The sequence below is a fragment of the Populus trichocarpa genome, chromosome 1 (assembly GCF_000002775.5).
Source record: "Populus trichocarpa isolate Nisqually-1 chromosome 1, P.trichocarpa_v4.1, whole genome shotgun sequence".
NCBI classification, from domain to species: Eukaryota; Viridiplantae; Streptophyta; class Magnoliopsida; order Malpighiales; family Salicaceae; genus Populus; species Populus trichocarpa.
In genome coordinates, this window is record NC_037285.2 from 47,749,294 (window position 1) to 47,821,382 (window position 72,089).

The 72,089-nt window shown below is 34.6% G+C and overlaps 3 protein-coding genes and 1 long non-coding RNA gene across 4 annotated transcripts; all 4 read right to left on the reverse strand.

Moving 5' to 3' along the window:
- Window positions 1-4,672: 4,672 nt before the first annotated feature.
- LOC7490715 (protein DMR6-LIKE OXYGENASE 1) lies at window positions 4,673-7,508 on the reverse strand. Its single transcript, XM_024582772.2, has 4 exons — window positions 7,112-7,508; window positions 6,191-6,438; window positions 5,774-6,095; window positions 4,673-5,068 (listed from the first exon to the last, which is right to left on the reverse strand). Exons 1-4 carry the CDS (start codon window positions 7,343-7,345, stop codon window positions 4,817-4,819), a joined length of 1,056 nt encoding a protein of 351 aa, XP_024438540.2. The 5' UTR covers window positions 7,346-7,508; the 3' UTR covers window positions 4,673-4,816.
- Window positions 7,509-26,374: 18,866 nt separating this feature from the next.
- Window positions 26,375-27,958, reverse strand: LOC7490716 (protein DMR6-LIKE OXYGENASE 1). Its single transcript, XM_024603614.2, has 4 exons — window positions 27,700-27,958; window positions 27,239-27,486; window positions 26,805-27,126; window positions 26,375-26,657 (listed from the first exon to the last, which is right to left on the reverse strand). The coding sequence occupies exons 1-4, from the start codon at window positions 27,919-27,921 to the stop codon at window positions 26,397-26,399; spliced, it is 1,053 nt and encodes a 350-aa protein (XP_024459382.2). The 5' UTR covers window positions 27,922-27,958; the 3' UTR covers window positions 26,375-26,396.
- Window positions 27,959-45,857: 17,899 nt separating this feature from the next.
- On the reverse strand, window positions 45,858-47,272 carry LOC127904724 (uncharacterized). Its single transcript, XR_008058120.1, has 2 exons — window positions 46,602-47,272; window positions 45,858-46,022 (listed from the first exon to the last, which is right to left on the reverse strand). It is a non-coding gene; the product is annotated as an uncharacterized LOC127904724 (long non-coding RNA).
- A 679-nt stretch (window positions 47,273-47,951) lies between these two features.
- On the reverse strand, window positions 47,952-52,789 carry LOC112323332 (protein DMR6-LIKE OXYGENASE 1). The gene is made up of 4 exons (XM_024580997.2): window positions 52,411-52,789; window positions 52,052-52,299; window positions 48,453-48,774; window positions 47,952-48,339 (listed from the first exon to the last, which is right to left on the reverse strand). The coding sequence occupies exons 1-4, from the start codon at window positions 52,624-52,626 to the stop codon at window positions 48,085-48,087; spliced, it is 1,041 nt and encodes a 346-aa protein (XP_024436765.1). The 5' UTR covers window positions 52,627-52,789; the 3' UTR covers window positions 47,952-48,084.
- Window positions 52,790-72,089: the final 19,300 nt, after the last annotated feature.

The window sequence follows — 72,089 nt, forward strand, 5'->3', positions numbered from 1 at the left end:
ATCAAATTTAATTTCTTCTAATTAAAGCCTAAATTGACTTAAAAATAAATTTTCATTGCAATCAAAACCTTCATAAACTCAATTAATCTTTCAACAAAATCTAATTGATTCCTTTTATATATATATATATATATATATGATTTTGGACTTTTCTTCCTTAAATTGATTTTTCTTTGTCAATAGAGCCTTCATCAGTCAAAAATATATTGTCAGATTTTAATATTTGTATTTATGAACTTCCTCAACCAATCTTTGACTATTTTCTGGGCACCCCTGTGTATTCTTCTAACTACTATATATTTTTTGGTTTTCTTCCAACAATGTTTTTGATATATTTTTTTGTGTGAGAGCCTAAAAATGGGTAACAACACAAAAATCTCATGCTCTTTCATAGTCTTGTGGGGTAGTATATTGATAGTCGAACCATCATCCACCAAGATACGATTCACCATTTTTTCATCGACATGTCCTTTAATAAAAAGAGGTCAATTATAAAGTTTTGATCCAAGCAACAAGTCTATATTTGTAAAGGATATCTCTATGGTGCATACACCGTGAGACAAGTTTGAAGAGTCATCATAATTTTTCTTCATGACAGGTTCAGTAGGAGTTTTCTCTTCATCAACATGATAATAAATAATAAATATATTTCATCCTTCTCATCTCTCTTGGCATGTACTCATTCAATGTAACGAACTTTCTTAAGCTTTGAGCTGGAAAAACCTCATTTCTAACTGGTATGGGCTTTCATCAAATCTTTCGGTGTATCAGCTTATCAATTAGCTTCCTCACTATTGAGATTCTCATTATAGTTTGCTTTATCATCTACTTGCGCTTCTTCCTTCCTCTTCTACGGGTGACTAAAATCCATCATTCACCATCATAATTTTCAGATGAATTAGGCTTCAAGTTACCAACTTGAGGGGCAAAGGTTATATATAAAGTTTGATTTGATGATACAATAAAGCTCAATGGCAAAATGACGCCAAGTTCTATAGGTTCAAAGGAGCCGAAACTTAATGTAGGGAGCGATTGGTGTGGGCTAAATTGACCATGGTTGTGATATTAGAGGCTGATATTTCATGTTAAAAAATGATGTCAACTGAATAAGATTTGCCTCAAGCAGATCATCTAGCATCGATTTCCCTCGACCTTTAGAGTACTCTTTCCAAATCTATGACCTTCAAGCTTATTTCTCTTAGACTTTTGCATAGTTAATAATGAACTTTTAGCTATCGTAATGTTAAATTCCATGTCGTGTGCTCAAGTAGGAAATTCTTCAAAAGACTTTGGTTTGATGCCTTGTAAAATATAGTGTAGTACTAATCGAAGGCATTACCTTTTAAGGAATGAACAAATTGTTTTACCATGGTTATGAAACTCATGTTCCAATTGCTTCCAAATATTGATCAAACCAGACTCCAAATCACTGTACTAGTCGAAGGCATTACCTTTTAAGAAATGAATAAACTGTTTTACCACGAGATCACTTTCTTGATGTGATGATATGAGAGGTAGAGATGTCCCTAGTGGAGTTGCTAAAAATTTATAGACATAATTTTAAGCACCTGAAATTATTAAATATATGACTAGGTATAATCTCTATCTATAGTATTCTTTCAAAAGAATAAGACAATCCTCTGATTCTTCTCTTGGATTTGATATATGATGAGTTGATTTATTTATGAAATCAAGTCAAGATTTGTATTTTATAAGAACTCAGATTTAGATGTGTATTACAAAGCGAGATTCAGTGATATGATGCTTTGAAGGGTATCTTTGATTTGTCTTCAAAATGGTGTTGAAGAACTCTTATGAGGCGTTTAAGCTTGATCCAACAGAGTTTTGTTCTTTGTAGACTTCAAGCGTAGATGAAGAAGGCTTGAGAACTTTAGAGAGAGCTTTCTTGCTTGAAGAGCCTGTTTTGAAAGCTTTCTTCTAGGTTGAACTCCTTTATTTATAGAGGTTTGTAGGGGCTCTCAGGTCCTTTTCCAATGTTACATGACATGATTTTATTAGTGTATCTTTGTTGATAGGATCTTGCATTTATGACAAGAAATCTTGAATATCTCTTCCCAAGTGTCAACCTTTCATTAGCTAAAAAATATATGAAGGCTCATTTATTTTTCATGTCATTTACTTTATTTTATTTTAATTTTATTCTTTTATATGAAAATAAAATAACAAATGACACATGGTGGAATTTGATTTGTAGAAATTTTGTTTCTACAGTCTCATTGTCCCAGCCACAACAGAAGTTTCAGCAGATTGTTCCCCAGCAACATTAGTGATTGTCTCTCCTTTTTCCTTTCAAGGCAGTATGAGTCTTTTTGTTCTGTTTTAAATGCAATGGCATAATGTTGTTGTATGATAAGACTCTAGGGCATGTTTTAAAATTAAAAAAAAATGAGATGCTAGTTGATGTTCAAAAAATTATTAATTTTTATTTCCCCACATTCTTTTACCCTTTCGTATTTAATATATGAAATTGTGAACTACATGCAAGATGTTTTTTCAATATAAATAAATCGGTATTTTTTTCAAAAAAAAAAACAACAAAAATCTTCCTTTTAAAAATACAATTTTATTTTAAATTGCATATGACTAAGTCTCTCAAAAATAAAATAAAATAAAAATAATATCTTGCTTAAAGAAAATAAAATACATGGTGTTTTAATATTTTCATACAAAAACTTAAAAAATATATATTTGCATGCATTTTGGATTTAATAATCAGTTTACTGAATTCATGAGAATTTGACCAATATTTCAATAATCTCTAAAATTTTAATTCATGAGAATTAATGATAAATATTCTGGTATAAATGTTGGACATACAAGTAGGTTGATATTTAAATATCAAGATTTGACTAGAAAATTCTCAAAATTATTTTGAATATTCACAAATTTTAATTAAAAATATTTCTCGCCACAACACACGAGTTGTGGAAAACCCTTTTATCTTTTAAGATAATTAAATATATCAGGCATCTCCATGGATCCTTTGCATTAAAAATATTAATATCTTTCCTAGCAATAATGAGTCCTCTAGTCTTGGAATCTTCAATAAAACTAATATATCTAAGTTTTGCAACAAACTTAAACCAAATAATTAGATAATGACTCTTTCTACACCGACACCACACGTAGACGTACCACAAAACGGTAGGGATCAAGAATTGATAATTATCTGAGTCTCAACAGAGTAGGGATCTCAGAAGAGCCAATAGAGGGGATACGAGATGCATCTAACCCTGATAGCAACTACCAGGCGACAACAAAACGGTAGTGACCACTCCAGATGAAGGAAAGAAAGCAAACCACAGAAATCTTGATTTTAGTGAAAGTAGTCTGAAAATGGATAAATAATTTACAATACTTTCTTCAAAGAACTGAAAAGGGCTCGACAGAAAAATCGTTTTGATCCAATCCAGGGTCAAATAAAGACAACAAATGGGCTATCGAGGCAGTCACCACTATGGGGGAAACGAGCCTTTCATAGCAGTCATCACTATCTCTTTCATATGCTCCATGGACTCAGCAAAAAATGGAGTGTTGGTCAGAGCAAGCCACCCCAATCTAGTGTCAGACAAAATTCAGAGAAGATCATCACCTGAAACCAGAGCTAAAAACTCCTTATTTCATTTCATTCCCGCTCTTCATCACCTGAATTTTTTTTAGTGGTTTTTATTTAAAAATATATTAAAATAAAGTATATTAAAATTATCAAAAATATATTTAAAAGAATATTATTTTGATTTTTTTTTCAATACCAAATATACTTTTAAAATACACTAAAACACAATTTAAAAAAAAAATCATTAAATCTCTATTTAAAAATAAGGGTAGCATGAAGAATTAAATACATGATTATTACTTTTCAATTTATTGTTTTTAAATTAATGGTTAACAGAATCATTTTTTATGGCATGATGACCGGTCACCTCGAACCTGTTTTAAGGGGGGTGTTCAGCTCTGGTTGAACTAAAATTTTGAAAAAAATTTACATTTTTTATATTTTAAATTAATTTTTTGAAAAATATCCTTCTTAAACACCCCTAATTTATAATGAGCTCACCAAATTGTCGTGGAGATAGCAATATATATATATAGTGTTCCGTACTGGTCCATTATTTTATTTTTGATAAAACTATTCAAGCATTAATAATTAATTCCTCCTTCCAAAATGTAAAGAAATATCGTTTTTCAACTAAATATAGAAAAACTATATATTAAAAATATCATGTCTCCGCTCTTTATTTTCATTAATTACAAAGCTCTCTCAGGGTAGCGGGGATTTTTTTCTTTTTTGTTTTTTCAATATGTATATTTCTATCACAAGATTTTGTGGGCATTAATTGTTAGAGAATAATATAAATCATATCTTAGGACCTCACCTAACAGCTTAAGCTATTGAGTTGAGATGATTCTTTGACATGGTATCAGAGTCTTGATGACCAAGCGGTTACGAGTTTGAATCTCACTATCCCCATTTATTTGATAAAAATTAAGCACAAGGTAAAGTGAACCTGTGCAAGTTTCAGCTTAAGCTTTTAGATTGAGATAGTTCTTTAAAATTAATACATGAATTTGCCTCCAATGATAAATATTTATGGATCTGCTTTGTATGTATAAACAGTAGATAAGGAAAAAAGGCACTATATACGCAATATACCAAAAAACAAAACGTAATATAAGTTGCTATATATAAAATTTATTGAATGTCATAATATAGATAAACAGCTGGGAATTCTTATCTAGTAACACTGCTATATATCTCGAGCTTCCCAGCAGCAGGACTAAAGGAAAATGGTTACTAATCACTTTCTGCCTTGAACAAGTCCAAACGCTTAGCAGTTGAGCATTTTACTCGCCACATGGATTCATGGAATTCTTTGTACGTAAAATCGTTATATATTGCTGGATGATCATCGTCTATCAACTTCTTAGCTGGTCCTATCTCCGCATCATCTGATGGATAGCAATAACTGGCAATGGATACACGCTCTTTCTCACAATTCACTATAGCTTGATGAAGCAAACTCTTGTATCGACAATTGCTAAGTGCCTGATACCAAAAAAAAAAAAAAAAAAAAAAAATAATAATCATAATTAGTCATTTTTTTAACAAATCTACCTTTAATTATATAAGTGGTGAAACCAATTATTTCCATCTTGTATTTTTGTCAATTCATTAACAAAGTTCCTCTATTTCTACCAAAAAAAAATATATAAATAAATAAATTTCCTCTATTATCACGTCAATCAAGGAATCTTAACTTCAGTCAATGAATCTAATTAAATAATATATTAGTCAATAAAGAGAGTTAGGATAGTAGATGTGAGTGGTGATCTTAAAGGGCATAAAAGAAAAGTTGATAGTAATAACTCAAAGTAGTAAAAGAAATTAATCAATTGATATTGGGATAAATTTTCAATTTTGACAAACTGTACTCAATTCATTGAAATGAAACATACAGTAACTTGTTCAATCGAAATCGATAATAAAGGAGTTCTTTTGATGAGAATATAGTATACAAATAATGATTTTAGCCATTATATTGCATACATATTAATCATGCATGCTATAAAACAAAATTCTAAATCCCTTTTATGCTAGTTTACGTAAAAAACTTAATGCTAATGTTTTCTTTGATGCATATTTTTCTAAATTAGCATAAGAAACAAACTATTTATATCCATATTCAGAAATTTATAAAAATTTTATTTTGAATCACTTTAATTAGCATGTGTAGATCAATATGTTAATCACCTGCAACATATCTCCAACATGGACAACGACGGCATTAGGAATAGGATTAACATCAATCCACTTATCATCGTTAATAACCTGAAGTCCAGGCACATCATCTTGCATCAGAATAGTGATTAAAGTTGGGTCAGTATGAGTCCTGACTCCGTAAGTGACATCTAGTTCTGACTCCTGACAAGCTGGATAGAAATTGATGGATACATAATGTCCTTTCAATATTTTGCCTATATAATCTCTTTTCAGGCCTAAGCTCTCTGATATGGCCTCAAGTATTGCTACCTCCACCTTTCTAACACTTGCACAATATTCACCAACCTTTTCCCTGTCAAAATTGTTTAAATATACCGTGAAATACGCGAATAAAATAATTAAAGTGAAAAGGTCTGGATAATTATATTAATGTGAAAATTTATTTGCCTGAAAGCAGGAGGAGTCGAGGGCCACTGGTTCTTGAAATCTTCGACGGGGTGACAGTGAAATTTCAAAGATTGTCTTGAAACAAAGATATTCCGGGTCTTATCTTGAAAACCTGTAACCAGCCTGATGATACTGTTAGGGTCAGATGAGCGAAATTTCAGTCTTTCTTCTTCTGGCAAGTGGAAGAAATCTCTTGCCGTGTCTAGCATGTTGTTGATCTTCATTTCTGGAATTCCATGGTTCTTGACCTGATCATGGTGTAGCATTTAATGTTAGAATTATAACATTCCAGCATATCATATGCACCATCTGAATTATAATATATCGAATTACAACAAAAGGAGATTTTAACTGCACGAAGAATATATTATGAATTGTGAGGAGTGGCAAACAAGATAATCAAAGTCAAAGGCGGGGCTTATGTTATTATTATCGCTGGTTGTCTGCAGCTTGTTTTCTGCTGTCCTTATTTGGTCGACACCTATTGGCTATTGCTGGTTGCCATCCTCTTATTGAAGGCTAGCTAGGTGTATTTCCTTGAAGCTAGTAGTAGTAGTAGTATATCTTTTTTTCTTTCTTATGGAAGGCTAGCTAGATGGTAGTTGTTGTCTGCAGCTTGTTTTTTTTCTGTCCTTGTATTATTTAACACCTATTGCCGGTTGCCATCTTTTTTTGCTTTCTTGTGGAAGGTTAGCTAGGTGTGATGGTATCTTTTTTGCTTTCTTGTGGAAGGCTAGCTAGTAGTAGTTGATTTCCTGTGTAAGGTTAGCTAGGTGTGGTGGTATCTTTTTTGCTTTCTAGCTAGTAGTGGTGGTAATCTTATCATCCATTAAACTAATTTTAACAGAAAAAAAGGAGTTAATTTAAGAATAAACACTTCGAAAGTTATGAAGAATGTATGCAATTATATAATTTTTGTACCGCAAAAAAGCCGTTTTTCTCGCATGCATGGCCAATCTGTTTGACGAACTCAGAGCGCTGAGGACCGAGAAGACCTTCCATGTCGATGATAGGGGTAGAGCCATCAACTGATGTATCAACACCAGAGAGAGTTGGAACCTCTGAAACGGGATCAGTGTAGGTGAAGGGACCATTTTTGGGCTCTGATAATGAACGGTGATGGGCATCAACTTGTTGCAGCATAGTGGGAGACATGATTGAAATTCAAATGCACTTGACTTCAATCTACAGAAGCTTGTGGATTTGATGATCTGAGTATGTTGGTTTGCTGTTCTATAATTCCCTATTTATAGGAGGAAACTACACAGGAGTATCAAGCATCATGGTATTGGTCTTGCACCAAAGGAAACTACATAGGAGTATCAAGCATCATGACAATATTGGTCTCGCACCAAACACTTTATCTCTCTATGTTTTTTTATTCTCCTAGTCAAGAGATGAATAAGTCTTGCACAAAAAGCACGGAAACTAATATAGTTTTTTGCTTTTTAAAATATTTTTGTTTAAAAAAATATAAAATTATTTTTTTATATATTTTTACTTATGCTAGCATGATTATATTTTACTACATAGATATTTGTAATTCGTCAAGAAAGGGTAAAAAGAAAAAAAAACAGCGACTAACTTTAATACATTTGGCCATCTACTTTTGTGTCGGAGATAAAGTTGGGTTTGATAATAAATAATAAAAGAATAAAAATTTACTAAGAATTATTCCATCTTAATAATGACAATCAGACGTTTAATTATAGGTGAACATCATTAATTATCTGGCTAAAAATTAAGTTGTTGTGATGCAAAAAATAAAGGAGCTTTCTCTTATAATGTTCCAATTATTAATTACTTGATTCAAAGAAAATAAGAATTGAACTTTAGCTTAGTAATTACTTTGATTTCTCTCTTTTTAACATCAATTTTTTTTTAAAAAAAACTTTGGTATTCATAAAATGTAAAGAGCTCGATACCACCATACCATAAGCTTATTAATGCCTTTTATATAGTTCAAACTCTTTGTTTATGATTTTCATTTTTTTTTCAAATCCAACTTAACAAAGTTTATTTAAAAAAGCTTTAGTTGAAACAAGGTTTATGATTAATTTAGGAGGCCTGCGTAACGAAGTAATCATCTCTTATATTTATATAAGTAGGGCAGAATACAATAGTTACTATGCAACGCACTGCGCAGTATAACTCTATACAAGGAAAATATAATCTTTCCTAAACTACAACACATTCCATAATACACCCCCTCAAGCTGAAGGTGAGTTGTCCATTTGAAGCTTGGACCGTAAATAGGCAAATGTAGTGTGAGGGAGCGGCTTAGTAAGAACATCAGCGAATTGGTCTTTGGAGGGTATGGAGCGAATATGTATCTTCTTTTTTAGCAACTCTATTACGAACAAAGTGATAATCAACCTCAACATGTTTGATACGTGCATAAAACACTGGATTAGCAGACAAATAAGTAGCACCCAAATTGTCGCACCAAATGGTGCTAACAGAACTGAGAGAGAAGCATAAATCTGAAAGCATATAACAGAGCCAAAAAAACCTCAGTAATACCATCAGCTAAGGCCTTAGATTCTACTTTAGTAGAGGAGTGAGCAACAGTGCGTTGCTTACCAGATTTCTACGATGTAGCCATCAGTAGATTTTCGATCATCAATACTCCCTGCCCAGTCAGCATCAATAAAACCATGCAGTGATAAAGAGGAGCCTCGATTAAGGTGAAGGCCAAAAGAGGACGTACCTTTCAAGTACCGTAAAATATGTTTGACAGTAGCCCAATGGCTCTCAGTATGCATAAACTGATAGACTTTGTTGATAGCATAACAGATGTCTGGTCTAGTAAATATGAGATACTGAAAAACACCTACAATTTGCCGATAACGAGTGGGATCTAAGTATAAACCACTAGGCTATAAACCGACCTTTGAAACAAAAGTTGGTGTATCAACATGCTTGCAGGATGACATACTAGCCCGACTAAGAATATCAAGAGCATATTTGTGATGACTAAGCATGATCCCCATGTTGGTGGGAGTGACCTCAATTCCCAAAAAATAATGAGCATGACCTAGATCTTGGAGTTTAAATTCTGAATTCAACAAACTAATAAGGCGGCGAAGTAGAGTATAATTATTACCAATGAACAGAATGTCATCTATATAGACAAGAAGATAGCAGATATCATGATTCATAGTTAGAATAAATAAAGAGATATCAACCTTAAAAGCGCGAAAGACAATCGATAGAAGAAAGTCACTCAGTCGTGTGTAGCTTGTTTTAAACCATAATGTACCAAGCCCGTGGAGCTTGTTTTAAACCATAAAGGGACTTGTGAAGGCGACAAACATGAGTGGGCATAGCAGGGTCAACAAAACTCGTAGGCTCTTGCATATAAACAACCTCTTGAAAGGAACCATTGAGGAAGACATTATGTACATCAAACTGATGAATCTGCCAATGGTTAGATATAGTAATGGCAAGGACGAGCCAAACAGTAGTCGATTTAACAACAGGACTGAAGGTTTCAGATTTATCAATACCTTCTTATTGAGTGAATCTGCGTGCAACCAAGGGCGTCTTATAACTATCAATAACACTATCGGCCCGACACTTGATTTTGTAAACCCAACAACAACCAACAATATTCATGGAAGGTTCAAACGGAACCAAGGACCAAGTGTTATTATCATGTAAGGCTGTGATTTTAGATATCATAGCAGACTACCAACACAAAAACTGGTTAGCATCTTTCAAATTTAAAGGTTTGTGATCAGAGGAACATGTTACCTATAAGTGTGGTAGCAGCGAAGAAACAGAGCTTGGGTTGGCAGACCTGTGCTGTTGGGGATGCAACACCATATGGTGTTGACGAGAAACCACTGGCGCAACAGACCTGACTGGTGTGGGCTGCTGTGGGAGGGGGTAGCTGGAGAGATCAACACACATATCTAAAACTGGTGGAGACAAAGCAGGACACTATGAGGAAGATGAGGGCCTAGACAATGAGCCAGATTGCTCAATAGAGGGCGGAGCAGAAGGCTCAACAAACCTAGTGGTTGTGCTGTCTGGAGCTACAAAACCTGAACCTGCAAAATGATTAAATAAACATAACGACAACTAATGGTAAAAGGACCTGTTTAGACAAGGATGATGGTGTTTTAGTTGATGGAAAGTGTGTTAAGGTAGAAAGATAGGAGGGAGAGGCTGATTATGGGTTAGAGTCAGGGATGACAGAAACATATACAGTTTCAAGAAAGGAAAAAGACTGTTCATGAAAATGGATATGACTAGAGATGTAGACACGATCAAAAGACAAGTCGAGACAACGATAGCCTATATAACATGAGCTATGCTCTAGAAATGCACATGGAGTATAATGAAAATCTTACTTATGAATATTATATGGACGAAGAAAAGAAAATCATAGACATCTAAAAGTGCACAAGAAACTATAATCAGGTGTTTGATGAAATAGACATTCAAACAGAGATTTGTTTCGTAAGACCGATGTCGGCATATGATTAATAAGATAAATTGAGGTTTCAAACACATAATTCTAGAATTTTAGAGGTGCTTTATAGTGCACAAGTAATGTAAGACCAGTTTCAATGATATGGTGGTGATGACGCTCAACAGTACCATTCTGTTCATGCGTGTTTGGACATATTATGCAATGATGAATACCAACAATTTTGAAGAAGGAATTTAATTTACGATATTCACCACCCCAGTCAGTTTTGAACTGATTTTATTTTGCAAGAGAATTGTCATTCCACCAAGACTTGAAATTGGTGAAACACATTATACACATCAGATTTTGCACCAAAAGGATAAAACCAAATAAATTTTGTGTGCGCATCCACAAAGATCACAAAATATCAGAAACCATTAGAAGATAAAATAAGGGTAGAGCCTCAAACATCATTAAAAATTAGTTCAAATGGAGTAGATGTTTTGTGACCCGTAGATCCTAATGACAGACACGATGATTTTCCTAACAGACATGCTGGACACTGAAAATTTAAAGGACGGAGGGTACAGGTGACCTTTTTATTTGACGCTACGAGACTTAGAACCCGGGAGCTAGGGTGACCAAGTCGACGATGCCAAAACATCAGCATAAGTGGAGAAGCTAGCACAAAAAAAAAGCTTGAGGCAGAAACATGGCAAAAGACTCTGAAAAGACATAGAGGCCATCTTTACCCTGACCGAAAAGCAAAACTGCCTTGGTTATAAGATCCTTAACATAGAAAATAGAAGAATGAAATTTAAAAAAGATACAATTTTCACGACAGAATTGTTGAACAGATAAGAGTTGTTTTTTAATTTACGGCACATGCAATATATTAGACAAAGTAAAGACTCATTTAGGGTACGTAAGATATTATAGGTTGTATTAGATATGACAAGTCCCTTACCATCACTAACATGTAATTTATCATTACTAAAATAGGGTTTTGCATGTGTCATACCGGAAATATCTGGAGTAACATGCTGATTTGCGCCGATGTCAGGAAACCAAGTGACATAATTTACTGTTATGGAAGAATCACTAAAAGAGAGATTAGCCAATGCTTGATTCCCATGGTGCACAAGCTGTGAGCACTACTGTGCAGAATGCACAAACATGTTGCAGAGCTGACATTTTAGCTGGCACCCCCACTGACTAGTGTTGGATCTGTTTTGCTACCAATCTAGACGGTGTTGCTGTTAGTTTCCACGATGCTGCTGCCAATTATACCCGTTGTTTCCTCATTTGAAACTATTGCCACTATACTGGGCAGAGGAGGGGCACATGTTATGCAAGCCATTATGTCTTCCTCTACCCCGCTGGGAGGAAGAACTAGTGCCATTAAACCCTGAAAATGCTCGTTGGGTAGTAAAGGCAGAAGGGGGTTGTGTAGGCGTTGGCAGCAGCGGTGCAGTCGTGAGAATGAATTGAAGAGAGCTCCGATGTAAAAATTCATGAGTGGATAGGTGGCTATGGAGTTCAGAATACGGTAGAGGGTCAGCTTTTGTTGAAAAACTTGTAACAAGATCACGAAAGTCACTGCGGAGACCCCGAAAAACATATAAATTGAAGTCCATGAGAGAGATGGGGCGACCTGCGGCAGAGAGTTCATTAAAGAGCCCTTTAACTTTATGAAAATAGGTGGTGACAGAATCATCACCTTGGAGAAGATCCTAAAGACAATCATGTAATTGCATGATTCGAGAATTTGATGGAGATGTAAGAACATGTTTTAGCGTGCTCCATACACTTGCAGATGTTGGGCAATCTATCACAAGATGGAGCATGTCTATGAACAGAGAGGAGATGAGGGCGCTGAGAATGAGTTAATCTTGTTGTTTCCATGCCAAAAAGGATCGGGAAAAACCAGAACCGTTGGCTGTTTTAGTGGCAGAAACATCACTGTGTGGAGAAGGACACACCGTCGAGCCATCGAAAAAGGAGAAGACACCTTGACCAATTAGATATGGCTTCATTTGCATGTGCCAAAACAGATAATTGGTGTTGGTAAGCTTAAGGTTGATTACTTGCTGTGTGTTAGAAAGTGGGATGATGACTGATTTTGCGGTAGAAACTGTTGCAACAATCATGGCTGCATTGTTTACAGAGACAAATGTATTCTAGGAAAAAGTAGGAGAGGAAGAGTTGTCATTATTCATGGTTGTGACAACAGCAGAAGCATCTATAAAGGGAGGCTAGATAAATCAAAAAATTATTGCTGGAGAAATAAACGGCAGTAGAGCCTACTGAGTGTAGAGGCTGGAATACTGTAGCGAGAGATGGCTTTACCAATTGAAGATGTTACCTGAGGAAGAGAATATCATGAGGAAGAAGAGACTGATGAGGACACAACAATGCAGTAGCAAAGGTCGCTCAAGAGAGAAAAGACAGGGAAGAATTTGTTCTGCATGGGAGGCAGCCTTGAATATGTTCTCCAGAGAAGAAGGAAGCCTTGAATCTGCTCTAGATGTTTCAAGCTCTGATACCAAGTTGAAACAAAGTTTATGATTAATTTAGGAGGCTTACGTAATGCAATAGTCATCTCTTATATTTATATGAGTAGGGCAGAATACAATAGTTACTGTGTAGCGCACTGTGTAATATAACTTTATACAAGGAAAATACAATCTTTCCTAAACTACAACACATTCCATAATAGCTTTTGGATTGAGATTTTTTTTAATATAATATTGAAGTTTTAATTTACCAAGGAATAAGTTAAAATCTTATCATTCTTATTTTATCTAATTAAATTAATAAAATTAAATATAAAATAATAGTGTGTTAGAAGGTTTTTTTATATATAATTTAATTCAAATTTTATCCATAAAAAAGAGACCTTAAAGTTTTAGTATCATTTTGAAAAAGCATGCTAATGAATCTTGTCGCTTGAAAATGCATTAAATAATATTTTTTTATTTTAAAAAAATTATTTTTAACATTAACATTTAAAAATATAAAAAATTTAATTTAAAAAAAAATCATAAAACACGAATTACTCCAAAACCTCAAACAGCATGTAAATGCTCTAGTGTGCTTCTAGAACGACATGTAAGCGTTAACAGGATCATCCATGATCTCAATTAATTGCTTTTGTGAGCTTTTCTAGAACGACACGTAAGCCTTAACAGGATCATCCATGATCTCAGTTACCTGCTTTAGTGTGCTTTTCTAGAACGACATGCTACCAGGATCATCCCTGATCGCAAGATTTGACCATCTGCTATTACAATATTAAATAGGAATTTACTCAGCGGATTCATCCAGCAATCAATTAATACAGAAAATCAACATTAACGATTAAGAAACAGTTTATTCCGTAATTATGTTCTATATTTCAATGCTGATGAAACGATATAGTTTTATCTGAACCTAAGCCCAGATTGATGGATTCTTGATTTCTTGGTCAATTCTTGGTACGTGCAGGCAGTCTAGGCTCTTATTGCTCTCTTCTTGTTCGTCTTTCATTGGCTAAACAAACCACACAACGGATTATTTGTGTCAAGATTTTGTAAATGTTTTCTTCGTTAGCGAATTAAAAAGAAATTGTGATGTAACATATTAATGAATAGAGAAATATGGTGGCGGGTAAATGAAACCAAGGAAGTAGGGTCAAAGGGTCAAAAGTAGCCATATTTCTAGAATAGTTTACTAATAAATTCATACAGGACCAAATGCGAATTTCCAAGTTGATGAAAGCAAAAAACGTGGCATGTAATTTCAAGCCAAATAAGTATTAAATTCCATCATAATTGAAAACCCAACTCCAAATGTGACTAAATACAAATTTTATGTTCCTCCACTTCAATGTTGGCATTCTTCTTCAAACGATTGAATTGTTTAATATAATTTTTTTTTCAAAATTAAATGAGGTGTTTCTAATTGGTTTTCTCATCTAGGAAAGTCTATGTAAATAAAATCATAGTAACTAGTTGAAGGAAGAGGAGTAGCGGTGTTTATGGGTAGTGTGTGTAAAGGTGAATTCAAAAAAATATGTCAGGGAAGGTAGTGAAAGCATAGGCAATAATTTTGTCTATTCAAAATTGTTAAATGGAAAAACATATTCATCAAACTAAACATAAGGAGAAATATAAATTTATTTGGATGAGATATCAAAATATCTATAACTTAAACGAGAAGAAGTATAGCCTAGAAACACTCATGAAATGAATTAGAAATCTAACTTATAAAATTGAAAATGTCTCGTTTAAATCCTAAATAGTATACAAGTAATCTAGTAGCTCAAATAATAATAGTAAATAAACTAAAAAGAGACAACATTTTTTCTTGTTTGCAATTGCTAAAGACTTCAAATTGATAGGTTTCCTCTTATAGTTTGTTCTTCAAAGTGGCCACTTATATGTGGATCACATCTAGAAGCAGGGGCGGAACCAAAAAATCAAATTAAAAGGGGCTAAAATGTTAATTGTTTTATTATTTAAGTTAAAAATATAAATATTGTTAAGGGAGGGGTTGGAAAAAAATTTTCGCCCCTGTCTCCGCCCTTGTCCAGAAGTGTATACACAGTATAAAAAAAATCTCAAAAAAGTATATCATTCATATTGATTTATACTATATCCTAACAAATGATGTGGGTTTCTTATGGAGTGAACCACGTCCATGCAAAGAGAAAATAGGGAGGGTTACAGCAGAAAAATATTTGAAAAGAAAAACGTTACCACAAAGCTTGTGTTTTGGAAAAACTGTGCTGTACAGAAACGTAACAATACCTTATGCTCTAACAATTAATACTTCAATTATGAACAGATTGAATAAACTGCTTGACTAAATCAACTTTACTAGACTTAACTGCAATATCAATTTCTAAAAAGATAAAGCTTTCCATCAATTTTCCGCAAAGCACTCAGATAAGGAACATAAAATTCTACAGCATATTATGCATCTAGAACTAGAAGACATTTATGCATTTAATTAATTATATGCTATAATTGTTTTATTATTATAGACTGACATGCCTTTCAAGAGTCAAGCCTGCCCTCATAATTTGACCATCTGCCACGGAATTACCAGGGAAGATGCTCAGCGGAGTCATCAAGCCATTAAGCATTTTATGTGATGCCTCCGGTAAAAACGATCGAATTTTGAAAAAATAAAATATTAAGGTCATGATACGTTTATTTTATTAACCAGATGTCAGATTTCATCACTACATAGAGTCATTGTTTATTCGATTGATTATTTATAAAATTCAGTGATAATACAAATCCATTTTTGCATGAATTATAAGATTAACAGTCGCATTAAATCAAATCAATAATTTATTTAGGGATTAATTACCCATGCATTTTGATTTTTGATCATGAACTTTATAACGGTTTTACATTTTTTTTTGTTGTAAAATTTAACAGAAAAATAAAATGGAAAACCATATCATTCACGACGGATTGTATTTCTAACTATATTGTTGGCACAACAAATATATAAACTATTAAAGAATAATATAAATTATATCTTGGTACCTTACCTAACAGCTTTAACTATTAGATTGAGATGATTATTTGACATGGTATCAGAGCCTTGATGACCAAGCGGTCACGAGTTCGAATCTCACCATCCTCATTTATTTGATAAAAATTAAGTACAAGGTAATGTTGACATGTGCAAGTTTCAAGTCAAAAAGCTTTCACTTAAGAGGATATGTTAAAGAATAATATAAATTATATCTTGAAATCTTACCTAACAGTTTAAACTATTAGATTGAGATAGTTTTTTTTTCATAAAAATACCAATGTGGTCTATAATTGTGCTTTTAATGACGATGTGTACTTAATTTTGCATATTGTTGGACTCTTTGGTCTATTTATGACTTCATCTGCGCCGTCTATATAAGCTCATGTTGTTTTCTTCGTGTTTGCCTTTGATAGTATATATTATCTAGTAGGTTTTTTGTTTTTAATATTTTTGTTTGGCTTTGTTCATCAATTTTAATTATTAAACAGAAGAAATACAATGGCGGATATGAAAAACCATTGGGAAGCAAATGATATGGATTATAATTTCAAGTATCAAACGCCATCAAAGTAAGAACTTTTCCTCCAAATTTTAATTTTTTAAAAAGTTATCTAATAAACATGTTACATCCATTCTCGTGTTCACATTCTTCTAATGATTTAATTCTATAAGTTATTGTTCAAAATTAAATAAGGTGTTCTTCGTTGTGTTTTTTTTAATTTATTGAGAAGGGTTTAATATAAGTTTAATTGTTTAAATAAGGTGTTTTTTAAGTCTTGTGAAAGCTAACTCCGTAGAAGGCACGTTGCGCAAAGCAAGCAGCCAATTTGGCATGTGAGCTAAGACCACCAGATTTTCAGTTCTAGAATGGGGATAATTTTCAAAGTGAGTCTTGCATCAAATTATACTTATTTTTTAGTGTCAAATTCCATAACTAGTCTTTTAATATCGTTCCATATTGACTCGCACTTCGACTTCAACGCCAAATTCCTTCTCTTTTATTCAATGGTTTGACAAAACTTCCTGCACCGAAATCAAATCTCACTGCATTCAGGTTTTTAATTATGAACATATTCATAAAATACTACTTTTTTTTTAATCTTTTATAAAATTTAAATGCAGAATAATGATATGATAAACAAACATTAGGGAAGCTTCGGATCGATTACATCAACAAACATTAGCTGCTTTTATATAAAGGATGGTGTGATAAATCAAAATGCTATGATTAGTGCAATTTTTGTTTATTCAGTGAGAAGCTTAACAATAAAAAATCCAAGTCAAAAGTCTAATGGTGATTTTAAGTTGAGAATAATAGGAGGCTTAACCAATTATTTAATTAACTTTTTATTTTTATATATGTAAGGCAGTGTACAATAGTTAATGTAGAGATTGCAGCACAAAATTAGCTTGTACGCATGGTAAGTAGAATTGCTATAATGTATATCCTATAAATTAACACTTCTTATAATAGGCTCACTCAAGCTGAGGGTGGAGATTCAACTCGAAGCTTGAACCGAAAATAAATAGAAGAAGCAATGGGAAGTGGCATGGTAAGAACATCTACAAGTTGATCCTTGTAAGAAATAAAGCGAATATAAATGTGTTTCTTGACAATCTTATCGTGTACAAAATGATAATCAACCTCCACATGTTTAGTAAGAGTATGGAAAATAGGATTTGTGGCACTCAAATTATCACACCAAATCATAGACATTGAAGTGAGATTAATCTACAGATCCATCAATAAATATTAAAGCCATATGACTTCAAAAGTCTTGTTAATCTAAGCCCTATACTCAGCCTCAATAGAAGATCGAGCAAATGTGGGTTGTTTGCCTGATTTTCAAGAAATCAGTATACCATCAATAGACAAGATAGCCACCTATAGACTTATAATCGTCAACACTACCAGCCTAATCAACATATGTAAAACTATATAGATAAAAAGGAAGAACTACAAGTGATATATAAACTAAAAGAAATTATACCCTTCAGATAACGCAAAATGCATTTAACGGTAGCCCAATATGTAAGAGCATCTATAAACTAACATACCTTGTTCACAACAAAACAAATATCTAGTCTTGTAAATGTAAAATATTGAAGATCATAAATAATTTAATGAAATCGTGTATGATCAGACAACATGTCATCAAACAACATAACAACCTTTGAGGCAAAAATAAGAGTACATACTGGTTTGTACGTAGGAAGACATACTTGCTATGTGGAGTATGTCAAGAATATACATATCTTGTCATAGCATGATACCCAATATTAGAAGGGTGAACCTCAATCCCTAAAAAATAATAGGCAGCTCCTAAATCCTGAAGCTTGAATTATGAGCTTAGCAACTATATCAATCGATGAAGAAAGATTGAATTGCTTCTAGTAAGCAAAATATCATCGACATGAACAAGAGAATAAAATATATCAGTATCCACATATAAGATGAATAAAGAGGTATCAACCTTTGAAGCATAAAATCCAATAGATAGAAGATGATCACTCAGGTGAGTGTACCATGCTCGAGGAACTTATTTTAAACCATACAAAGATTTATGTGGTCGACACATATGGGAGGAAATAGTAGGATAAACAAAACATAGAGGTTGATGCATGTACACTTCTTCGTGAAGTGTCCCATTGAGGAAGACATTATGTATATCAAGTTCATTAATCTTCAAACTACATGAAATCGCAATGGTGAGATCTAACCGAACAATAGCTTGCATAACCACAAGACTAAAAGTTTTAAAATAGTCAGTACCTTATAGCTGAGTAAAATCTCTAGTTCGTGAGTCTTACAATGCTTAATGTTTTCATCTGCACAACGCTTGATTTTATATACTCAACGACTACCAATGACATTCATTGAAGGATGAAAGGGAACTAAAGACCAAGTGTTGATGGAACGTAATGCCTAAATTTCAGCATACATAATAATGTGTCATGCCTCATACTTGTTAGCATCAAAAAATGCAAGAGGTTCATGTTCAAGAGGAGACGTTTTCAGAGAAGGATGGCTAATAAAAGAATCCAAAGATGCTAGATTTGTTGTCTTTAGCTGCCTGGTATGAAAGACCATATGATGTTAATGAACACTAAACGAGACACAAGTATAAATCTGAAGGCTATTACAGAGGATAAAAAGAGAGGTCAACAACCAAGTTTAACCTAGCTAAAGATGCAAACTTGGCAGTAGTAAAAATAGTGGAACCAGCAGCAGAATCAGGGGAACTAATAGTAACAGACCTGAAAAATTATGTCTATAAATGAAGAGAACCTTTACTTGGAGAATGATAACTAGATAAAGATGCATGAGATAATATAAGCTGGCATGATTCAGCAGGAAAGGAATGTAGTATGGGTTGTGGAGAAACTTTAAATGTAGATGAGTTAAAAATCAGAGAATGAAGCAAAATGGGCAAGTGGGTAGTAACATTATAAGGCATAGAGGGTGGGTTCAACGATGCCAATCATTCAGATGTATCAAAATTAAACACATGTTCATGAAAACAGATATGACAAGAGATATAAATAGGTTGAGAGGACATGTATAGATAATGATAAGCAAGGTGAAAAGAGTTATAGCCTAAAAACACAAATGGAGATGAAGCAAAAGCTAACTTATAAGCATTATATGAATGAAGAAATGGAAAGCAAAGACACCTAAATGTATATAAAAAGTATAATCAAAAGTATGATGAATTAAACAATGATTCATTTTGTAAGACAAAAGTAGGAATATGATTGATAAGATACACCAAGGTTTCAAACCCATAATTCCAAAACCATAATGGTGCCTTACATTTACCTAGAAGAGTAAAACCAGTTTTGACAATATGTCAATGATGATGTTCAACAATTCTATTTTGTTGATTAGTATATGGACATATTAAATGGTGATAAATATCGATAATATGAAAAAAGGTATTTAATTAGTGGTATTCGCCACCTCAATCAGTCTGAATAGATCTTTGTGTGTTTGGTGGTAGCTTTTGTGGTTGTGGTTTGAAAAAAATTATTTTACAAAAGGTACTTTTAGTTGAGGTTGGTTTAGTATTTATATATATTTGGTTAAAACTGTGGTATTATAGATTGGTTTGGTATTTATATATTAATATTGATAGTTTTTAATTTAAATATTATAGATTTAACTACTGTTATTACATCATGAAATAAATAATACTTATATCAAATATTTTTTATTGTTCCATTAAACTATCTACAATTTTATCACGTACGAAATCCATCTAGACTACAGTTTTTTTGGTTTCTTAAGCGCGCAACAACATCAGGTAAAATATCATCAGGAACAAAATTGGGATTGAGATCAAATTCTGTAAATGCTATGTCATCAAGCGATCTCCTTCTAATTTTTTGAATTAAACACAATTAAAAATAAAATTAAAATTGAATTGATCCAGGGGCCAAATTAAAAAAAAAAGAATTTTCCATGAATAAGGTTCTGATTGCAAGATATTATAATTCCAGTGGCCAAATTGAAGAATGACCGCCTCAGCTCAAAACAACACCGTTTCAAAGCAAACTGTTCATCTCTTTCATCCTGATTCAGCGGAAACGACAGCAGATCATGGTAACATCCTTCTCACCCCCCCGATGCATGCCATTATCGAGGCACGAACGAAAAACAAAAACAAAAGGAAAGAAAACAGAAAGGACCCTAGGGATAAACAGAGGACGAACAAAAACAAGAATAGGGGACACACAAAGTGGACACATAGAATACAAGGAGTGAACGATACACACAGAAAGTGAAAGGGAGGATGAGCAAACACAGGAGAACAAAGGGACAGAAAAAAAAAAAGACCAGTGAAGGAAGATCGAAGAGTAAGCGAAGGAAAAATAGAAACAGAGAGAGGAAAGCACTGGCCAGCCAACACACGAGCACCTACTTTGCCTCCAAGTATACCAGCCCCCTCGACTCTCCCCCTTTGAACAACAGATCAGAAAAGAAACACAAGCGAACAAACACAGATGAAGAAGAAGAAAAAACAGAGGACCGAAACCAGTAGAGAGAGAGAGAGAGAGGACAAACCAGAACAAAAAAAGAAAGCAACAGAATAGAAAGAATAAGAGAAAAAGAAAACTAAAAGAAGAACAAGAGGCATTGTCCAGAGTGCACCATATTCATTTGCTTCATCTCCAGCACGGGTAAACTTCTTCTCTTTCCCAATCATAACAATTGACACTGTACACATAAATGAACAATCTTCTAACAAAAGCGAACAACTTACTGTGTATGGTGGCAAAGAGAAGCAGCATGAAACTACTATTTGCTGACCTGCGTTCAAAACACAAAACATGGTGGGTCCCTCATGAAATAAATAATGTTTCTTCAGTTACCAAACATTTGTTTTCTGTGGTTTTTTTCAAAAGCAAAAGTAACCACAGAAACAAACATCCACTTAATTGTTTAGGAAAATTGACACTCAACAAAGGCTTGAAGACGATGAAAGATAGAAAAGACATCACATTTCACAATAAGAGAATAATATCATATACATTTTGTATGATTATACATAAAAATAATAAAATAAAATAAATTATCAGAGGAAAAATTAGGAGTTGGCCCCAAACATTATTAAAAATCAAATCAAATGGAGTAGAAGTTTTATGACCCGTAGATCCCAATGACAGACGCGATGACTTTCCTAGCGGACATGCTTGACATTGAAAATTAAAACTTTTAGAGTTACAAGTCATTTTATTATTAGACACTAAAAAATTAAAAACACGGGAAGAAGGATGACTCAATCAACTATGATAATTATCAGTATAGGCAGATACGCAAGGAGACCAATAAACATGAGGAATTGACATGGTAAAAGACTGGGACTGAACATAGAGACCATTCATACTCCAAACAGAAAGGAGCATTGCCTTGGTGATGAAACAAACAAAGCCTTTGCTTTCTGTAAATATATGATGACCGAATCATCACCCTGAAAAAGATTTTGAAAGGAGCCATGAAGTTACGTATTACAAGAATTGGACGGAGAAAAAAAAGCTTGCTCAAGAGTAAACCAAACACAGTGCGAAGTTTGACAATCGACAACAAGATGCACCACATCCATTGAAATAAAAGAAAGGAACGTAGCTAGAATAAATTGATTCTATTTTTTCCAAGAAAGAAAAAAAGGATTAACCTAAAGAAAGGAGCCATCAATAATAGCCATGTAAGAAGAGGGATATGACAATGATCCATCAATAAATTGAAAAACATCTTGTCTAGAAAGATATAATTGCCAATAAATATAATTGGTGTTTGGTGGCTTTAATGAGATAACTTGTTGAGTTTTAGAGAAAAGGACAATCACTGTAATGAAAGAATATGTGGCGGTAATAGTAACGACAATAACAGAGGAATAAGAGTCACCAATCAAAGCAAAGGAGGAGAGTGACATATGCATCAATGGTTAAGAAGAAAACAACATCGAGTTTGCAGGAGCAACAATAGCGTGAATGGAGTGCATTGGAGATAAAGAAGAAACAATTTTAATGTGTTTAGAGCTCTGATACCAAGTTGAGAATAATAGAAAGTTTAACCAATTAGATGCTAAACTTTCCTATTTATATATGTATGACAGTATACAATAGTTAATATAGATACTACAACACAAGATTAGCCTATACATATAGTAAGTAGAATTACTATTGACACAATTAAATGATCGATGTCTTCTCCCAAATGCAGGAGTGTCAAAGTAATAAATAACCCCACAAGATTGAAGTCGATCCATAGAAAGGTTAACTATATAAATCACAAATAATATATATAATAAAACAAAACGTTAAAGAGAACTTTGAGATGTGATATTAATGTGAGGATTAAACAAAAATAAAACAATTGCCAAGGTTAGAGGATCCACTAATGGTATTTCAAATAAATATAGTATACACTCTTTTTATTACTCAACTAAAATCCACACACAAAGGAGGTTCCAATCGAATGATTTATCACGAATGACTCATTATAAATTATTAACATGATCATATTAATTATCTTATTTAAATAACACCAATGCTTGTAAATATTGTCAGGTATTCATGATGCTATCTTATATCAACAACAAATCAAGTTTCTTTCATAGCATAGGGGTCAGTTATCTATACAGTAGGCTATGAAAGGATCAAGTATTTATTGTACTAAGGGTTGTACAACACTAATCTAGATTAACCATTTAACAAGCGATGTATTAAGAATGAGTAAGATAACAATTATAAAACATGTTAATAGCAAACTTTCTTGAATATAAACATTAAAGTCCATGTTGAGTTTATACTATACTTATTCTAACTCCATTAGTTAAACATTTTCACCTTGTCAAAATAAACTTAACTAAACATAATGAAGAAGAAAAACATAAATAAACAAGATAAGAACATAGTTATGATATAAATTAACTAAGTATAGTAAAGGAAAAGAAAAGCATAAACAAGAGATTAATGAAAATAAAATATGAAATAAAACTTGAACATTACAAAAAATACAAAGAAAAAAAAGCAAAAGAAAGATCTTGATCTGAAAACCACGATGCCTAAATGCATGGCAAATGCCTCCCTTTATAGGCTAAAATTTGGAACTAATGATTTGATGACTAACTATTGAGTTGGTGGTCAACCATTGACTTGGTGGCTAGTTATTAACTTGTTAGCTGGACAAAACGTCATTGTTGACATCATAATTTGAATATATAGTCTTCATTAAAGTTGTGAGAATTTGTCTCAGCTTTCTAAAAAAAACGAATGGGCTTATTTGGACTTCTAAAACTCGAGATATGGGCTAACCATCGAACAATGTCTGGGCTGCAGGACAAATTCAAACTTCTTTTTTGTTGCTAAGATTTGAAGTTGAAAACGGTAGCTTTGAATCTTGGACTCCCATGAATGTTTTAGACTTATGTCTCAGCTTTCCATCAAGATAAACCAGATCTAAATCCAAGATCTACAACTCTAGTTATGACCCGATAACCAAATGGTGTTCCATTTTGAATTGAACCATCATCTCTTCTCTAAGCTTAGTCCTCTCTTTGTCTTCTCAATTTTAATAGTTAAACACAACAATCAATCATTTGAATTGTGAGATATGCCTGCATTTAAAATGAGTGTTTACCATAAATTAAAGATACCTAATATTATTAGACTTATTATTATAAAACATGTTTAAGTTAGAGAGTTTAATGATACTTTAAATGCAATATGATAATATAAAACCTTAATAAAAATACACTTTTAAATCCATATCAACTATAATATATACCCTGTAAATTAACACATCCTATAATACTTTAACTCATCTTTAACCGTGAGATCTATAAGTTCCAGCAAAAACAATTCAAGTTTGAAAAACCAGTTTTTATTATTAATTTCATCAAGACCTTTTGTAACAACAAAATTCAATTTCCTCGGTTATTATTTTTTTCTATAATTACAGTGTGTAAATAGTGATATTTTTTTGTATTAAATAAAGTATTTTTCCTTCTTAAAAAAAGACACAAAAAAAGGTAGGGCAGCCTTATTAGTATTAAAGAGAAAAAAAAAAAAAAACTATAAAATATACAACTACTAGATTATATATATTTATGTCATAGTATCATACATCAATATGAAGCCAATATATGACAACTACCACTCAGGAATAACAACCACTCTAACTTCTAAGAAAAGTTGGCAATATATTAGTATTAGAATTGAAGACACCCTCATTTTCAAATATATTAATTACCGTTTAAAGAGAAGGTAGGGCTGCATTCACAACTTCTGAGATGACAACTCCTAAGAGTACATTTTTTTTTTTAATGTGATGTATTTTAGAGAGGAAATGATTTGATCATGGCTTTAATTTCCTTCTAAAGAAGCCTTCGAAAACCTGGATTGTGATCTATAATTTTGATGAACATATCCGTTATATTCTTTTTTAGGTTATTGAAAGGTCCAATGAGCCTTGACTCTATAATGGGATAGCCTTCTTCAAGCATATTAGTATGGTTGAGGAACTGCAATTATGGAAATTTGAATACTGGTAGAAGTTTTTTCTTAACTATTAGACCTTGCAAGGAGACATAATTTAGGTTAGCCCGGCCCATAGAAGAATAGCGAGCAGGAGCACTATATGTTAATTTATGAGTTAATTCTCAAGGAAAGAAAAGTAATGGGCTGAGTTCTCGGGCTTCTTATGGGATTTATAACTTGTTTCAGTTGTTTGAATCTGAGTTTAATCTTTCGGTCAAAAAAGTTGGCAAGTAGGGCCTAAGAACCAGCCCTTTCAATTACGTCAAGCATAACAGCTACTGCTTTGCCCTTCAGAACCATAATTATCAGATTATATTGGGATAGATTGATGAGTAAATTTGGATTTATTTAAAAATGATATTACTTCAAGTTTTTTTTTTAATGAAATGACATATTTAAAAAAAATGAAATAATATTATTTTAAATAAAAATAAAAATAAAATTTTAAAATTAATTAAATTAGGTCTTTCAGATCTTGTTCAAGTTTAATAAGATCAATCAAGTTATAGATTAACTTATCAGATTATTATCATATGTATCTACATCAACTCTTATTCTGAAATTTTATTTAGGCTAGACTATAAATTAATTAATTCAAAATTATATATGTTAGGTTTAATAATTATATTCAAACCCAAATCATATTACCACAACTCAACATACCGCAATTGGAAATGAAATTAAGCAAAGAAAAGAATTATGAAAAAATTGATAATATATTTATACTATAGCTCAATTGGTTATAATGAGATCATAGGTTTGATGACAATAGGAAAGAGTTATACGCGAATTAAATATTTTTTTTTAGTTTAAAACAATTTTAGCCAAGTGGGAAATAACCTAGTGTTATTCTAATTAAGTACGAATTTTTTGACTTTCATTCAACTCCAAAATATGAATCAAATTATAGAGAGATGAACAGATCTGCACCATAAAACAAATTCTTCCAGCACAAAAAAATTGACATGATATGACTCAACTTTTTTTTAAAAAAAATAGCAACATTGATCTTTATTAAGAGCAAACAAATTAAATTAATTATTGAACTTATTTGAAATAGCATGACATGAAATTTTTTCAACAGTAGCACTTGCAAACAATACTGAAAACACTCTTAATAGACACTTACAATTTTTAGTTTTTATTAAGACAACGAGCTAATTAATATTTTATTCAAAATATGTGGCATATCCCATGCATTTTTCGAACACATTAAGCAGCAGGACTGGACACATCTGGTTGGGATTTCGCTGCTTTAGCTGCTGCAAGCCCTCCATTCCACATTCTCTCATTGAATGCTCTACATGCAGACTTTCTATAGATGGCTGGATGGTCATTGTCGATCAAGTCTTTTGCTGGCCCTATTACTGTATCTGGTGATGAATAGTAAAACGAAGGAATAGATATTCTCTCTTTATCGCAGTTCACAACAACACGATGAAGCACACTTTTGTATCGATCATTGCTAAGTACCTAAATCATTATAAAATATCAGTTCTAATGACATATTCTTTAATGTCTTCAACTATTGCATATTCAACATTATCAATATTTTTTTAATCCTTTTATTATGGCATAGGTAATAATTCAAATGGCATGTTAAGAAAAAAAAGAGTTCACCTGAATTTGATCACCAACATTGACGACGAAAGTGTTGGGAATAGGACGAATATTAACCCACTTGCCATTTTTGAGGACTTGGAGTCCAGGAACATCATCAATCAAAAGAATAGTGATTATGCTAGGGTCAGTATGGCCAGGCAATCCGAAAGTAAGCTCTGGCTGTGGACAAGGTGGATAGTAGTTCAAGGCTATCCCTTGGCCATGCATGCCCAATGTCTTGTCTATATAATCTCTTTCCAGGCCTAGGCTCTCCGATATGGCTTCAAGCAATGCGAATTCTAGCCCTCTAACACTTGTGCCATAATTAGCCACATCCTCCCTGCCAATAATAACTTGTTAAATAACAAAATAACTACAATATGGTCTAAAAGTAAAAGTAATGCAAATGTGTGTGTGTGTGTGAATATGTATGTCCCATGATATAAATTTACTTGAATGATGGAGGATTTGAAGGCCATTCATGCTCATAATCTTCGATAGGATAACTATGAAATTTCAAGGATTCTCTCCAGACAAAGACTTTCTGATTCTTGTTGTTAAAACCAGTAGTCAGTCTGATGGTCTTGGTAGGGTCAATTGATTGAAATTTCAACCTTTCCTCATTTGGCAGCTTGAAGAATTTCATTGCTGTACTTTGTATGTTGTTAATCGTTGCCTCTGGAATTCCATGATTCTTCACCTGGCAATATGAAAAAAATACTTTTAGAACATATATATATAAGAGAGAGAGAGAGAGAGAGAGAGAGAGAGAGAGAAATCGTCAAATCCGAGACTCGTCATTTACAGCCAAGAAATCCAATGATAACATTTATTTTACTAATAATTAATTAATTAAAACAATGAAATATATATATATATATATATATATATATAAAAGATTACTATATACTACCATGAAGAAACCATATTCTTCGCATGCTTGGCCAATCTGATTGATAATGAGAGACCGGTTTGGACCGTTGAGGCCATCAAGATCAATGAGAGGAATGGAGTCATCTGATGCATCAAGCTCTGAGAGTTTTGGTAGATCAAAGATAGGATTAATGTTGTTGGATGGAACATCTTTCACGTCAGAGATTAAAAGGGATGATAGCACCTCATTAGAGTACATCATTGTTGAAGCTAAATAATTTGTAGGGATGTTTTTATTCTATGACTGTGGGTTTGATGAACGAACTATGTGCTATTATTTTGTTCTTTGACCCTATTTATAGCTAGAAACTAATACAAGAAATGATAAAAGATTGGAATCTTTTAAGAATTTGGGAAGTGTAATCCAATGTTTCGGTCCAACTGCAATGAGCACAGAAAATGGAATTAATTGTATGCATAGCATAGTGGGATCTTGACCATACTAGTGGTAATGTTGTTGATTAGCTAATTGTCTTTTTATTGTAATTAGGTGCTGCCTCGGAGGATTCTCGGTGCCGAATAAGCTCAAGGAATACTTAATTTGAAGAAATATTATTTAATAATCATTGCAGAAATAACATTGTGCAAGTCATTAATTTTTTTTATAGAAGAATATAAACATCGAATAAATTCGAATGCAGATTTGACGAAACTTATAGATTTAAGAAAATTTAATGCCACTTTCATCTTTTTAAATTTGAATATTTTTTATAAAAAAATAATAGTTTTTATTCTATATCGATCTAATATGCTCATAATAGGGTTTGAATATTTAAAAAATAAATAATTAAAAATTCACGTCAGTATTTCATTTCTAGAAACAAGAAAAGCATAGGATTGATTATAGAAATCTTGATTCCTACAAAAACAACTTTTTTTATGAGATTTAAAGACTTTCTAAAGATTAAGTCAATGGATTGTAATAAATAAGGAGAAGAGCATTAAACATTAAGAACAAGAATGCTTGCTCTTAGCTTTTGTGTAATAAATTATTTGAAAATGTATAATAAAAAAGTAAAGATCATGAATCATTTATCTGGACAATTGAGAGGGTATTTATAACCTATATACTTTGAACCTTGTTTTTGCTCAAGAGGTTAAAAGTCTTTTCCTCTTGAATATTTTAATAAAAAAAAAGTCTTTTATATCAACATTAATGCTAATAGAAATATCTTCTTAGTGCTGATAGACAAATAATAGAGATATAAAAGATTTTTATACCTTATTTTGTAAACAACATTTAATATTGATGGGAATAACCCTATCATAAAATTAATTTCGATTGAAATATAATTGGCTCTTAGAAGACTTTTATACACTCAGGGGTGTAGGAAAATGATTAACCTAGCATCTTGTTAGACCTACGTGCACTTGAGCTTAGTGTGCAGTCAAGCCCGAGAGAATTGGGTCTGGCATCTTGTAAGACCCACATTTGCTTGGGGGGTTTGACACCATGTCAAACTTATAAGCATTTGGGCTCAGCATATATCTAAACCCAATGGATTGGGCTTGGCATTTTGCCAAACCCACAGGTACTTGGGCTTGACGTGTAGTGGAGCTCAAAGGGATTGGATTTGGTATCTTGCTAAACTCACAGGTGCTTGATATTTTATCAAGTTTATACATATTAGGTCATCACCTTACCTTTGACCCTTCTATTCATAGGCCTTTTAAGCTAATGAGATGTGTAAAAAATATATCAATCCATCAATTATTTATTGATTTGAATATGAGATATTTTCTAATCATCTTATATTAAGTGACGCTAAGTTTTTTCTTTAAATAATTTTAAAAATACCCTTTTTACCTAATGTTGTGTATTTGATAGAATAAATTTTATTTGGTGCTAATTTTAAGATTCAAATTATAAAAATAACAAATAAATAAACTTTGTTTGATCATTTGATGAGATTCTCTAGTTAAGGTCTAGAGAATCAAAGAAGTTATGAAAAATTTACTCCTTCAGTTTTGAACTATATTTTCCTTCGTTCGACTCAAAATTTTCATGGGCTATTGTCTTCTTTTTCTATCACAATAGATCCATTACTATTTGGAAGCGGGCTTAAAGCCCAAGACAGGAAAAATCATACAATGGACATGGAACTATCCATAAATCTCTGTTTACATGTGTTAAAAACACTTTTCTGACACGACGCGAAATATACAATATAAACTTGGATCGTAAACTCTAATCGTAAAATCATAAAATCGCAAATAAAATATTTTAATTAATTATATATTGACAATTTCATTCAAGTAGTAAATAATAATATAACACAATTAAAATAAAAGTGAAATAAACAATACAAATATCCAAACATCTTAAAATACATAATTCAAATAAAAAATCATACATGGTTTAAATAACTTAAAAATACAATATAATACAATTATGTCTATAGAATTTTATTAACTAAAAATTAACAAACTTAAAACAAACAATCTGTTGGTGTGTCATGTAACTAAACACAGCCTCGTTGCCTTTATCTTCCTCGTTATTCCAAAAACATTCATCAAAATCATTATCATCTAAAAGATTATTACTGCCACTACTAGTACTAACATCCTTTCGAGTGCAAGCCAAATGATGCTTGAAACAATAAATGTCTCCACTAAAAATTTTCTGAGAATACTTGCACTGAACTCTTCTTGAATTCTTATCAACATCTATACCATATTGTCATCCCACATCAAGTCTATTGTCACTGATAGTTTTTTTAGATGTCATGTATCATGTAGTTCAAGAATCAATATATGCATCAATAAGAATATGTGATGTAGAGTGTAGAGTGTAGAGAGTTTGACAAAATATCATAGTTCATAGTTAGAACTGCAATTTAGGAAGAAGAAGAAGTCGTTCATGGCACAACTTTAATCTTAACATGGTATTGGTGATATTTGTGAAATGTGTTTTATAATCTTCTTTTTTTTCATTCTTAGAACACAGTTTTTTAGTGATAGTGTTTCTATTGATGACTAATAAGGTTATATGCTTTTCTTTTTCTTATTTTAGGTGGGTATTAAATTCTATGCTTTCCTGTTTTTTGCCGTTGATCCATATTCACTTCTAGTCTAGGAAAAAACTCATTTTTGTTTGTTTGTGTCTTAGAACCAAACCAGAGCATTTCTCATCAGTAAGTTTATATCTCTTTCTTTTATTTTTCTTTTTTGTTTTGTGGCCATGACCAGGAATCTAGAAAAGTGATTGGGTGCTGTAATGGATCGTCATCAAGAAATAGTGGTGGTAATGATAAGGTTGTTTCTAGATCTATCGTAGAAAAAAGATCTCCAACAACACCAGAAAATATTAATAGAAAGATATTTAGCTCTAGCTCAGTAGCAAAAGATGAGAAACCAAATGGATCCTCATGGCCCGCCGTCCATTTCCAATTACCAAGCACATGCATTTCTCAAGCCAACTTATGAGCACTGCTAGGTGTTACGAATATGGCATGAAAGTTGAGAACTGTTGAAATGATTTTCTTGTTATATTCGAGACAAGACAAGGAATTCGTAATATGAAGCATTTACCATTTATTATCATGAATAAATAGGAGAATTAAATGAGATTTTCTCAATTAACAATCATTGTGTCACGATCCGAATCCCGGATCCATGACCGGCACATAGGCAAGATTCCCCTCCAAGGTTCCATACCTATGCGAACCTAAACTTACACACAAACTTAATCTTTAAATAAGTCAATCAGAGTTCAACGCAGCAGTAACAACAAAATTAACTTCATAATATAATTGAATTGTCTTAATACAAGAGTTTATATAAGTTCAGAGTTTTGGAGCACTAACTAGACATAAAGGAAAGGTACAAAGTACAACAAAAAAGCAGGTTCTAAAGGTCCAACAAAATGACCTGCTATCAAGCTATAAGCCTGAAAAGGATAAATAATGAGATGGTGAGTTCAACAACTCAGTGAGTAGATAACGTTCAATACACACACACGAGGTAATACAACAATGAGAAATATATATACAATTGGCTTTAGGTTCTTATGGAAGTGTTCTCAAATTGGCCATAACAAGAATGTCATATGGTAAAACTCGTCAGAAAATCAAAATGCAATGAGCATGAGGCTCCGTACTGTGGGATGATCAGTCCACACATGTTGGTGACTCCCCCGACCAACTAGGGTTCAGATACGATGTGCACAAAGACTAACACTACCCTGTTAGCATGGGTATTCTGACTGACATACCATAGGTTCATAATCATAATCAAACAGATATATTCATATCTCAAGGCTCATCTCATGACATCAATCAAATGAGGAGCTATCAATTCAGAATATATATACTGGTTCATATCAATAATTCGGATTCAACAATTGATCATGCTTATCATAACAAGGATAATAATCAACATATATATTATCAAGAAGCATGATCCAATTCATATTAACAAATCAAGTATTTATAATATTTCTCATGCATATGGAAAATTATCCACTCACCTGACTCAAAAGCAAACAGAAGCCAAAAGCATACACCGAAGAAAATCCTACTGACGTCCCGCCGGTAGAATATCAGGATTATCTGAATATAAAGGAGACATATTTAAGAACGACTCGAAAGAACATTTAACCTATTTAATAAACTTAACTAATGATGTATTCCGTAACCCTATATGTTTTTGAACTAACTAGTCAATTTTCTCAAAAACCCAAAATTTAACGGTTTTTCCGAAATCTAATCCATAATAAAACAACTAATAAAATTGGCAATAATTCACTAAATAAACCTTAATTATTCATCAAACTAATCTGCAAAAGCTAATATTACAGCTAGGGAATAATCTGTAATTTATCCTATTTTTAAGGGTCAAATTGCAACTTTTGTCTAATTGAAGGACCAAACTGAAATTTATCATAAATCCATGAATATACTGAAATTCTGACCATAATTAGTCCTCATTTCTGTCCAGATCATCTCATTATACTCCAAGGACCATTCTGGAATTTTACCAAATTTTTAGTGTCAAATTGTAATTTTGTCAAATTGGAGGACTAAATTGAAAGTGTTAAATTCTCTTATCTATACAGGAATTCTGTCCATAATTCATATGTTATTCTGTTCAGAATCTCGGAATATGCTCCAGGGACCAATTTGTAATTTTCCAAAATTGAGGGACCAAACCGAAATTTTGTCATCTTCAACCTCCAACCCAGAATTCTCACAGATTACCTACTGTTCTTGCCAAATTTATAACTCAACATTCACCATTTACACAATTCATAACTCAAAATCATCACAATCTTCCATAATCAACTCATTAATCAATTACTCATAACAATCAACCTTATAACATTCAATTTAATTCATCAATTAAACCCAAAACACAAATTTTCAAAACCCTAACATTTATCAAAACCAAAATTAAAAGCTCAATAATACAAATTTATACATTTAACAACCTAAATCTTACCTTTTTACTTATTTCCTCCAACTCCTTTCTATTTCCTTTCTAATTTCCCTCTTTTCTCTTCTTCTTCTTCTTTCTCCCTTCTCCCTTCTCTCTCACGGTTTTTCACTCAAAATATTCAGATCTCTTTTTTTTTTTTTCCTTCTATTTATATATATCATCTCTTATACAATTACTACAATACCCCTCATTTTATTTATTCCTACATCTAAGCATTCAAGGACTTTATTGTATTTTCCTACTCATTTATTCAAAACATCACAATCTCCCCACCTTATAAAAGTTTCGTCCTCGAAACTTAAGAGAAAAGATTGAATACTTACCGAGATTATCGAAAAGATGAGGATACTCCTCACGCATCTTATCCTCGAGCTCCCATGTCGCTTCCTCACGTGAATGACCTTTCCATTTCACTTTTACTGAAGCTATATCCTTTGACCTAAGCTTCCTCACTTGTCGGTCGACTATAGCTTCTGGTTGCACCTCATAAACCATATCATCCCTCAATTCAATGGGATAAACCTCTAATACATGCGATGGATCTGACATATACTTCCTTAGCATGGAAACATGAAATACCGGATGAATAGCGGACAAGTTTGGTGGTAATGCTAACCTATAAGCAACTGCCCCAACTCTTTCCAGAATCTCATACGGTCCAATGAATCGAGGACTCAACTTGCCTTTCTTCCTAAACCTGAATACTCCTTTTGTCGGTGATACTTTTAAGAACACACAATCACCCACTGAAAACTCTAAGTCACGCCTTTTTTTATCTGCGTAACTCTTTTGTCTACTCTGAGTTGTTTGAAGCTTCTGTCTAATTACCTCTATCTTCTCTGAGGTAATCTGAATAAACTCCGGTCCCATTAGCCTCTTCTCACCAACCTCAAACCAACAAACCGGTGATCTACACTTCCGACCATACAAAGCCTCATAAGGTGCCATCTCTATGCTAGCCTGATAACTGTTGTTGTAAGCAAATTCCACTAATGGTAGGAACTTACTCCAACCAACTCCAAAATCCATGACACAAGCCCTCAACATATCCTCCAAGATCTGAATAGTCCTCTCAGACTGACCATCTGTCTGAGGGTGAAAAGCTGTACTCAACTGCACTTTAGTACCCATAGCTTCTTGGAATTTCACCCAAAACCGCAATGTAAACTGTGGACCTCTATCAGACACTATCGAGATTGGCACTCTATGCAACCGTACAATCTCACTAATAAATAATTCCGCCAACTTTGCATATCCATAAGTAATCTTAACTGGCAGAAAATGGGCTGATTTTGTCAACCTGTCAACAATCACCCATATTGAATCATAACCCTCCTGACTCCTAGGCAATCCTGTCACAAAGTCCATTGTGATCCTTTCCCACTTCCATTCTGGAATCAACAATGGTTGCAACAATCCAGGAGGTTTCTGGTGTTCACCCTTTACCCTCTGACAGGTCAAACACCTAGAAACAAAGTCTGCTACATCAGCCTTCATCCTATTCCACCAATAACACACCTTAAGGTCTTTATACATCTTGGTGGATCCTGGATGCATTGTGTAAACTGTCTGATGTGCCTCTACCATCAATTCTCTCCTCAGATCATCTACATCAGGTACACAAAGCCTATCCCTATATCTCAGCACATCATCATCACCTATCACAAAACCTGCAGCCTTACCCTGCTCAACCTCATTTCTAATCCTGAGTAGTGAATCATCTTTCTTCTGAGCTGCTTTTATCTTATCAAACAAATCTGACTTAACCTGAAAATAAGCAATCATTGCTCCAGCTTCACTAAGATCAAATCTGACTCCTTCATCCACCAACTCATGCAGCTCCCTAATCAGAGGTCTTCGTACCTCCTGAATATGAGCTAAGCTCCCTGATGATTTTCTACTCAAAGCATCGGCAACTACATTTGCCTTACCCGGGTGGTAATGTATGGTACAATCATAATCCTTCAGCAGTTCCATCCATCTCCTCTGCCTCAGGTTTAGATCCCTCTGCTGAAAGATGTATTTCAAACTCTTGTGATCTGTGAAGATCTCACAAGTTTCACCATACAAGTAGTGCCTCCAAATCTTCAAGGCAAAAATTACAGCCGCCATCTCTAAATCATGTGTAGGATAGTTCTGTTCATGCTTCTTCAGCTGCCGTGAAGCATAGGCAATAACCTTGCCATGCTGCATTAGAACACATCCTAACCCCACTCTCGAAGTATCACAATACACTGTGTAACCACCAGAACCTGATGGTACTGCTAGAACAGGCGCTGTAGTCAATCTCTCTTTCAACTCTAAGAAACTTTTCTCACAAGCTTCAGACCACTGAAACTTAACATTTTTCTGCGTTAACTTAGTCAATGGTGCAGAAATCCGAGAAAAGTTCTCCACAAACCTCCGATAATAGCCGGCCAAACCTAAGAAACTTCTAATCTCTGTCGCTGAAGTAGGTCTAAGCCACTGCTTAACTGCTTCAATCTTTTGAGGATCAACCTCAATCCCATTCCTTGACACTACATGCCCAAGAAATGCTACACTCTCCAACCAAAACTCACTCTTTGAGAACTTGCCATACAACTGATGTTCTCGCAGAGTTTGAAGCACCATTCTCAAGTGTTGTTCATGCTCCTCTCTAGACCTCGAATACACCAAAATATCATCAATAAAAACTATTACAAATCGATCAATAAACTGGCCAAACACTATTCATCAAATCCATAAAAGCTGCTGGTGCATTCGTCAACCCAAAAGACATCACTAAGAACTCATAATGACCATACCGAGTTCTAAAAGCTGTCTTCAAAATGTCTGTCTCCCTAATCCTCAACTGATGATACCCAGATCGAAGATCGATCTTAGAAAAGAATTGAGCTCCCTGCAACTGGTCAAACAAATCATCAATGCGAGGGAGTGGGTATCTATTTCGAACAGTCACCCGATTCAGTTGCCTATAATCTATACATAACCTCAATGACCTATCTTTCTTCTTCACAAACAACACTGGGGCTCCCCAAGGGGACACACTTGGTCGGATGAACTTTTTATCCAACAAATCCTGCAGTTGCTCCTTTAGCTCCCTCAATTCTGCTGGCGCCATTCTATATGGTGCCATTGATATTGGTTCGGTACCCGGAACCAAATCAATACAAAACTCGATTTCCCTATATGGAGGCAATCCAGGTAAGTCATCGGGAAAGACATCGATGAACTCCCTAACTATAGGGACTTGGTCTAATTTAGGAACTTCTTTCTCTACATCCACTATATATGCTAGGTAGCACTGTACTCCTTTTCTGGCCATTTTCCTCGAGATAGCCGACAACATAATTGATGGAGACCCAATCTTATCTCCTTGAAATACCAACCCAACTTCTTCATCTAGATCAAATATTATTTTCTTACCCCAATAATTTACCGAAGCCCTATGCTTTGCCAACCAATCCATTCCCAAAATCACATCAAAATCAACCATATCTAAGACATTTAAGTCTTCCATAAAAATCTTATCTCCAATCTCTATTTCACAATCCAGATACACATACTTCACTAATATTAATTCATCTAAGGGAGTGGAGACTGAAATTGGGGATTTTAACAAAGTTGGTTGTCTATCTAACCTCATGGCAAAATATGAGGACACAAATGAATGAGTTGCACCCGTATCAAACAACACTTTTGCTTCAAAAGAGCAAACAGGAAGAATACCTGAAACAACTGTGTTGGATGCCTGAGCATCCTGCTGAGTCAAGGCAAAAACTCTAGCATGCCCCTGACCCTGCTGTATTTGACCTCTATCACCTGCACCCCGGCCTCTCTGACCACGGCCACCAAAACCTCTACTCCCATGAGCCACAGACTGGCTCGTCGATGGTGCCTGAATAGGATGCTGGACTGAAGCAGATAACCCCGAAGCTGACAACTGTCTCCTCGGGCACTCTCTGATCTTATGACCCATCTGGCCACAACTAAAACAAGCCCCGGTCCTTCTGTAGCACTCTGCACTAGTATGAATTCCTCCACAGTGCTGACATGAAGAACTATCACTAGGTGTAATAAATGAACTACGAGGTGCAGTCTGAACTAAACTCTGAGTACCACTACTGCCACTCTGACCGCCTGAGCCACTAACTGACGGTCTCTGTCTAAACCTCCTCTGAACCCATGAGCCCTGACGGCCACTTCGTCCCCTAGACAGACCTGCACTTAATCCCTGTTGCCTAAAAGACTGACCCTCTTCTCTAGGCCTCTTAGACTGGCCTGCAGTCATATCCTCCAATTCTCGCGCCTCTATCAATCTGGCGCTATCAACAGCTAAAGAGTATGATGGAAACACCTGTGACACCATCACCTTATACATAGAGGATTTGAGTCCTCTAATAAACCTCTTTACCCTCCACTCCTCAGTGGGTAGAAGATGTTCTGCATACCTAGACAGCTGAGTAAACTTCAGATCATACTCATCCACTGTCATGCTCCCCTGAGATAGCCTCTCAAACTCATAAAGTCGAGCATCCCTGACGCTCTGAGGGAGAAACCTGTCTAAGAACATGGAGCTAAACTCCTTCCATGTCCACTGAGCCTCTACTGGTCTTGCTCTTTTCCTAGACTCAAACCAAGAGATTGCCACATCTCCTTCCAACCTGAACGATGCCAAACTCACAGCTCGGTGGTCTGTACATCCCAAAGCTTCACACCGTCGCCAAATATCATCTAGGAACCTCTGAGGATCCTCTGAACTATCCATCCCAGTAAAAATAAGAGGTGCCAACTTCATGAAGTCATTCAACGGCACATTAACTCCCTGAACAGTGTGGGATGTCGAGGGTACATCTCTATCCCTCCTTCTATCTCTCTCCATAGAAAACTCTATCCAGGTCCGCACAACCTGGCTAAGTTGCTGAAACTCTGTAACAGGTTCAGGATCAGCTACCCCCACACCTGTTTCATCAACAATATCTTCTTCTTCTATCTCCTGAGGCTCTTCCTCCACTGGTGGAGGTACCTCCTCAACATGTTGAGGCACGGGTGCACCGCGCCTCCTTCTTTGCCTTGCAGTTCTCAACCGCCCAATAGGGACATCATCCTGATCATCCTCTACTCTAACAGTATCAACTATTCGTCTATTCCTCGGCATTTCCTAAAATAAAAATGAGAGCACTCAAGTCATGCTAGAACAATAGCATGATAATTACCACAGAATTATAGGAAAGCATATCTATCACAAGGAAGAAGACATGCTTAATGAGAATTCAGAATTTCAAAGACAACAAACAAGACAACACGGATCCTAATGCTCCACTTATTATGAAATTAATTATATTATTGTTTCTTTAACCTAAAGCTCTGATACCAAGTTTGTCACGACCCGAATCCCGGATCCATGACCGGCACATAGGCAAGGTTCCCCTCCAAGGTTCCATACCTATGCGAACCCAAACTTACACACAAACTTAATCTTCAAATAAGTCAATCAGAGTTCAACGCAGCAGTAACAACAAAATTAACTTCATAATATAATTGAATTGTCTTAATACAAGAGTTTATATAAGTTCAGAGTTTTGGAGCACTAACTAGACATAAAGGAAAGGTACAAAGTACAACCAAAAAGCAGGTTCTGAAGGTCCAACAAAATGACCTGCTATCAAGCTATAAGCCTGAAAAGGATAAATAATGAGATGGTGAGTTCAACAACTCAGTGAGTAGATAACGTTCAATACACACACACGAGGTAATACAACAATGAGAAATATATATACAATTGGCTTTAGGTTCTTATGGAAGTGTTCTCAAATTGGCCATAACAAGAATGTCATATGGTAAAACTCGTCAGAAAATCAAAATGCAATGAGCATGAGGCTCCGTACTGTGGGATGATCAGTCCACACAGGTTGGTGACTCCCCCGACCAACTAGGGTTCAGATACGATGTGCACAAAGACTAACACTACCCTGTTAGCATGGGTATTCTGACTGACATACCATAGGTTCATAATCATAATCAAACAGATATATTCATATCTCAAGGCTCATCTCATGACATCAATCAAATGAGGAGCTATCAATTCAGAATATATATACTGGTTCATATCAATAATTCGGATTCAACAATTGATCATGCTTATCATAACAAGGATAATAATCAACATATATATTATCAAGAAGCATGATCCAATTCATATTAACAAATCAAGTATTTATAATATTTCTCATGCATATGGAAAATTATCCACTCACCTGACTCAAAAGCAAACAGAAGCCAAAAGCATACACCGAAGAAAATCCTACTGACGTCCCGCCGGTAGAATATCAGGATTATCTGAATATAAAGGAGACATATTTAAGAACGACTCGAAAGAACATTTAACCTATTTAATAAACTTAACTAATGATGTATTCCGTAACCCTATATGTTTTTGAACTAACTAGTCAATTTTCTCAAAAACCCAAAATTTAACGGTTTTTCCGAAATCTAATCCATAATAAAACAACTAATAAAATTGGCAATAATTCACTAAATAAACCTTAATTATTCATCAAACTAATCTGCAAAAGCTAATATTACAGCTAGGGAATAATCTGTAATTTATCCTATTTTTAAGGGTCAAATTGCAACTTTTGTCTAATTGAAGGACCAAACTGAAATTTATCATAAATCCATGAATATACTGAAATTCTGACCATAATTAGTCCTCATTTCTGTCCAGATCATCTCATTATACTCCAAGGACCATTCTGGAATTTTACCAAATTTTTAGTGTCAAATTGTAATTTTGTCAAATTGGAGGACTAAATTGAAAGTGTTAAATTCTCTTATCTATACAGGAATTCTGTCCATAATTCATATGTTATTCTGTTCAGAATCTCGGAATATGCTCCAGGGACCAATTTGTAATTTTCCAAAATTGAGGGACCAAACCGAAATTTTGTCATCTTCAACCTCCAACCCAGAATTCTCACAGATTACCTACTGTTCTTGCCAAATTTATAACTCAACATTCACCATTTACACAATTCATAACTCAAAATCATCACAATCTTCCATAATCAACTCATTAATCAATTACTCATAACAATCAACCTTATAACATTCAATTTAATTCATCAATTAAACCCAAAACACAAATTTTCAAAACCCTAACATTTATCAAAACCAAAATTAAAAGCTCAATAATACAAATTTATACATTTAACAACCTAAATCTTACCTTTTTACTTATTTCCTCCAACTCCTTTCTATTTCCTTTCTAATTTCCCTCTTTTCTCTTCTTCTTCTTCTTTCTCCCTTCTCCCTTCTCTCTCACGGTTTTTCACTCAAAATATTCAGATCTCTTTTTTTTTTTTTCCTTCTATTTATATATATCATCTCTTATACAATTACTACAATACCCCTCATTTTATTTATTCCTACATCTAAGCATTCAAGGACTTTATTGTATTTTCCTACTCATTTATTCAAAACATCACAATCTCCCCACCTTATAAAAGTTTCGTCCTCGAAACTTAAGAGAAAAGATTGAATACTTACCGAGATTATCGAAAAGATGAGGATACTCCTCACGCATCTTATCCTCGAGCTCCCATGTCGCTTCCTCACGTGAATGACCTTTCCATTTCACTTTTACTGAAGCTATATCCTTTGACCTAAGCTTCCTCACTTGTCGGTCGACTATAGCTTCTGGTTGCACCTCATAAACCATATCATCCCTCAATTCAATGGGATAAACCTCTAATACATGCGATGGATCTGACATATACTTCCTTAGCATGGAAACATGAAATACCGGATGAATAGCGGACAAGTTTGGTGGTAATGCTAACCTATAAGCAACTGCCCCAACTCTTTCCAGAATCTCATACGGTCCAATGAATCGAGGACTCAACTTGCCTTTCTTCCTAAACCTGAATACTCCTTTTGTCGGTGATACTTTTAAGAACACACAATCACCCACTGAAAACTCTAAGTCACGCCTTTTTTTATCTGCGTAACTCTTTTGTCTACTCTGAGTTGTTTGAAGCTTCTGTCTAATTACCTCTATCTTCTCTGAGGTAATCTGAATAAACTCCGGTCCCATTAGCCTCTTCTCACCAACCTCAAACCAACAAACCGGTGATCTACACTTCCGACCATACAAAGCCTCATAAGGTGCCATCTCTATGCTAGCCTGATAACTGTTGTTGTAAGCAAATTCCACTAATGGTAGGAACTTACTCCAACCAACTCCAAAATCCATGACACAAGCCCTCAACATATCCTCCAAGATCTGAATAGTCCTCTCAGACTGACCATCTGTCTGAGGGTGAAAAGCTGTACTCAACTGCACTTTAGTACCCATAGCTTCTTGGAATTTCACCCAAAACCGCAATGTAAACTGTGGACCTCTATCAGACACTATCGAGATTGGCACTCTATGCAACCGTACAATCTCACTAATAAATAATTCCGCCAACTTTGCATATCCATAAGTAATCTTAACTGGCAGAAAATGGGCTGATTTTGTCAACCTGTCAACAATCACCCATATTGAATCATAACCCTCCTGACTCCTAGGCAATCCTGTCACAAAGTCCATTGTGATCCTTTCCCACTTCCATTCTGGAATCAACAATGGTTGCAACAATCCAGGAGGTTTCTGGTGTTCACCCTTTACCCTCTGACAGGTCAAACACCTAGAAACAAAGTCTGCTACATCAGCCTTCATCCTATTCCACCAATAACACACCTTAAGGTCTTTATACATCTTGGTGGATCCTGGATGCATTGTGTAAACTGTCTGATGTGCCTCTACCATCAATTCTCTCCTCAGATCATCTACATCAGGTACACAAAGCCTATCCCTATATCTCAGCACATCATCATCACCTATCACAAAACCTGCAGCCTTACCCTGCTCAACCTCATTTCTAATCCTGAGTAGTGAATCATCTTTCTTCTGAGCTGCTTTTATCTTATCAAACAAATCTGACTTAACCTGAAAATAAGCAATCATTGCTCCAGCTTCACTAAGATCAAATCTGACTCCTTCATCCACCAACTCATGCAGCTCCCTAATCAGAGGTCTTCGTACCTCCTGAATATGAGCTAAGCTCCCTGATGATTTTCTACTCAAAGCATCGGCAACTACATTTGCCTTACCCGGGTGGTAATGTATGGTACAATCATAATCCTTCAGCAGTTCCATCCATCTCCTCTGCCTCAGGTTTAGATCCCTCTGCTGAAAGATGTATTTCAAACTCTTGTGATCTGTGAAGATCTCACAAGTTTCACCATACAAGTAGTGCCTCCAAATCTTCAAGGCAAAAATTACAGCCGCCATCTCTAAATCATGTGTAGGATAGTTCTGTTCATGCTTCTTCAGCTGCCGTGAAGCATAGGCAATAACCTTGCCATGCTGCATTAGAACACATCCTAACCCCACTCTCGAAGTATCACAATACACTGTGTAACCACCAGAACCTGATGGTACTGCTAGAACAGGCGCTGTAGTCAATCTCTCTTTCAACTCTAAGAAACTTTTCTCACAAGCTTCAGACCACTGAAACTTAACATTTTTCTGCGTTAACTTAGTCAATGGTGCAGAAATCCGAGAAAAGTTCTCCACAAACCTCCGATAATAGCCGGCCAAACCTAAGAAACTTCTAATCTCTGTCGCTGAAGTAGGTCTAAGCCACTGCTTAACTGCTTCAATCTTTTGAGGATCAACCTCAATCCCATTCCTTGACACTACATGCCCAAGAAATGCTACACTCTCCAACCAAAACTCACTCTTTGAGAACTTGCCATACAACTGATGTTCTCGCAGAGTTTGAAGCACCATTCTCAAGTGTTGTTCATGCTCCTCTCTAGACCTCGAATACACCAAAATATCATCAATAAAAACTATTACAAATCGATCAATAAACTGGCCAAACACTATTCATCAAATCCATAAAAGCTGCTGGTGCATTCGTCAACCCAAAAGACATCACTAAGAACTCATAATGACCATACCGAGTTCTAAAAGCTGTCTTCAAAATGTCTGTCTCCCTAATCCTCAACTGATGATACCCAGATCGAAGATCGATCTTAGAAAAGAATTGAGCTCCCTGCAACTGGTCAAACAAATCATCAATGCGAGGGAGTGGGTATCTATTTCGAACAGTCACCCGATTCAGTTGCCTATAATCTATACATAACCTCAATGACCTATCTTTCTTCTTCACAAACAACACTGGGGCTCCCCAAGGGGACACACTTGGTCGGATGAACTTTTTATCCAACAAATCCTGCAGTTGCTCCTTTAGCTCCCTCAATTCTGCTGGCGCCATTCTATATGGTGCCATTGATATTGGTTCGGTACCCGGAACCAAATCAATACAAAACTCGATTTCCCTATATGGAGGCAATCCAGGTAAGTCATCGGGAAAGACATCGATGAACTCCCTAACTATAGGGACTTGGTCTAATTTAGGAACTTCTTTCTCTACATCCACTATATATGCTAGGTAGCACTGTACTCCTTTTCTGGCCATTTTCCTCGAGATAGCCGACAACATAATTGATGGAGACCCAATCTTATCTCCTTGAAATACCAACCCAACTTCTTCATCTAGATCAAATATTATTTTCTTACCCCAATAATTTACCGAAGCCCTATGCTTTGCCAACCAATCCATTCCCAAAATCACATCAAAATCAACCATATCTAAGACATTTAAGTCTTCCATAAAAATCTTATCTCCAATCTCTATTTCACAATCCAGATACACATACTTCACTAATATTAATTCATCTAAGGGAGTGGAGACTGAAATTGGGGATTTTAACAAAGTTGGTTGTCTATCTAACCTCATGGCAAAATATGAGGACACAAATGAATGAGTTGCACCCGTATCAAACAACACTTTTGCTTCAAAAGAGCAAACAGGAAGAATACCTGAAACAACTGTGTTGGATGCCTGAGCATCCTGCTGAGTCAAGGCAAAAACTCTAGCATGCCCCTGACCCTGCTGTATTTGACCTCTATCACCTGCACCCCGGCCTCTCTGACCACGGCCACCAAAACCTCTACTCCCATGAGCCACAGACTGGCTCGTCGATGGTGCCTGAATAGGATGCTGGACTGAAGCAGATAACCCCGAAGCTGACAACTGTCTCCTCGGGCACTCTCTGATCTTATGACCCATCTGGCCACAACTAAAACAAGCCCCGGTCCTTCTGTAGCACTCTGCACTAGTATGAATTCCTCCACAGTGCTGACATGAAGAACTATCACTAGGTGTAATAAATGAACTACGAGGTGCAGTCTGAACTAAACTCTGAGTACCACTACTGCCACTCTGACCGCCTGAGCCACTAACTGACGGTCTCTGTCTAAACCTCCTCTGAACCCATGAGCCCTGACGGCCACTTCGTCCCCTAGACAGACCTGCACTTAATCCCTGTTGCCTAAAAGACTGACCCTCTTCTCTAGGCCTCTTAGACTGGCCTGCAGTCATATCCTCCAATTCTCGCGCCTCTATCAATCTGGCGCTATCAACAGCTAAAGAGTATGATGGAAACACCTGTGACACCATCACCTTATACATAGAGGATTTGAGTCCTCTAATAAACCTCTTTACCCTCCACTCCTCAGTGGGTAGAAGATGTTCTGCATACCTAGACAGCTGAGTAAACTTCAGATCATACTCATCCACTGTCATGCTCCCCTGAGATAGCCTCTCAAACTCATAAAGTCGAGCATCCCTGACGCTCTGAGGGAGAAACCTGTCTAAGAACATGGAGCTAAACTCCTTCCATGTCCACTGAGCCTCTACTGGTCTTGCTCTTTTCCTAGACTCAAACCAAGAGATTGCCACATCTCCTTCCAACCTGAACGATGCCAAACTCACAGCTCGGTGGTCTGTACATCCCAAAGCTTCACACCGTCGCCAAATATCATCTAGGAACCTCTGAGGATCCTCTGAACTATCCATCCCAGTAAAAATAAGAGGTGCCAACTTCATGAAGTCATTCAACGGCACATTAACTCCCTGAACAGTGTGGGATGTCGAGGGTACATCTCTATCCCTCCTTCTATCTCTCTTCATAGAAAACTCTATCCAGGTCCGCACAACCTGGCTAAGTTGCTGAAACTCTGTAACAGGTTCAGGATCAGCTACCCCCACACCTGTTTCATCAACAATATCTTCTTCTTCTATCTCCTGAGGCTCTTCCTCCACTGGTGGAGGTACCTCCTCAACATGTTGAGGCACGGGTGCACCGCGCCTCCTTCTTTGCCTTGCAGTTCTCAACCGCCCAATAGGGACATCATCCTGATCATCCTCTACTCTAACAGTATCAACTATTCGTCTATTCCTCGGCATTTCCTAAAATAAAAATGAGAGCACTCAAGTCATGCTAGAACAATAGCATGATAATTACCACAGAATTATAGGAAAGCATATCTATCACAAGGAAGAAGACATGCTTAATGAGAATTCAGAATTTCAAAGACAACAAACAAGACAACACGGATCCTAATGCTCCACTTATTATGAAATTAATTATATTATTGTTTCTTTAACCTAAAGCTCTGATACCAAGTTTGTCACGACCCGAATCCCGGATCCATGACCGGCACATAGGCAAGGTTCCCCTCCAAGGTTCCATACCTATGCGAACCCAAACTTACACACAAACTTAATCTTCAAATAAGTCAATCAGAGTTCAACGCAGCAGTAACAACAAAATTAACTTCATAATATAATTGAATTGTCTTAATACAAGAGTTTATATAAGTTCAGAGTTTTGGAGCACTAACTAGACATAAAGGAAAGGTACAAAGTACAACCAAAAAGCAGGTTCTGAAGGTCCAACAAAATGACCTGCTATCAAGCTATAAGCCTGAAAAGGATAAATAATGAGATGGTGAGTTCAACAACTCAGTGAGTAGATAACGTTCAATACACACACACGAGGTAATACAACAATGAGAAATATATATACAATTGGCTTTAGGTTCTTATGGAAGTGTTCTCAAATTGGCCATAACAAGAATGTCATATGGTAAAACTCGTCAGAAAATCAAAATGCAATGAGCATGAGGCTCCGTACTGTGGGATGATCAGTCCACACAGGTTGGTGACTCCCCCGACCAACTAGGGTTCAGATACGATGTGCACAAAGACTAACACTACCCTGTTAGCATGGGTATTCTGACTGACATACCATAGGTTCATAATCATAATCAAACAGATATATTCATATCTCAAGGCTCATCTCATGACATCAATCAAATGAGGAGCTATCAATTCAGAATATATATACTGGTTCATATCAATAATTCGGATTCAACAATTGATCATGCTTATCATAACAAGGATAATAATCAACATATATATTATCAAGAAGCATGATCCAATTCATATTAACAAATCAAGTATTTATAATATTTCTCATGCATATGGAAAATTATCCACTCACCTGACTCAAAAGCAAACAGAAGCCAAAAGCATACACCGAAGAAAATCCTACTGACGTCCCGCCGGTAGAATATCAGGATTATCTGAATATAAAGGAGACATATTTAAGAACGACTCGAAAGAACATTTAACCTATTTAATAAACTTAACTAATGATGTATTCCGTAACCCTATATGTTTTTGAACTAACTAGTCAATTTTCTCAAAAACCCAAAATTTAACGGTTTTTCCGAAATCTAATCCATAATAAAACAACTAATAAAATTGGCAATAATTCACTAAATAAACCTTAATTATTCATCAAACTAATCTGCAAAAGCTAATATTACAGCTAGGGAATAATCTGTAATTTATCCTATTTTTAAGGGTCAAATTGCAACTTTTGTCTAATTGAAGGACCAAACTGAAATTTATCATAAATCCATGAATATACTGAAATTCTGACCATAATTAGTCCTCATTTCTGTCCAGATCATCTCATTATACTCCAAGGACCATTCTGGAATTTTACCAAATTTTTAGTGTCAAATTGTAATTTTGTCAAATTGGAGGACTAAATTGAAAGTGTTAAATTCTCTTATCTATACAGGAATTCTGTCCATAATTCATATGTTATTCTGTTCAGAATCTCGGAATATGCTCCAGGGACCAATTTGTAATTTTCCAAAATTGAGGGACCAAACCGAAATTTTGTCATCTTCAACCTCCAACCCAGAATTCTCACAGATTACCTACTGTTCTTGCCAAATTTATAACTCAACATTCACCATTTACACAATTCATAACTCAAAATCATCACAATCTTCCATAATTAACTTATTAATCAATTACCCATAACAATCAACCTTATAACATTCAATTTAATTCATCAATTAAACCCAAAACACAAATTTTCAAAACCCTAACATTTATCAAAACCAAAATTAAAAGCTCAATAATACAAATTTATACATTTAACAACCTAAATCTTACCTTTTTACTTATTTCTTCCAACTCCTTTCTATTTCCTTTCTAATTTCCCTCTTTTCTCTTCTTCTTCTTCTTTCTCCCTTCTCCCTTCTCTCTCACGGTTTTTCACTCAAAATATTCAGATCTCTTTTTTTTTTTTTTCCTTTTATTTATATATATCATCTACCCCTCATTTAATTTATTCCTACATCTAAGCATTCAAGGACTTTATTGTATTTTCCTACTCATTTATTCAAAACATCACACATTGAATTACATAATTATTAATGTAACAAAAATAATTGATTTCTGCGTTAGCGGAGATTTTTTTTTTTTAGTTTGCGTTGTCCCTAACAAAAACAGTAATTCTATTTTTATATAATTATTAATGTAACAAAAATAATATCAACAATAAGTCATGAGATTTATCCTTTATTGTAGAATTTTTTTTTTCAGATCATGAAGTTTTATTACAGAAACACATGAAAAATGCATATGCCTGAAGCACTTCAAGATTTAGCATCATTCACAAAATACTAAACAACAGAAGATTTGAAGAGGTCTAATAAGCAGCATTCAGTGGCAAGTCCTCTGTTCCAGAATTTCTCGTAAAATTCACTAAATGAGTGATTTCTGTAGGCTGCTGGATTATCATCGTCAATCAACTCCTTAGCAGGTCCCATTGTAGCATCAAGTGATGGGTAGTAAAATGTAGCGATGGATATTCGTTCCTTGTCACAGTTCACTACAGCTCGATGTAGCACACTCTTATATCGATCATTGCTAAGTACCTGATGCAAAAAGGAATGAGGAAAAAAAAAAGTTTGATACACTAAAATGGAAAACGAAATTAATGGATATAAGCTCTTTTGACAAAAAAAAAAAAAAAAAACAGTTAATCCACCTGCATTTGGTCACCGATATTGATCACAAAGGTGTTGGGAACAGAATTGACTGCCATCCATTTGCCATTTTTAAAAACTTGCAATCCAGGCACTTCATTTGGTAGAAGAACAGTGATCATGGTAGGATCAGTGTGGCCTGGCACTCCAAAAGTAAGCTCTGGTTGTGGACATGGTGGATAGTAGTTCATAGAAACATGTTGGCCATGCTTGCCCAGTGCCTTATTTATATAATCTTTTTCCAGTCCTAGGCTCTCTGAGATAGCCTCTAGCAGTCTCAAAACCAGCGCTCTAACACCTGTGCAATATTCACCCACGTCCTTCCTGATAACACTCAAAAGAAAATTTTCAAACAATGGTGTTTAAGAGAATATAGATACGTGGCGTCAGCTGACCACACGCGTCACCAAGGATTGAAGATTAAGTAGTCATCAAGATAATAGATATTAAATCTGGTCTTGGGGTTAATCTGGTCAAAAAGCTAGGTCACAGGTTTTATGAATCAATCCGGATCAACTTGGAAAAATTAAAAAATATATATTTAAAATTTTAATATTTCATATGAAAAAATTAAGAAAAATTCATGTGAATATAGGCTATACATATTGTAAATAATAAAGAATATTTTTTAAAAAATTTTATCTCATATCGAAAAGATATTATGTTATCCTTTTAAGTTGAAGTATTTAAACTAAAAAGGTTTTTATCCCACATTGAAAAAACATAACTTTTTTTTTGTAAACAAAGAGTATATATACGAAAGGGTTTCAAATCCTATATTGAAAAAATAATTTTTTTCTTGAGAACATAGAGTATATATACTAAAAAGTTTCAAATCCCACATTGAAAAAATAAAATATTTTTCTAATATTTATATAGTGAACTTTAAAAAGTGTTAATAACAAACTAAAAAAATATGAAAAAAAGGAGATATAGAAGAAAAACCACATTAAAAAAAAAAATCAGGTCTCGTCCGGGTTCGCCTGGGTCATGGGTCGACTCATCAGGTCGGCCGGGTCATGGATCGACTCGCCGGGTCGACCGGGTTATTGCACCGGCTGGTCTTTTAATAAACCCGGACCGGTCTAGGTACCGAGTCGACCAAGTCCTGGTCGACCCGCCATAACAGTGGTCAAGACAATTTAAATACTGTTTGGAGTTTTGGCTGTCAGGCAACATTGTCGTGCCGCTCAAAAAGAGAGGATGCTATCCATGTGTAAGTTATTTTTTTAATAATATTTATATTTATTTAATTATATAATTTTCCCTTAATCAAATTAATTGCAACTCAAAAAGCCAAAAGAAAAACCCTTAGAAACTAGTGGAAGAAATTATGCTTTTAAAGGATGTTTTAGTGATTTTATTGTGTTAAAAAAAGTAAAATGCCAAAAAAGCCCATGAATGCTAAATTTAAAATATTTAGCTTTTAAAGTTAGTCAAGTCGTTTCATTGTATTTTAAAAATGGTAAAAGAATGATATGCCTCATATAAATCCAATAATAACCATTGGATAATGTAAAAAAACCATATTACCCCGAACGGCAACAAGCTATTGATTTTTTGTTAAGAGTGACAAAAATATAATTAAGACCGATTGCTTTTAGATTTTTGTTAACATGCCAGTATATAAATTTGTTCAATCATTATTACGTATGCGTACAAATTTCATATATTACTTTTTCCGAGACTATGATGAACATTTAGGGCTTATTTGAGTTGGTGTAGTGGTGGCTGTTTAAAGTATTTTTCGTTTAGAAATGTATTAAAATAAAATTTTTTTATTTTTTAAAAATTAATTTTGACATCAGTACAACAAAATAATCTGAGAACATAAAAAAACACTACCACAATCTTTATTTTTTTATTGTAAAAAAACCATATTACCCCGAACGGCAACAAGACTATTGATTTTTTGTTAAGAGTGACAAAAATATAATTAAGACCGATTGCTTTTAGATTTTTGTTAACATGCCAGTATATAAATTTGTTCAATCATTATTTTTTCCGAGACTATGATGAACTTTCGGGGCCTATTTGAGTTGTCGTAGTGGTGGCTATTTAAAGTGTTTTTCGTTTAGAAATGTATTAAAATAAAGTTTTTTATTTTTAAAAATTAATTTTGACATCAACACATCAAAATAATTTAAGAACATAAAAAAACACTACCACAATCTTTATATTTACCGACATAATTTTTCGTCGGTATTTGTACTATCATTCACTTGGTAATTAATTTACTAACAAAATCACTGATGAAAATGTTTTGTTGGTGAATCTTTCATCGGTAATATTTTGTTCCTTCGATAAATCTGTTGGTAGTAAAAAAATATTATTACTGATGGATTTACTGACGGAAAAGGCATGCAAAACAAAATTGCCTACTTTAGTTTGTCAGTATTTCCCTCGAAAAAATACCATTTGTAATTCCGTCAGTAATTATTTAAAAATATTTTAAAAAAATCTATTTTAAAAAACTATAAAATAATTAAATTAATATAAATCAACACTCTATAATACTCAAAACGCTTGAAAGAGAAAAGAAGAAAATCAACTCAAAAAAATTCGCAACAAATAAATAACATGAAAAAATAAATTCAACTAAAATAATTCATATGAAAAAAATAAAGTTGTGATTGCTAAAAATTGATCTCATATGAAAAAAAAATCCTACAACAACATTCATACAATTATTAAGAACAAAAAAAATAAAAAATAAAAAAACAAATATAGTGAAAAAACTCGAAAAAAAAAAGAAAAAACAAAAATCTTACCTTAATGTAGTTGCAAGTGAAGCTAAGAAAAGAAAAAAAAATTCGTAAAGTATATTAATTAAAAAAAACTGAGAAGAAAAAAGAAGAAAGGAGAAGAAGACATACCTGAGCATGGAGGAGAAGAGAAGGAGTTGAGAAGAGAAGAGAAGAGAAAGAAATGAATATTGATGTTTTTTACATATGGGGAAGAAGAAGAAGCACAAAGGAGCCCCGTCTATTGTGAAATTAGGGATTCTAGAATTTTTATTTAGACGTTTTACCGATGAATAATTAAATATTAATATTTTTATTCATGCCGTCGGTGATTCCGTCTGTAATATTTAATTTAAATTTTCAATTTAATCAAAAAATTTCAGAAACCGCCAAAGATCATCGACGACTTTTCAATCCGTCAGTGATTCTGTCTGTAAAGAACAACAATTAATAGTGCAAATTAACAATGCAATTGAGAAGTGAACAATTCCAGAGCTCTCTAGAAAATACCGACAGATTTTACCGACGGACTTTATTCCGTCGGTAATTCAGATGGTATAAATTACATGTCATCGTTTTTTTTTGCTTTGTTTTAATTATTATTTTCTCATTATAATTCTCTCGGTATATACCAAGGGAATATTTTCATCGGTAAAATCCGTCGGAAATTTACCGACGAAAATATTGCGTTTGTATTTATTAATTTTCTGGTAGTGAAAATTTTCATTTTAAGCAAAAAAAAAAAATTCAAAATTTTTAAAAACGCACCGCATTTCCAAAGAATACATGCTGAACTCTTTTGGGTTTTTGTTAATGAAATCAGAAAACAGTAACAAAGTCATGAGATTGTTATTTACCTGAAGGATGGAGGATTTGGAGGCCATTCGTGTACATAATCTTCTAAAGGATTGGAATGAAATCTCAAGAAATCTCTCCAGATATAAACTTTTTCAGTTTTAACGTTAAAAGTAGTCGACAACCTGATGCTCCTCCTATGATCATCAGAGTAATATTTCATCCTTTCATTCTCTGGTAACTTGAAGAACTCCTTTGCCATGAGTAGTGCATTATTCATCATCTTCTCCGGAACGCCATGGTTCCTCACCTGAAAACATGACACATATGTGCTGTCAGGGCAACATTTCCTAGCATTTATCTCAGCAACATCAAGGCCATTCGGTTCATAAATGCACATAAATGTAAATTATCTGGCTACCAAAAAGAAACCATAGTCTTGGCAAGCTTGACCAATCTGCATGATGATCTCGGAGCGGCGATGACTGTGCAACCCCTCAAGGTCGACAAGAGGAATGGAACCGGATCTTTCCACCTCGGAAAAATTCGGACGGTCAGAGATAGGACGGATGTAATTGGAAGGAATTTGTTTTACACATGAAGCAGCAACGTCAGTTAGAAGTAACTTCGTGGCCATTACTCAATTTGGTATTTAGTTGAGCACTCAATGCTGAATTGATGAGGATGTATGGATGTGCTGTTGCCTCTGTGACCCTATCTGTAGAAGGAAAGAGGCTGTGGGACTGGCATGGCTACGAATGACATGATATGACCACCCTAGCCAATAATGCTAGGAAGAGACAATGTAGTGGCTGATGAATCCTTTGTTGACAAGAGGAAAAAGCCCACTTGTCTTGGTTATTCGGTAAATGAAACTAGTGGCTGATGTATTATTTGTTGACAATAATACTTTGTTTACAACAGGATTTTAATGGATCCTACCGTATCATTGGATTTTATAACAGTTTCCATTGAGATATGTGTGCTTTTGACAAGTTTCATTGCGTTGAACCTTCATTGTAAGAACATCACCCACATGGACCGAGTTATTAAAAATTCATTTGAATTAAATAAATTTCACTATATTTAATGTTTTATCTAACTAAACTAGAAACTTATTCAAATTAAACTTCACATTTTAAGTTTTTACAAATCAACCTATCGTATGTTGATGGATATCGTGGCAAGAGCAAAAATATTTATCATGAAAAATTAGAGTCGCTACCAAATAATTAGAAAAAACTACAAATCCTAAAGATAAGTATTGATTTCAGAGATTTAAATAGGTGGTTAATTATATTCAAGAAAAAAATAATGTCACTCTCACAACATCATTTCTTACGAAAGATTATTTATAATATGTGTTTTATTATAAATTTGTCTTTTTCAATTGACATTAATCATCATAATATTTGTTACTTCTTTTTTATTTATACTCAAACTATTTATAAAATATTTTTACATCAATTCCCAAAATGGAAGACACATTGATTTAGCAATTCGTAAAAGAATTTGACATTATTCTTTTTTTCAAAAAAAGAAAAAGAAATATGCATACAGAAAGTCTCGATATCGGTCCTAAAAGAAGAGACTTATCAAAAAATAGAATAAATTAAAATTATGGAATTTTGACAAATTTATTTCTACGGTCCTATTTGCTTCAAACAATTTTATTTAAATGGGTGTTATTTAATATTAACTTTTTTATCCTTTTTTTTATGATACAAGGAAACTTAGCACAAACCCAATACACCATCCCTTTGGATTTGACCTAGACAAACCATAGCAAAATAGGAAATTGATGGATGTGTTTACTTGTTCTTTCATTTTCATTATTACAGGTGACCTACCTAAGTAACTTTATTTTTATGGGTGACCTATCCAAGATGATTTTATTGTTATGAGTGACCTACTTAAGAGGTTTCATTCTTATAGGTGACCTATCCAAGTTGGAAAAAAAATGGAAATGAACTTATTATAACGAGTGACCTACCGAGTGTAAAAATAATAAAATTTGGTTGTTTAGAGAGGTGACTTGCCTCAAGGTGTAGAAATGACTTAACTAGCTGCAGGATTTTTTGGCACTTTCTAATTGCATGGTCAAAATTTTCCTTACTATCATGGCTCAAGGATAACTTCTTTATTGATTTAGATTCATTTGAGCCTTCTTGGATTCTATCAAGGAGTTTTTTGCATAAACAATATGTAATGCTTTGGAATTAAATAATATTCATGCATCTTTACCTGGTTTAAAATATAGCTCCCATTTTTCTTCGCCATCTCTCTTTGTTTTCGGTTGACTCTTCAGCTCACTGGAATTTTTCTTGTGTGATTAATATGTCTAACTGCCTCTTGGTTATATAACGAAGACCTCATGCCACATATATTGCTCTCTCTGTATGTGCTACGTGAAGCTTTTTCTTAGTTGACCATTCCTTGAGAAATGATAAAATGCCTCTTAATTGTGGAATTTATATGTCATCATGCAGTCATCGTTTATCTTAATGAAGAATCGATGCTTCATTTTCTCTTTTTTTAAAGGAGTTTAGCATGGCATATACTACCAACAATTATTTTGAGTTGCCATCAACTGATCTGGCTGTGTAAACCCTTTCAGTGATATAAAAAGGCACTTATGTAGAACCATTTATGAAAGTTGTATTTCTATGTTTTAGCCATTTATAGAGACAACTCAAGCCCAAAACGGAGTTTTACAGCTTTAGTTATGATAAAAACACTAGATAGTGTTTCGAGTTGGTTAAGCTAGGTAATTTTTAATCTTTGCTTGGAATCACTGTGGAGTGATGATTTTAATAACAAAATTATAAGAATGAATATGAAAATGAAAATGAGTAAGAGTATGAGATCCTAATTAAGAAAATTCTTTATGATTGGTTTGAGAATACTAGTTGAATGAGAATTAAATGAAGATGTGATATTGGTTGTATTGTTGATAAAAACTGAATCCCTGGTGGTACAGAGGAAGCTGTGGGGACTGGACATTTGCATGGAGTGGCAGCACGTGCACCTATTTTAGGTAGGTGATTCATCACCTTATTTTGTAATTATTAGTTTTCCTTAAATATTTTTGTTGTTTATTTAATTGATGTTAAAAGAATGAAGCAAATGAATAAGTTGAGTGATTATTATAAATGAAAATTATTGGTAATTCGTATGGAATTACTGGAATGATTGGCTAATAAAAGAGGTTAGCCAGATGCTGGGTAATTCGTATGGAATTACCGGATTGATTGTGGTAACCAAGATGGGTTAGCCAAATTTCTTAGGTAATTAAGAGAATTACCGGGTTCATTGGTTAACAAGGAAGTTAACCGGATATGGATAATTCGTATGGAATTACCGGATTGATTGGCTAACAAAAGAGGTTAGCCGGATGCTGGGTAATTCATATGGAATTACCGGATTGATTGCGACAACCAAGATGGGTTAGTCGGATTTCTTGGGTAATTAAGAGAATTACCGAGTTTATTAGTTAACAAGGAAGTTAACCGAATATGGAGTAATTCATATGGAATTACCGGATTGATTGGCTAACAAAAGAGGTTAGCTGGAGGCTGGGTAATTCATATGGAATCACCAGATTTATTGGTAACCGAGGAAGGTTAAGCAAATGTGTGGGTAATTATATGAAATTATCAAAATTATTGGCAATCGAGATGAGTTAACCGGATATTTAAGTTTTGAAGAGATTATGTGAATTAATTGATTGAAGTTAGAAGTAGTAAATTCTAAAGGTTATGAGTAAAATAATTAATATATGACTATGATATTGAGTAAATTAATTAATGTGGTTATTGGGTATACACAATGACTTGGAGATTGGAGGGGAATTGATAGATAATTGATCACAATAGTGTTGGTGGCTAAGGATACATTACAATGATACTTAGCACCATAGTGACGGTGGCTAAGGGCATAAATTGATACTTGGCACTGTGATGACGGTGACCAAGGTTATGTGAAGGATGCTTAGTGATCATAATGTCGATAACTAAGATTGTGTGTGAATGATACATGGTAACCGTGGTTACAATGCATATGATGTTAATAAGAAAAATGAAAGGGGTTCGGTACGAATGGAAGTTTCATATGGCATTGATTAGCTATCCGGGTTTGGATAGTTAATAGTATCGATGGGGTTTCATTAGTGCCGACATTTTTTAAATTGATTAGTCGATCCCGGGCAATTGGGTGACTAATGATGTTAGTAAAGATTACTAACATTGGCATGGTTACTCCTGGTTAACTGAAAAGGATAAGTTGATTAACTATTCCGGGTCGAGAATAGTTAATGATATCAATGGGTCACATTGGTATCGATAACCATTTCGGATGTGATTAGTTACTCCAAGTAAGGAGACTAATGATGTTTAAGGGTTCTTGACATCAGCAACTTTGATGGTAAACCAGATATCAATAAGATTTGATAAACTATTCTGGGGAAGGATATCGACACATGAATGTAATTGATTAGTCTAATCCAATATTGGGAGACTAATGATCCTAATGAGATTCGTTAGTATCGGCAATTACCTTAAAAAAAATAGGAGGGAAATATTGATTAGTTATTCCAAAAGAATGAGATAAACTAATGATATCAAGAGAGGAATATCTTAGTATGAAATGAGAATTGATTTATAAGAAAATGGTGTTTGAAAACCATTGAGTTGTGTTGAGATTTCTAAAATGAAATTATTCTCAACAAATGAGATATGATATTAGATAGATATTGGTCATAGATGAAAAATGTATGTTGTAAAAGAGGGTTATGCCTCATTTTATGTATCAAAAGAAATTCTATGAAGATTATTACGTGTCATTGTTATTGCTTGTTATTACATTTTTATATTTATGTGTACACGTTAATTTCTATTTTCAGGTCCATCAGGGTCGTGTCAGGAATGATATTAGTTTAGTTACCTTTTGCTTTTAACCATGTAATTATTTATAAATTAAGGGTCTTGTCTCCTAAAACTCGAAATGTAATATTAATCTATAAATTTGAATGTAGGACTTTAATCTAATATTTGTAACTCTAAGTACCTATTTAACAATGCATGTTTATAGTTGAAATAGATTCTTTCACTTGAATTACATTATATGATGTTATTGAATAAAATTTGTTGTGTTGATGATGATGAGTTAGGTTGAGATCCAGATGATTGGATCGGGATGTGAAATAAAATTGGAAGTGTAATATGATTTTGTCGATAACTTGAAACCTCTCAGTATAGGGGAGACTCTACCGAAATTTTGATTTAACCTGTATAAAAAAAAATTACCTGAAAATTTCCAATGTATCATGGAAAAAGATGTAGAAAATCGAGGTTGTTACAGGTTGGTTGAATTTTTTTTCTCTTAGCATTGGGTCCTGCTACTAGAGGATCCAATAACATTGGGCCTTGCCTCCAGCAGTACTCGATATAGTTGGATTGCCGTCAAATCCAAGACACTTAATATATTCTCTATACTCTTCATATGTTTTTTTATATTTGAAATTTTTATTATTATTAACCCGTTATAGAGAATGGGCCAATAAACTAGTGGTATTATATATAAAAAGCATTGAAATAACTTGCATATACAAAAATAAAATTGAAAAAAAAAATCATGACAAAACTGGAGTCAAAAAGCTAGTTGTATTATATTGCATGTAGGTTGCGTAAATAACATGAGTGTGTATAACATTGTAGAAGATTAGATTTTTAAGGACTTTTTATCTGTTTGTTCAAATGATATGTTTTAATCTTTTTATTTATAGATATAGCTAGGATTTTACATCAAGAGTTGATTTGAAAATTTTAATAATGCGGGACAATTTTTTATTGGATAAAATAAAACTCTTTCTATTTAAATATATTTTTTAATAAACCAGATCAAATCAAATCAACAATAAAAAAATGAAACACTACAAAACTAATAAAGACAGTTGATCCAATAATACAATCTCTTCATATCATCACATGAATGTAGAGACTTTCATGACGGCTCACCGACGACAATGCTGTCTCTTCCTAGCAGTATTGACAAGAGGCGCATTAAGAAATTGTCACCATCTTTTCTTTCTTTTTTCTTTCATTTTATTTTTTTGTCTTTTTTGGATAAACAAGTGCAATAGGAAATGGTAATTTAGTGGCTGTGGTGCTATGACTAGTCACCGTTATGTCATTCGTCGCCGTGCCAGTCCCACAACTTATTTCCTTCTACAATGGGATGACAAAGGCAAAAGGATCAACACATCCATACACCCAAATTAAACGATGGCCACAAAGTTACTTCTAGCTGACGTTGCTCCATCATATGTAAAACAAATTCCTATCTCTGACCGTCCGAGTTTTTCCGAGGTCGAAAGATTCGATTCCATTCCTCTTATCACCGCTACGAGATCATCAAGCAGATTGGTCAAGCATGCCAAGAGTACTATATATGGTTTCTTTTTTATAGCCAGATAATTTACATTAGTAAAATAAATAAAAAAATTACTTTTCATACCTTTATTTTATGTGCATTATGATGTTACTGAGGTGAATGCTAGGAAATCTTAACCTGACAACATATATGTGTCGTGTTTCCAGGTGAAGAACCATGGCGTTCCGGTGAAGATGATGAATAATGCAATACTTATGGCAAGGGAGTTCTTCAAGCTACCAGAGAATGGAAGGATGAAATATTACTCTGATGATAATAAGAGGAGCATCAGGTTGTCGACTAGTTTTAGTTTGGGTGGGAGGTTGGGTGGGAGGTGTGGTGGTTTTTTTTCAAATGTACAACTTTTTTAAAACACCTACCATATCTCCTAAAAAAAAATATACATGCTTTTGATTGAAAAAAAGTCACCACACCTTCCACCCAAACATACTCAATATGCACTAGTTTTTTGTCTTGCATGAAAACTTTGACTTTCAAAAATCTTTATGAAAACATGGGATCATGTATAGTTGTTTTTGGAGAAAAAAAGGAACACACCAAAAAATTCTTTGTGTTATAATTTGTGAGTAAAGGGTGTGCTCAGTGTGTTATTTGCATGAAGACATATTATGGACGTAGAAAAACACACAATCTTATTAACAAGAAAGACTCATTTGACAGAGAAAGTCTCATGACATTATGAGTCAAATTGCCAATAAGACTAAAACATGTTGAAACAGACGTGATCAAGCGAAAGACAATAATTGGTCAGGCTCTATCCTCCCATTCCATGGCAGAACTTCGTCCTCTACACACTGCCTTTTTCGCACCCTACTCTTGCCATCAGTGTTTGAGGTTTCCTGGGCATTCCGCCTCTAGTGAATTTCCGATCCACTCCTTGAAGCATGATTGAGTAGAGGGTTTGTACTCATGTTTGGAGTTTTTTCAAATGTTATCTACCCAGCTTTGATCAAATGCATGAGCCTTTTCTTGAACAAACTGCAGGTATGAATGTTATGTCTTGTAGTGCCAACATGGTACTTGTTGTTATCCATTTCTGGGTTCCCAAAAAAAAAAAGAAAATACAAAATATATATATATATATATCAAAAACAAATATTCGGAAGAAATCCAAAAAATAATAGGAGCGAAAAAAGGATGTTGGAATGCCGACCAAAATTGATTGAGGAGATTCAAAAATGCAAAAGGTTGAAATTTGACAGTGAGAGCCCTGTTGACAAGGAAAATTCAATTTGAGAAAGAAAAGTCCAAAATCAGATGTTTATGGACTCAATTAAATCTTATCTAAGGTTTAATTGAATTTATGGAGGGTTTGATTGCAAGAAAAATTGATTTTTAAGTCAATTTAGGCTTTTATTGGATGAAATTAAAGTTCTGGGATCCAATTATAATTTTGAAGAGTTAATTTAGTCAAATCAGGGGTTTAATTGTATAATTATTAAAGTTTAATGGTCAATTTGGGACTTAATTGAAACAATCCAAACCAAGGACCAAACCAGAAAGGGCGCTAAAATCAAGGGATCCAATTACAATTTATCCGGGGGACTTGATTACAAAAAATACAAACTCCAATGACCAAATCAAAAATATACATTTTGAATAGGAAAACGGTGTCGTTTCAGAGGCACTATTCATTCTCTTCTTCAGGAGCCGTTTCAACAGACAGAGGAATTGATTCAGCAACAAAAGCCGCAGATTGCTTCAGTTATAGGGAGCGTTTCACAGCTAATGCACGCCGACCATTACTATATTCATGCAATAACGCATGCATCCTCTGGCTATAAAAGCCAAAGGAGAGACCGAAACCAAGGGGAGGAGAAAAGAGGGACAAAGGAAAGAAAAAAAAAGACAGAGAGAGAGGGGAATGTAAGGGGGAAAAACAGAGATGACCTGAGGAGAAAAGAAGAGAACTGAAAGGAAAAAAAAAAAGAGGAAACGAGAGGGAAAACCGGAGGGGAACGATAGAGGAAAGAATAAAGGAGGGGAGAGAGCCGCACCAGCACTGCCAACGCCATCGTCAGCTTATCATCTTCTTCGTCCAGCAGCCACTGCCATTCTCCATCACAACCGCACCAGCACTGCACAACGGAAAAGAGAAAAACAGAAGAGGGAACGAGACAGTGAGGGGGGAAAACAGAAACAGAGAGGGGGAGACGATAGAGACAGGAGGCAGAAGGGAAACGAAAACACAAAAAAAACAGAGAGGAGCCGTGGGGAAAGAAAGTTACAGAGGAAGAAGGAAGGAAAAAGGAGAACCACCGTTGGTCTTCCTATCCACCGCTGCCACAACGCCGCCACTGAGAAGGGAGTATCGATCAACAACAAAAAAAAAAAGAAAACAGAGGCTCACGCCTCTGCATAGAGAGGAGAAGAGCCACCGTCGCCCCCCACAGCAACTCCACCGGCCAGCAACCTCCACCGCACCGTCTGAAAGCCACCAGCAGCTCCACCCCCACCAGAGACCAAAAGGAGAAGAACCAAACAGAAGTAGATGAAAAAAAACAACAGAGGTTGGTTCTCTGCACGGGGAAGAAGAAGAAAAGCTGCAGCAAACACTGCCCGCCACCGTCATAACCACCGTGAACCATCGTCGGCTTCCTCTCCACCGCCACCAGCATCACTGTGAGTGTCAGCAGGTCAGCCTTCCTCCCCTTCCCCTTTTCCTTCTTCTTCTTCTTCTTCACTGCACCGTCTCCACTGTTCACGTTGCATGTGAACAGTGGAGAGTGCTCCACTGTTCACTGGGCAGGACAAGTCTGGCCCAGCCTAAAATGAGTGGGGTCCGGCCCAGTAAAAAAAAATTAAAAATATTTTTGAAAGTTTGTGATTTTTCCGCGTATAATTTTATTGAATTTTGCTTAATAATGGTTTGTATTTTTATACTATAAAGATACAAATCCCATATTAAAATACCCGGTTTTTGTCGAAACATTAAAAAAATATATTTTTTTGTTTTCATGCATACGGCCAAGTCTCTCAAAAATAATAATAAAAAATCATATTGTATTTTCATATAACAAAGAAAATTTCAAAAATATGTATTAGCATGCATTTTGGCTTTAATAACCAGTTTATCAAAGTCACGAGAACTAGGCTACTATTTCAAAAATTTCAAAAAAATTATTTTGTTTTCTTTTAATATCTGGGGTTATGACCTTATACGTAAGACGTATTCCGGATATTAAATGCTTTTGTTGACGTCAGAATTACCCGATAAGATAAGGATCTCCTTACCGAGGAGGACTTTTCTTAAACCATAGACGGACCAACAACTAGAAAACACGACAAGACCTTAGATTTTATCAGACAATAAAACAATGCAGCTTACCTTAGGTAGGGCGTATTTGGGGTGCTAATACCTTCCCTTTACGCAACCAGTCCCTGTACCCGATCTCTGAGACCAGTTAGGGTTCCTAATGACCAAAATACTAGGTGGCGACTCCCATTCCATTTTTCCACTAATAAAAGACAAGAATTCCTTGTCTCCCCTCATTTGACACATTATATAAAATTTTGAGGATAGATGTTTTCGCCAGCGACGCCGCACACGTGCGACAATACTCGCAGGTGAGATCTGACTTATACCAATTAGGGTAAGGTGGCTACAGAGGCGTGAAATATCTCCACCGTCCAGAATGCAGGCAACATCTAGTCGCACCACATATCCAATAGTGAGCATGATCCAACGGTGGAAGAGAGAGAAATGGGTCGGCGACCAAAACTACCCTGCTGGTGTATTTCCTTTTGTTTTCTAGGAAATTTCCGATGATGATTTCTGTCAAACGAATTGTGTTCCTTCCAATCCTCCGATCAGTTAGTAGAGGAGTGTGAGGAGAACAATATATCACAAACTCAGCATGATCCAATGGTGGATTCCAGAGATATGGCCACCAGAGCATTATTGGTTTCTCTAAATTCTACACTTCTCTTTAGCCGAATATTGTCTCTCCTTTTTTTTTTTTTTTGAGCTAGTGGCCTCTTTGTAGTATTATAGGCACCTTTTCCCCTAATTACAATTTTATCTCTCATTTATGCCTTTATGTTTTTTATTTTATTTTTCATGTAAACTATCTGATTTATTTCTACTTAAATTGTTAGTTTTTACCGAACTTTGATTGGGATGAGATCTTTAACCAAGGTAGGAAAACATATTAATAGACTTCATACAAAATTTCATCCCGATCCGACTATTGGATTGAGAGCTCTGTTTTCTAATGTAAAATTGGTCAGTTCATGAATTTTCGTCAACGATCTAAATTTTCTTGTTCAATCTTCACATAAAATCATATCAATTATCCTTATAAGCCTTTAAGGTCATTTTATTATTTTGGAATATATTAATTTTAGAATTTTCACCTTTATTTATTTATCGGGCTTATTACCGTTTCAAAGTAACGTCACTGGTTTTTAATCGGTGCTTGCACTTTCAGTCCTACCCTTTTCATTGCGCCATCCTTTATTATAATGTATTCTTTATTACCTCACTTATTTCTTAGGATTTCACATATTTAAATTATAAATTTTCAGGGTTTCACATTCTTCCCTCTTTCAAGAAATTTCATCCTCGAAATTTAGGATTTCTACTTATATTTGCGAATATTATTTGGTACTTCTTTCGCTCTTTTTGTTGTTATTTCTCCTTTCTGTAACATGAATACAAGAAACGCGTCTTGGATTCTATATAAAACATTATATATGCAGGTTTTTTCAACGTATTTTGGTAATTTAAAAATATAACAAATCAAAAAGTTTATGCTCACATGTAATTAAATGAACTTAAAATTATGTGCGTTAATAAATAAATAAAAAATCATTAATGACACCTAAAAACAAAACTTGAAAAAATCAAAAGACAAATGTAAATCAAGATATTGAATCTTGAAAAATAGGACATTAAATTGATTGAATAAAAAAAAGAATAACATGTAAGGCTACATATATTAAGAATATCATCTAAAAATAAATATTTTTTATTTTAAAAAACATAGTTTATCTATATAAAAGATAAAAACAAAATCATAGATGAAACAGAAAAATCACTCTGAAAATTAAACACATAACAAAAAAATCAATATTTTTTAAAAGAGGCCCTTGAACAAAATATAAGAGAGGAGGTTTTCTCAATTTTTTCAGTTTTTTAATTTTTTAACCGGTCACGTCACTTTATTTCTTTTCAATTACATTCTTTAAAGTTATATTTTCATGGCAACCATAGTTATCAAACCCGGCTTGGGGGTTGACCCAGCCAAGGAGCCGGGTCCCGGGTTACACGGGTTGTCTCGGGTCAACTCGGAAAAATTGAAAAAAAATATTTGAGGTTTTAATATTTTATATGAAAAAAATAAGAAACAATCCATGTGGATATAGGTTATATATGTTGTAAACAATTAGGTTTAAAAGATTATTTCAAAATATTCTTTATCCTACATTGAAAAGATACTATCTTATTCTTCTAAGTTGAAGTATTTAAACCAAAAAGATTTTCTATCCCACGTTAAAAAAACAAAACTTTTTTTTTCTTATGAACATAGAGTATATATACTAAAGGGCTTTAAATCCCACATTAAAAAAATAAAATATTCTTCTAGTATTTATATAGTAAACATTGAAATTAGTTAGTAACCAACTAAAAAATATGAAAAAAGAGGGGTCTTTGGGTAGGAGAAAAGTACATTTGAAAAAAAAGGGTCTCTACCCGGCGAGTCAACCAGGTTACTCCGAATCACTTGCAAGCCTGGATTTTGAATGAAACAGACCCTACCAAAGCCTCGGGTCACCTGAAAAAATTTAAAAATAATATTTGATGCTTCAATATTTTATATTAAAAAAATTAAAAAACAATAATTAAGTTGATTATTTCAAAAGGTTTTTTTTTTATCCCACATTGGAAAGATACTATCTTATTCTTCTAAGTTGAAGTATTTAAACAAAAAAGATTTATTATCCCATATTGAAAAAACAAAAAACAATTCTTGTGAACATAGAGTACATATACTAAAAGGCTTCAAATTCCACATTGTAGAAATAAAACATTCTTCTTATATTTATATAGTAAACTTTGAAATGAGTTAGTAACCAACTGAAAAATACAAAAAAAGAGGGGTCTCTGGGTAGGAGAAAAAAAAACATTTGAAAAAAAAAGGTCTCTACCGGGGTTTTTTTTGTCACCCGAGTTCCAGGCTGACCAGACAGGTCAACCAGTTCACTCTAAGCCAATTGCAGGCTTGAATCTTGAATGAAACAGACCTAGCTAAGGCCCCGAGTCACCCGGTAAGATTTAAAAAATATATTTGATGTTTTATTATTTCATATAAAAAAAACTAAGAAACAATTTGTGTGGATATAGACTATACATGTTATAAACAATTAAGTTTAAAGGATTATTTCAAAAGGTTTTTTATCCCACATTAGAAAGATACTATATTATTCTTCTAATTTGGAGTATTTAAACCAAAAAAAATTTTTATCCCACATTAAAAAAACATAACTTTTTTTCTTATGAATATAGAGTATATATATTAAAGGGTTTCAAATCCCACATTGAAAAAATAAAATATTCTTCTCGTATTTATATAGTGAACTTTGAAATAAGTTAGTAACCAATTGAAAAGTATGAAAAAAGAAGGGTTTCTGGGTAGGATGAAAAACACATTTGAAAAAAAAAAAAAGTTATTACAGGGTTTTTGTCGGGTCACCCGAGTTCCAGGTTGACCCGGCAAGTCGACCAGATTACTTGGGGCCAATTACAAGCTCAGATTTTGAATGAAACAAACTCGGCTAGCGCTATTGGGTACGGCTGGATAACAGTGTCCAACATTGTTGGGCCTTGCTGGGCATTAGGACCTAACAACATTGGGTCTGGTTGTCAAGTCAAACCCAATGCTTTGGGTCTCGCTGTGGAGCCAGACCCAACATCATTTTTTGACTAAACACAGAAAAGACAACACCTCCCATGATGCTACAGTATCATTCACAGTACAAACACTCCATGTCAAAAAAATATTGAGATAATATATTTTTAATTTTTAAATTTATTTTTTATATCATCACATCAAAATAATACAAAAACATCAAAAAAAAATAATTTGATGTTAATAAAAAAATAAAATAAAAATTCAAATTTTTTTAATACCATTTTTGAAACGCAAAAACAAACATGCATTAATAAGAAAATGCAACCCAACCTGAAATGAAAAAAAATTATCATCACCCAATTTTTGTACAATATAAAACAAATCACATAAATTTATTTTCTCTTTATAGTATGAAAAAAAATTCAATAAGAAAAAAGAAAAAAAATTAAAGAGAAAAAAAAAATTTAAAAAAAAATTATTACTGATGAATTGAACGCTCTCTACTATACGCTATTTATAAATAGCTACGGCAGAAATTACTTTATTTGTAGTTCAACAGTCAGCAACAGCAGCGATTGATCTCATAAGGCTGCTGTAACAAAACTCGTTGGGCATGTTTTTAAATAAAAAAAGGTTGTCATGATAGTTTACTTCGAATATAATGGCTTAATGTTTTAATTTGTTTGGTAAAGAAATAATGTAATAGAGAAAGACTGAGCATGTTTAAATATTCTGGAAGGAGGAGAGGTGCTGGTTAAAATTCATACAATTTTTAGTTTGATCTTTAATAGGTGAAAGGCTTTCTTGTTTCTTTGTTCATGGACTTGGGTTTTTAATCTCCTTTGTTCTGAAAGGACAAAAAAAAAAAAAAAGGAAGGCTAGGTTATTTATTTTAGCTCTTTCGGACTAGGCCTAGCTATACTCAAGAAGCACAGCCTATATACTCAAGAAGCACAGCCTATATGGCTGGGCTAGACTTGAGTCTAGCCCGCGTGGCTGGATAAAATCCTTTAAATCTTAAAAACATGTTTGGCTTATTAAAAATTTTACAAAAAAATTAAATTTATTTTTTATTTTTAGAATTTGTTTAGTAAACATGCCGTAATAAATTGTTAACAATTTTGATTTACTGATTTTTTTTTGCCAAAAAAATTTTAAATGATCTCCAAAAATTTTGAAAAACAAATATTATGGATCATTTTAAAATTATTTGTAGATTCCTCACATATTTTTCAACAATTTCATTTAATATTTGGATTGTAAACTTACATTTAAAAATACTAACCTAATATTAAATATATTTGTTTTTCTTTAAAATTTCAGAACAATACAAAACAAAATCCATTAAAATTCATGCATATTTTATAAAAATTAAAAATTGTCAATCGATAAGTATTATAACAAATTAGGATTATTTATTAGGATTTTACTCAAATTTAAAAAACACCACAAAGATTAATTTGTACTGATATAGTCTATTCAAAAACTGATTGTTTCTCTACCCTATAATTACACATTTTATTCCATAAAAAACACACGTAAAATAATTTAGGGTTATAAGAGAAACAAGGGTGAATGAGTAAAATTAAAACGCCAATTACATCACACAACAACAAAAAAAGGGGGAGAGAATGTGATATGAAGGTAAATTCTACTAAGAAAATGTTGGATAATGCAGTGATATTTGTTTGATTTGTTGGATATCTGAACTGGCAATGATATATCAGGATAGGTTTAATTATATTGTAAAGTTTAAACTTTTAAAATCGTTTTCATTAGTCAATGACAATCTTTTATGACTTCTACTGATCTTCCTTTTAAATATATTTGCTTAATTTAATGTAGATGCTTATGTGCATGAGTTCTATATTACTTCCATATAAAACCATAATTAACAAAAATTAATTGAGGAGAGGGAATTTTTACTGTTCCTCGAAGTATTGTTCATGGCAACTGTTGTAACCCATTTTTGGGTCCCCACAAATAAAAAAATATATATAATAATAATAATAATAATTAAAAAAAAAAAAGAATTTGAACAGTGTCGTTTTGACACTGTTCCTCTACCCGCCGCGCTCCATGCTGTTGGAGCCGAACCTCGACAGTAGCACCCAATGGCCGACCAGCCGCCGCGAGACCCGCTCCCATGCGCAACAGCAAACGCCACACCCACTTGCTCTATAAATAGCACCCAACACAGCAGAAAAAGAGGGGGGGGGGAAATTTTTTGAAACGGAGAGAGGAAGAAGTTTAAAACGAGGAGAGTTTTGTTGAACGGGAGGGGGCTGGAAAACTAAAAGGGGAGGCGTGTTTTTGGAACGAAAAAGAGAGAGAGCACCCAAAAACAGTCCCCCTCCTGGCCATTCCCCTCTCTCGGCCATTTCTTCCCTGCACCCGAAACAGCCTTCTCTGTCAACGGAGCCCCAGACCGACCTCATTTTCTCCTCCATCCCAGCAGCGGCAGCAACACCAGGAGCCGCACCAACGCTGCCAACGCCCTCATCATCTCCTCTAGCCCAGCAGCAGCAACACCAGGAGAAGAGCAGCAGCAGCAGCAACACCAGGAGGAAGAGCAGCAGCGGCAACACCAGGAGCAGTTGCAGTAACACGCCAACTGCACCAGCATTGCCAAACGCCACCACCATCCTGCCTTAGTTCATCACCTTCCTCCCACTCGGCGTTGCTGCTTGAAGAAAAAGGGAGCGCCTGCCTCGCGAGCAGCAGGGGAAGAAGAAGAAGAAAACAACTGCTGTCATCGGGCGTCCTCTCCATTGCCACCAGCACCATCAAAGCTGCCAAACAACAGCAGAACCACCGCGAGAGGGAAGAGCACCGTGAGAAACAGAAGAAGAAAGGAGAAGCAGAGGAGAACAGAGTAAGGGAAAACACAGTGAAGAAAGGGAAGAAAAGCTCACCACCGTCCAAGCCATTCTCCGGTCAGCAACCGCCAGCAGCACCGCCTTCAGAGCCACCACAGGTCAACCCTCTGCCCCTTATCTCGTTTTACTGTTCATCTTCTTGCATGCGGAACGTGCACTGTGCACGTTCTGCAAGCAAGAAAATAATTAGTCGGTTACTGTACATGTGCACAGTAACCCGCTAATTAATTAACGGGTTGCTATGCGTGTACAGTACCCCCGGTTACTATGCGTGTACAGTGACCCCGTTTACTGTTGTTTTGGGCTGGAACCCCAGCCCAGCCCTGTAGAAAGTAGACCCGTTTTATTTTGGGCCGATTTCGGCCCAGTCTCCTTTCGGGCCGGGTCTGGCCCGTTCGAACAAAAAATTCTTTAAAAATTATTTCAAAAAATATGTGATTTTGTTGTAATTTTATTACTGTATTTTGATCAATACCGGTTTGTATTTTTATACTGTAACGATACAAATCCGGTATTAAAATACCCGATTTTCGTCAAGACATAAAAAATAAAATAAGTTAAAAATGTTTTGTTTTCGTGCATACGGCCTAGTCTCTCCAACGTATATATATAAATATTATAACATTATATTTTCACACAACAAAGGAAATTTCAAAAAAACAATATATGTATTATCATGCATTTTGGCTTTAATAACCAGTTTATTCAAGCCATGAGAACTAGGCCAATATTTCAAAAATTCTAAAAAATCTTTTTGTCCTCTTTTAGTATTTGGGATTAAAAATTTATATGTAAAATGTATTCCTGATATTAAAAATATAGCTTTTTTTACATAGACATTAAAACGGTTAGGTTTTACCCGATAAGATAAGGACCTCCTTATTGAGGAGGACTTTTCTTGAACCATGGACGGACCAACAACTAGGAAACACAACGAGACCTTGAATTTTATCAGACAAATAAACAATGCAGCTTACCTTAGGTAGGGCGTATTTGGGGTGCTAATACCTTCCCTTTACGCAACCAGTCCCTGTGCCCGATCTCTGAGACCAGTTAGGGTTCCTAGTGACCAAAATACTAGGTGGCGACTCCCACACCATCTCTCACTGCTAAGAGACAAAGAATTCCTTGTCTCCCCAGATTTACCAGATATATATATTTCCTCACACATTTGAGGGTGGACGATCGCCGCGACGTCGCTCACGTGCGACAGAATGGCGACTCCACTGGGGACCTTGTGGACTAAGCTTTGTTTTTGTCTGATTTGTTTTTGTTTTCGTGTGTTTATTGTTAAATATAGAACTGTCTCATGCGTATATGCTTTAAATATTTTTACACATTGTTCATGCATTATATAGAACTGTCTCATGCATCACATACTTTGATTATTGAGAGCACACACAAACTTTAAGTTAAGTGGGGGACTAGCAGCTTACCTTACGACTGTTAGTCAAGGTTTAAGTTTGTGTAAACCCCAACTCTTTGCTAAGTGCTTAGACTGGTAATAGTTGGTACATGTGCCATCTCATTGCCTACAAGCCCCCATATTGCCTCCACGAGGGCAATCACTAGGACAGCAAGAGACCCCTTTTAGAGACCAAGTAGTAAACCTATCCTATGTCTCACATAAAGGAACTAGAACCTACCTTTAGGTTGTATGCTCCATAATATCTTTTGCATCAAAACAAGTCTAAACCTAAAGGTATTTTTCCCAGGACTTGTGAATGAAATGGCCACCATTGCTAAATTTTCCATCATAGAATACGAAAAAATTCTGAAATGTCACAATTGACTGAAGGAGACTGCCTTAGAAGCGATGCTAAGAAGTTGTCACCAATCAAGAACCTGAATTGCATTATGAATGAGGTGACCAAGTTAATGACTCACTTTCAGAATGTGGATGAGGATGTGTTTTTTAGGAAATATAGACGTTTGGTAGAAATCGCAAGGGTAGAAGTTTAAGCAGAACTGTGCGAGCCTTAGTTCATTTTTGGGATCCAGACTACCGGTGTTTTTCTTTTGGAAGCATAAACCTATGTCCCAATATAGGATGTTGACTGAGTTTCCAAGCAATTTGTATAGGATTTATTTTTCTTTGAGATTTGACAAGATCACCCCCGAACTGTCAAAACTGCTCAGAATTGCCAACTTGGAAAAGTTTTTGGAAAAAGAATGGTACCGGTCTGAAGTGGAAGATGTTAGAAATTGAACTAGAAAAAGGTCAGGATCAGAAATAGAGTATATTTGGCCTTGTGTTGTTCCTAGGCCAGACGAATGTAGTGAGTTTGGAGGCCGCTGTTGCTTATGTAGAGTATGAGAATACACAAATCAATCCAGTGGTTTTTTAATTTAGTTGAAACTATCGTGACACTTAACCATTGTAGGAAGACCGGAAAAGGAGCAATGAGGCAGTTGTTGTATATCTAGATGGTTAGCCACATCGAAACAAAAAGGTCTATCTTTAATAATTTTTCGTGGTTCACCCAAAGACCCCTGAAGTTGGTAGAAGAAAAGAATGGGAAGATCTAGGCAACCAGGTTTGGGTTGACAAATTAGAAGGTTTGCCTAATAGTGATTTCAGTGGAGAGCCCCGTGGGTCACTATAGTGGATGTCTTGGTGAGTTGTGGGCAAAGACGCTGGGTGCTTTTGGTAAGGATCACAAGTTATGTAAGTTATGCTCCTACCCTTGTGGTAAGGCAACTTGGGGGCATGCAATTTGTTCCAAGGACTATAGGAATTGCTCAATTCTTTGGTTTGTTCGAAGATCCCATTGCACAAGAAGTTGTGGAGATCATCAAACAAGATTGGAAGCATCTGGTTTTGGTTGAGATAGGAGGTTTAAAGGATGCAAGTGCAAGTGAAAGATATGCAAGATGGAGAGAGTTAGCTGCTTCAGCTAATAGAAGCCAAATCTCCCCAAACTATAGAGGAGCCTATTAAGAGGAAAATGGTCAATAAGGAAGACTAGTGGAAAAGTTTCGGATAGAATTGAGCAAAAGCAGAAAGGATGAGCAAATACAATCTATTGATGCGAGGGATAACAAAGCTTGAGTTAAAGCTAGGTGAAGAGAAGATTGCTAGGAAAGAAGTGAGAAGGAGCTAGGAGGGATGAGTTTGGATTGGATGCAAAATTGCTTTGAACTTGAAGCAATGGAGATTGACTTTAAAGATTGCCAAAGAAGCATAAAATATACCCAAGAAAAATCTGCACAAGTTCAATTCGAACGGATGGATAGGATTAGGAAGACCATTTGATGGAGATTGTAAAGGAAGAGAGTAAAAGGAAAGGTTTAAGGCTATTGAAGCAAAGTTAGCGGTTAAGAATGAGATAAAAGTTATGAGGATAAAACTTGACAAGGAGCGCGAAAAGGTGAAGTATTTGGACAATAAGCTAGCATGCAATGGAAAAATACAAGGATCAAATAGACGCTAGCAATGCTACTTTGAACAAAACCAATATGTTGCTCATAGAAAAGATGACCGAGACGAATGAGCAAATGGACAAAGTTGTTGCGCATGATCGGATTATTAGAATCCATGCATGAAAAGTGGGAGGGGACAGCATTCGCTAGCGCCGAAGCCTAGCTAAAACCGATGCCTTTCTAGGGAAGATTGAGAATCGCGGCTTTGCCTGTTTATCTTTGGCTAGAGAGTTTGTGGAGGAAAGGTAACAAACTTGTCAAGCATTAGGCATTGACCCATCTTCTTATGCAAAATCTGTCTCTTGGTGAACATGATTCAAACAAACGACTCGAAAGGCAGTACTCCTAGCAATGTAACAAGAGAGCCTATGTTTATAAGGTGGTGGCTGTTATTCGTTCACAAGAAGGCTGCATCCGTACCCAATATACAAAGCATTCTTATGACAATCATGCATTATGTCATGCATTTTCTTATACATCTATGCACGCATCAG

What these genes read in the sequence shown, in the direction of transcription:
- LOC7490715 (XM_024582772.2), bottom strand. Translation starts at nt 7,345, where the DNA reads ATGTCTCCCACTATGCTGCAACAAGTTGATGCCCATCACCGTTCATTA. An exon ending in TCGACTCCTCCTGCTTTCAG is followed by an intron (nt 6,096 to 6,190) that starts GCAAATAAATTT and finishes CAATTTTGACAG; the next exon opens with GGAAAAGGTTGGTGAATATT. An exon ending in ATGTTGGAGATATGTTGCAG is followed by an intron (nt 5,069 to 5,773) that starts GTGATTAACATA and finishes TTTTGGTATCAG; the next exon opens with GCACTTAGCAATTGTCGATA.
- LOC7490716 (XM_024603614.2), bottom strand. Translation starts at nt 27,921, where the DNA reads ATGATGTACTCTAATGAGGTGCTATCATCCCTTTTAATCTCTGACGTG. An exon ending in TCAAATCCTCCATCATTCAA is followed by an intron (nt 27,127 to 27,238) that starts GTAAATTTATAT and finishes TATTATTGGCAG; the next exon opens with GGAGGATGTGGCTAATTATG. An exon ending in ATGTTGGTGATCAAATTCAG is followed by an intron (nt 26,658 to 26,804) that starts GTGAACTCTTTT and finishes ATAATGATTTAG; the next exon opens with GTACTTAGCAATGATCGATA.
- LOC112323332 (XM_024580997.2), bottom strand. Translation starts at nt 52,626, where the DNA reads ATGGCCACGAAGTTACTTCTAACTGACGTTGCTGCTTCATGTGTAAAA. An exon ending in AAGACTATGGTTTCTTTTTG is followed by an intron (nt 52,300 to 52,410) that starts GTAGCCAGATAA and finishes TCATGTTTTCAG; the next exon opens with GTGAGGAACCATGGCGTTCC. An exon ending in CCAAATCCTCCATCCTTCAG is followed by an intron (nt 48,775 to 52,051) that starts GTAAATAACAAT and finishes GAGTGTTATCAG; the next exon opens with GAAGGACGTGGGTGAATATT.